The sequence below is a fragment of the Miscanthus floridulus genome, chromosome 1 (assembly GCF_019320115.1).
Source record: "Miscanthus floridulus cultivar M001 chromosome 1, ASM1932011v1, whole genome shotgun sequence".
NCBI lineage: Eukaryota > Viridiplantae > Streptophyta > Magnoliopsida > Poales > Poaceae > Miscanthus > Miscanthus floridulus.
This window is the reverse complement of record NC_089580.1, coordinates 200,046,497-200,115,391: the sequence shown is the minus strand read 5'-3', so window position 1 is coordinate 200,115,391 and position 68,895 is coordinate 200,046,497. Positions and strand designations below refer to the sequence as shown.

General features: G+C 48.0%; 2 protein-coding genes and 1 long non-coding RNA gene across 5 annotated transcripts in view; all 3 read left to right on the top strand.

Annotated features, from left to right (window-relative positions):
• The first annotated feature begins 10,512 nt into the window (after positions 1–10,512).
• On the top strand, positions 10,513–13,821 carry LOC136509074 (uncharacterized). 2 transcript variants are annotated; one of them, XR_010772210.1, is made up of 4 exons: positions 10,522–10,653; positions 11,897–12,207; positions 12,653–13,278; positions 13,553–13,821. It is a non-coding gene; the product is annotated as an uncharacterized lncRNA (long non-coding RNA). The 2 variants fall into 2 exon arrangements; XR_010772209.1 differs by having other exon boundaries at positions 10,513–12,207.
• A 10,185-nt stretch (positions 13,822–24,006) lies between these two features.
• On the top strand, positions 24,007–24,375 carry LOC136469988 (uncharacterized). The gene has a single exon (XM_066467981.1). The coding sequence runs from the start codon at positions 24,007–24,009 to the stop codon at positions 24,373–24,375; it is 369 nt and encodes a 122-aa protein (XP_066324078.1).
• Positions 24,376–65,542: 41,167 nt separating this feature from the next.
• LOC136450173 (homeobox protein BEL1 homolog) overlaps positions 65,543–68,895 on the top strand; it is a 5,760-nt gene continuing 2,407 nt past the window's right edge. The window contains exons 1-4 of one of the 2 annotated variants that reach the window (XM_066450520.1): positions 65,543–65,760; positions 66,315–66,412; positions 66,515–67,302; positions 68,267–68,649. In XM_066450520.1, the coding sequence (XP_066306617.1) occupies positions 66,547–67,302; positions 68,267–68,649 (1,139 nt within the window). In that variant the 5' untranslated portion in view covers positions 65,543–65,760; positions 66,315–66,412; positions 66,515–66,546. Of the gene's footprint in view, positions 65,761–65,788; positions 66,413–66,514; positions 67,303–68,266; positions 68,650–68,895 lie in introns of those variants that run through there. The other variant, XM_066450528.1, reaches the window with a different exon arrangement.

Below are 68,895 nucleotides of genomic sequence, written 5' to 3'. Positions count from 1 at the left end.
TTGGAGAAGAACTGACAACCCTCACAGCGGCGGACTAGCTTCTCTGCGTCGGCCACTGCTGACGGCCAATAGAACCCTGCTCGGAAAGCCTTACCGACCAGTGTTCTTGAGGCCGCGTGGTTGCCGCAGGAGCCAGAGTGGATTTGGTCTAGGAGATGCTCGCCTTCCTCCTGGGTTATACACTTCATCAAGATTTCCTCCTTAGCGTTTTTGCGCCATAACTTGCCATCGGCGAGCAGATACTGCTTACTACGACGCATCAGTCGCTCATTTTCTGTTCGATCGATATAACCGCTACCATCTGTCAAGTACTTGATGAAAGGTGTTCTCCAGTCCGGCTCATGAGTGGTCGGAAGCGGCTCGGCTGTGCTCGGCGCCGGAACCGTAGCCACTAATTACTGGTCTGAAATTTTGTTGGTCGTTGAATCTTCGTCTTCAATGGAAGGCGTGAGCAGGTCCTGGACGAATACGCCATGTGGGATTTTGGCTCGGGATGATCCTAACTTTGACAACGCATCCGCTGCTTGGTTCTTGTCCCGGACCACGTGTATGTACTCGATGCCATAGAACCTGCCTTCCAGCTTTCTTATTGATTTGCAATATGCGTCCATCTTTTCACTGGTCGTGTCCCAGTCCTTGTTGAGCTGGTTGATGACCAGAGCCGAATCTCCGTAGACATAGAGACGTTTAACCCCAAGCTCAATCGCAATGCGTAGACCATGCAGGCATGCTTCATACTCGGCGGCATTATTAGATGCTGGGAAATAAATCCTGAGGACGTACCGGAGCTGCTCCTTGGATGGTGACACGAAAAGAACTCCTGCTCCCGCACCGTCAATGTTGAGAGAACCATCGAAGTACATCGTCCAATATTCGTCGGATCCCGGAGAGGCAGGCGTGCTTAAGTCTGTCCACTCGACGATGAAATCGACGAGTGCCTGAGACTTGATTGTAGTACGGCTTGCAAATTCCAAGGAAAGGGGGCATAGCTCCATTGCCCATTTGACGATGCGCCCGTTCGCATCCTTATTGCGAATGATGTCCCCCAAAGGATACTCGGTCATGACTACCACACGATATCCGTCGAAGTAATGTCTCAACTTTCGGGATGTTATCAGTATGGCGTAGAGCAGTTTCTGAATCTGTGGGTACCTGGTTTTGGATTCGTTGAGTACCTCACTAATGAAATAAATTGGCCGCTGTACCTTGTAGGCGTGGCCCGGCTCGTCGCGCTCGACCACCAGTGTAGTGGAAACCACCCGATCGGTTGCCGCAATGTAAAGTAGGAGAGTTTCGTCTTCTCTGGGAGCAGTAAGTACCGGAGGTGACGTGAGGTATTGCTTCAGCTGCGTGAAGGCAGCGTCTGCTTCCTCCGACCACTCAAACTTCTCGGACGCTTTGAGCAGTTTGAAGAACGGTAGTCCTTTTTCTCCTAACCTTGATATGAAACGACTTAGAGCAGCCATGCAGCCGGTAAGCTTCTGGACATCCTTCACCTTTCTCGGGGGCTTCATGTCTAAGACAGCTTTGACTTTCTCCGGGTTAGGGCGTATGCCGTCGTAACTGACGACGTTGCCAAGCAATATGCCAGAAGGGACACCAAAGATGCACTTCTTTGGGTTTAATTTCCATTGGAACATATTAAGGGCTGCGAAGGTGCGTTCTAGATTGTCAACAAGGGTATGAGCTTCCTTGGTTTTGACAACTACGTCGTCGACATAAGCCTCGACGAGGCCGTCTTTTATCTCGTCGTTGAGGCAGGCCTGTACAGCGCGTTGGTAGGTAGCACCGGCGTTTTTGAGCCCGAACGACATAGTCGTGTAGCAGTAGGCGCCGAAAGGCGTGATGAAAGATGTCTTGATCTGGTCGTCTTTTTTGAGAGCGATCTGGTGATAACCAGAGTAGCAATCGAGAAAGGAAAGCAGCTCGCAACCGGCGGTTGAATCTACGACCTCGTCTATGCGAGGTAAACCAAAGGGGTCCTTAGGGCAGTGTTTGTTGAGATCAGTGTAATCAACGCACATTCTCCATTCATTATTCTTTTTGCGTACAAGAACCGGGTTGGCTAACCATTCCGGATGATACACTTCTTTGATAAATCCGGCTGCCAAAACCCGCGTAACTTCTACCCTAATCGCCTCCTTTTTGTCGCGAGCGAACCGTCGTAGCTTCTGCTTGATTGGTTTGGCCTTGCTGTTGACATTTAAGGAGTGCTCGATCAAGTCCCGAGGTACACCGGGCATGTCGGAAGGTTTCCATGCAAACACATCCACGTTGCCCCTCAAGAACCTGACGAGCGCGTCTTCCTATTTGGGATCCAGGTCGGCCCCGATAAGGGCCGTTTTGCTGGGATCGCCTTCGACCAGCTGGATCGTCTTGTGCTCCTTGGATCTGATGTTCTTGCGCGGAGCCTCGAGCTCTGGGATCTCCAGGTGGTCGGCCGGGGTCTTCTTAGCGTCGAGCATGGTCTCGGCCATGCGAATAGAGAGGTCGTGGGCCTCTGCGATTTTGAAGCTGTCGTCCTCGCAGGTATAAGCTGCGTATACGTTGCCCCTGAGGGTTAAAACTCCTTTCTCAGTAGGCATCTTGAGCACCAGATACCTGTAATGAGGTATGGCCATGAACTTGGTGAGCGACGGTCGACCAAGAATAGCATGGTAGGTGCCGTCGAAGTCAGCGACCACGAAGTTGACGTAGTCGGTGCGGAAGTGGTCCGGAGTCCCAAACTGCACAGGTAGCGTGATCTGCCCGAGAGGTGTGGAGCTCTGTCCGGGGAGAACGCCCCAGAACTGTGCCTCGTACAGCTTCAGGTCTGCCTGGGCTATTTTCAGAGCGGGCAGGCTGTTCTTGAACAGTATATCAATGGAGCTGCCGCCGTCGATCAGTACCCTGTCGAATTGAACCTTGTTGATACAAGGATCGAGGACCAGGGGAAAATGCCCTGGCTCGGGTATGGCGGCCCATTGGTCCTTCCTGCTGAAGTAGATTTCACGGTGAGACCACGGAGGAAGCCGTGGATCGGTGAGAAGGTTGTCGGTGTTTGCCACGTTCATGCAAGCGCGGGCGAGCAGCTTGCGTTCTCGTTTGGTTTCGATGGACACCTTGCCGCCGATGATGGTGTGTACGCGATCAGTCGGCTTGACGTATTTGTGACGAGGGTCTGCATCGTCGTCGTCGTTGTCCTCGTTGCGCTGTTCCCCCGCGTCGTTAGGCTTGTCGGACGTATCCGGAGCCTGTTGACGCGTGTAGATAGTCTTGAGGACGCGGCAATTCTCCATGGTGTGGTTCAACTTAGGATGGAGCTGGCAGGGCCCCTTCAATGCTTTGGCGTAGTCGTCCTCGTAGTTACGACGTCCGCCGCCCTTTTTCACGGTATTGACCTCGCCGTCGTCTTCCCGAGCGCGCTTGTTTCTGTAATCGCCACGGCGGTTGCGCCGCTGATTACGTTGATCACGGTGGTCGCGGGAGTCGTTGCGCTGGTTGCGGCGGTCAAAATTGTCGTTCCGACCACGATTACTGCGGTAATCGTCGCGGTGTGGAGGGTGGTCGGAGCGTGGAACCCTTGCTGCTTCTTCAACGATTATCTTTTTAGCGTCGTCAGCGTCCGCATATTTCTTAGCGGTGGCCAAAAGCGCTGTGACCGATTCGGGTCTCTTCCGGAGGAGCTTGTCTCTTAGGGCGTCGTGGAAACGGAGGCCGGTGACGAAAGCCTCGATTGCTTCGTTGTCGGATATTGATGGGACCTTGATGCGCATCTCCGAGAAACGCCGAACGTACTCGCGCAGTGGTTCATCCTTTCGATCTCGGATCCGCTGCAGATCGTACTTGTTGCCGGGTTGTTCACAAGTAGCGATGAAGTTGTCGATGAAGGCCTGCCTGAGCTCCTGCCAAGAGTCAAAATAGTTCGCTGGCAAGCTAACCAGCCATTGGTGACCTGCATGACCAACAGCGACTGGGAAGTAGTTAGACATGACGTGCTCGTCGGCCATGGCTGAGCGGCACGCAGTTTCGTAGAGCATGACCCATAATTCGGGGTTTTCCTTGCCGTCGTACTTCTGAAGCTTCTCGAGCTTGAAATTCTTGGGCCATATGACTTGGCGCAGGTGTGGAGTGAACTGCTTCAGGCCCGGCGGACCGTGGGCGGTGTCATACTCCATACGGCGATAGCTTTCATGGGATGCACGATCGTCGGCTCTCTGGTTGATGCGAGCACGTAGATCACGTCCACCGAGGTGATGGCGGAGATCGTTATTGCCATCGCGGCGATCTCGATTGCCATCTGGGTTGGCCCTGCGACCGTGGTTATCACGGCGATTGTCGCGGTTATCTCGGCGGTTGTCGCCTCGAACGTCGTGGCGGTTATCCTCCCGGCGGCGGTTGTCGTCCCGACCACCATCACGACCACTGTTTCCGCCTTGACGGTTGTCTGATGGGTCGTTATTGCGCGAGCCACGTTGGTTGAGTGGCTGTGAGCGACTTGAGTATTGGCGGCTGTGGCTTGATTCGACAGAAACGGATGGAGCCCGGGCTTGGTTCATCTCTGCGGTCTGAGCCATAGCAGCCGTCAGATAAGCTTGTATGTCATCGCGGATTACTTGAGTCTCGGGAGTGTTGGGCAGCCGCTGCATTGTCGCCATGGCGACGGCTACGTTGGCGCTTGGGGTCTTGAAGACTTGTTTGTCCCCCACCCTGTCGAAAGCATTGTTGAGGTCACGTGGCTGGACCCTTATGCGTCGTGCCTCCTGGTCTGCTCCAGCTTCGGTTTGCCGGCGATTAAACCGGTCAATATTGCGTGCTTCGCGTGCAGTCTTTTCTTGTTCTGTTTCGCCAACCGCTGGCGGCTCGTCGTTGCTGACAACATGGATTAAATCCCCTCGTCTTGGCGGGAAAGACGGAAATTGGGGGAAACCCGGGGCGTGGTCTGGTAGATCCAGATCGTATTTGACGCCTTCATCTTCGTGACGCTGAAGCTCGGTGTGGACCGATGCGTTGGAAGCAATGCCGGATGAGGAGCTGGAATCACCCTCTCGGACTGTGTGGACGGATCCTTCTTGATAATCTTCGATCCGGACCATGTTGACGATGTTGCATGGCTTCGGCCGAGATCGATGTATAGGACACAGATCCGAGCGGCGTCGTAGGTTGTACGCGTAGCTGGAGGCAGCGTTTCGCAGGCCGTAGGGCTGGACCTGGTGGTTCTCCTTCGGGACCTCGTACTCGCAGAGTCGGAGACCCGTCGCGAAGGCTGGCTGGCGACGAGCGGAGCGCCCCTCAGGGGTAGATACGACCACAAGATCTGTTCCAAGTCGTGCAGGACGACTGGTCCGAGCTGGTCGGATAGATCTGTTGCGGGGAGATGTTACCTGCTCATTAGGTTGACTTTGAATCGTACTTACCAGAGCTAGGGTTTCAGCGAGTTTGATGCCGACCCGATCGATGGAGTCGAGCAAGTCGGTGTCGTCGATCTGCTTTCCTTTGCAGCGGGGAAGCGGACGACGGGTTGTCGGCGTGGCTGTAATCGTGGTCGGAGCCAGATGTATCGTGGTCGGAGCCAGATCCATCGTGGTCGGAGCCACGTTCGTCGTGGTCGGAGCCGTGTCCACCGTGGTCGGAGCCAGATCCATCGTGGTCGGAGCCACGTTCGTCGTGGTCGGAGCCGTGTCCACCGTGGTCGGAGCCGTAGCCGATGCAGGTGAAGTAGTCGTCGGCGCGGGTTGAATCCACGCCTCCTCCGCGGTCATGGCGATGGAAACGTCGGGGCCGGTGGTCCAGGTGATCTGGCCGACGGTGAACGTGAGGCCGTTGGGCGTAGCCATGGAGCCGGAGATGATGACCATCTTGTTTGCTTGGAGAGCAGTACGCACACCCCCTACCTGGCGCGCCACTGTCGACGAAATATGGTCGGCAGTCTACCTAGGGGTATGCCCAAGGTAGTAGATTATCGGCAGACAGATGCGCAAGTCCCAAACAAGACGGTGACGCAAGACAGACACGAGGTTTTATCCAGGTTCGGCCGCCAAGAAGGCGTAATACCTACGTCCTGCGTCTGATTTGTATTGTTGTATGTCAATGAGAGATGTTTTTTAGAGGGGTCCCCTGCCCGCCTTATATAGTCCGGGGGGCAGGGTTACAGATCTGGAAACTAATCCTAGTCAGTTACAATTGCCATATGTGGCCGGACAAGGATTCCTATTCTAATCGACCAGGATCCTGCTTGGTCGCCAAATCCGTCTTGATTCCTTGTGCGGGACTCCGATCAGGTGGACCGAGCCGCACGTCGTTTTTCGGGTGGACTGAACCCATCGATCCGGGCCAGCCCAAGCTTAGCCGTAAGGGTATAGGGGTTAATACCCCCACACGGTGCGACCGTGCGAGGCGCAAGGGCGCACAGTGCAAGGCGCAGGGTCGCGTGGTGCGATACGGGCCCATCCTGTCCGGACAGACGTCCTGACAGGCCGATTTTTATATGGAATTAATCGCCAACGGCATTGCCTTGTGAAAGCAAAACATGGAACTTCAAAATTGTGCTGCTGTCTAAGATTATTGCTGAAAACTTGTTCCATGTTTTACACTTTGTTTAAAGGGGTTTCGTGGTTTTACCTAACAGCTGTACTACTTTTTGCCGCCTTGGAAATTTCAGTTCATCAGTGGGTCAATGACGCACCTGATGATTAAAAGGGAAAACAAAGCAAGTCTTTGATGGGTCAACACTCAACAGGAGGGAGCAGGTTTTCCGGACGCCTAGTAATCTTGATGATCCAGCGTACTATTGACCAAAGAGAAAAGATGACTTTGACTTGTTCTTTCTAGAAAACTGGAATTTATGGCCTTCTGCACATAGTCGAAGTCAGAGCCTGTTAGAGGCGCATGCTAGTGAGTAGTGACACCGTGTTTCGTCAGCAATTCAGAAAGACCGTCCTCCCGGTCCGGCCCAAGCACTTCAAAATCAGAAGCCTACATTTCAGGGCCAGTTCTTGTTGGGCCTAATTGGCCCAACAAGATTAGTGCGGTACTTGTCTATTTTTCGTTTTCTTGTTTTGATTGACACTAAGTATATGAGATGTGACTTCGGCACTACTACTCGGGGGAGAAAGATATTAGTTTGAAAGGTCAAGTAGTGTCTAGAAAAGATATATTTCGATATTTAGGATCAATGCTACAGAAAGACGGGGATATTGATGAAGATGTTAGCCATAGAATCAAAGCATAGTGGATGAAGTGGCGCCAAGCATCTGATATCCTATGTGGCAAAAGGGTACCACAGAAGTTAAAAGACAAGTTTTATAGGACGGCGATTAGACCTGCTATGTTGTATGGTGCAGAATGTTGGCCTACGAAAAGACGACATGTTCAACAGATAAGTGTCGCGGAAATGCATATGTTGCGTTGGATTTGCGGTCATACAAGAAGGAATCGAGTTGGGAACGATGATATACGTGATAGATTAGGGGTAGCACCAATTGAAGAAAAGCTTGTGCAACACCGGTTAAGATGGCTTTGACATATCTAACGGAGACCTCTAGAGGCACCAGTACGTAGTGGAATCCTAAGCCCGGATAGTAACGTGAAGAGAGACAGAGAAAGACCGAAATTGACTTGGGTAGAGGCAATAAAAGGAGACTCGAAAGAATGGAATATACCTAAAGACTTAGCCTTAGATAGGAGTGCTTGAAAAATAACTATTCACGTGCTTGAACCTTGATTGATTCTGCTGGGTTTTAACTCTAGCCTACCTCAATTTGTTTAGGATTTAAATGCTTTGTTGTTGTTGTTGTTGTTCGTTTGATTGACAAAGTTAATCATCAGAGTAGGTCGTCCTCTTATATATAAGGAAAAAATTAGAGTAGCTGCCAAGGGAGTCAGGAGTAGAATAGAACTGCATATATTATACAGAAAAAGGTACAATTTGATTGGTACAGAAAACTTGACAGGGGACATGCTGGACGACTGAAATACTGAAAGCAGCAGCGACTCAACATCAATATGCGCATGGATGTTTTCAATTCCATCTTGAAAGATACTGTACATCGGTTACATTGGCCGTCCAAAATCCTATCGTCTATTTCGTCCAATCGTCCCTTTTTTTTTCCGATCCCTACCCTACGAGCCGTCGTCGATCAGTCATCTCACACAGACGCTCCGTACGTCGTCGTCGTTATGCTGTCTTATGCAGGCTAGGACATGCATCGATCAGAATTCACAATCTGACCGATGTGAAACCGGTGAAAGCAACGCAAATAAAACAGGGCAACGATCTTTAGGTGTTGTCAAACTAGTGGTTGACTTGCATGCGCTTAATCCGTTCATCGATCAAGTCGCATATGCATGTGTCAATCCGTCAAAAAGCAGCGGCACCAATCGATCGCAATCATATGGTTTGGATGAATTGACGGTACGTGTGATGATGAGCTAGCTAGGCTACCTTCGAATAATGTCCGTGTCTGATTAGCAGTAGCTTGGACAATGCAAAGAGATGCTGGACAGCTAGCTGGAGCATCCGTCGGCATGCAGGCCTATAGCACGCAGCCATGCTTGCCGAACGAGCGGCGCGCGGCAAATTAGAGGCGTCGCGCGCACGTCGTAGTAACCGAATGGCATGCACACGGCCGGCGAAAAACCAATCCCACAACTATGTGGGGGCAACTCGTTATCTACAGCCGCACATCACCCACCCACACTGCTTCATGCCTTGACACGTGCCTTCCACTAGTTTGATCGACCCCTGTTTTGTTTCTCGTCGTCTCGCCGCTGGTATCGTCGTATCGCCGAATACAAATTCTTCTCCGCGCTCCCCTCCGGCTGTCGGCGTTTCTTTTGTGCTCGCTTCCAACAATGGAGCCCTGTCTTCCACATCTCTCCCATCTGCTCACCGTCGCCTAGGGTGCGGCCGCCCTACATTTGAGCACTCTCGGGGTCTGAGCTTGAGTAGTTGAGCACTCTTGTTGCCCGAGATTTAGGGTTTAGGGTTCCGCCTCACTGCCCCCTTTGCCGTCTCCAGATGCCCTCGTCGTCGGCCCCAAGCCTCCAGGCTCCCTACCGCGGCAGCACGACGAGCTGATTTGCAACATACTCGGCCACCGTATCCAAATTGTATCACCGCCGTCTCCATACTCGGTCACGAAGGTGCTACATTTGTTGGATCTGGATGCTACTTTTGGTGCATAGGTCTGCTGCTTTTAGTTGTATTGAGTTTAGTTCTTCTACTTTTAGATGTGCTGCATTTTTAATTTTTATTCATATTTATCTTTATTCATAACTTTAGTTCGATCCATCCAAGTGTCAGCTACATGTGTTTTAGCAGTTTTTGAGGCACCTTGGAATGCCTTCTTTTCTGTGGGTTTTTTATTGTTCTTGCCAAAAAAAATTCAGTTCTCTGCAGACGTAGGAAGGAAGTAGTCCGTGCATTTTTTGGTCCTTGTCCTTTGTTTCTGGGAGCAACCGAAGCCTGGCTGGTGTGATCTGAGTTGCTTGTCGTACTGTATCTTGTATTTAATTACCTATTTTTTATTGGTTCTGGAAGCTGTTATTTTGATTACATTTTAGATCTGTTCTATCCTCGTTTACTTCATTGTGATTGATGGAGGCACTGCCCTGCTATTAGTTCATACATCTTATTCTTTATAGATAAGAACTGACGGCTCTTATGTGTCCTGTGCATATTTTTGGTTTCATTGATAATTAGATTCTTAAGATATGCTTTTAAGGTACTCACAACACTGCCTTCCTGCAGATTCATATACTAGCATGCTGTTCGTATTATCTTTCTAAATGTAGTCTTTATCCTCTGAGCTATAAAAATCTAGACAACCAGATACAAATTGTGTGCTTTAGTTCTCAAATTGAACGGAAACTGAACTGGAACTTAGCTAGGTACAATCTGCTTTGTTATATTCAATCTTCACTCCATTTTTAAAATTCAAAAAATTTGCTAATGCAAATGGTTAGGTCTAATTTTCCCCTAAAATATTCATCCAGCTTTCAGTTATTGTGGCTGGATCTTTTAATTAGTTTTAGATATGGATCCTGCCTTTTCTGTTCTTATGGTTGGTTCTTTAATTAGTTTTTATAGATATGTATATAGTTCATGTTGTTTAATGTGATTTATTGATGTACAAGATATGATTTTGGTTTATACGAATGATTCTTTTTAGATCTGCACATATGGCTCTTAGATGTACTCTCTCCGTCCAAAATAGCTGTCATTCTAGCTTCCCGACAAATTACCTTGACTAATTTATGTAAAAATATTTTAATATTTATGATACACAATTAATATCATTAGATAGATTGTTGAATCTATTTCTAGAATAATTTTATTTGGAGATACAAATATTGTATGTATTTTCTATAAATCTAGTCAAACTTATGACACGGAAACCCAAAATTACAGTTAATTTGAGACAGAGGGAGTACCATGGCCACCTTTCCTGCACACAGACAACCTCTCTTCCTCTCTCTTTCTTTTTCTCTCGCACGCTCTCTCTCTCCACACTTGCTGCTACCTTTTTTTACGGTACTTTCTTCTTCCTTTGGTCTCTCCTCTCTCCCTTCTCCTCGAACCCACTCAAGAAGTTCGATGTCTCCTCCGCGTCGGTCGTGTGATGCCAGCCACAGCAACAACCACTGTCCTATCTGTGTTCTGGATCTATACTGGTATTCTACCCTTGATTTCCCCATGTGTCTAGCTTATTCCTCTCTTTTTCCATCGATTCAATCTTTTCACCTTGTTCTAGGTTTTAGATCTTCTGCATTTATTCGATCTAGATGCTGCTTTTATTTCATAGGTCTATTGATTTGGATTAGTTTTTAGATCTTGTCTATTGTTTTATTTCAATGTCCACGTTGGAAACAATGGAAAGCTGTTAGTTTTGCTTCGTTTTATATTAGTACCGAATGGTCTTATGTGTGCCATGTCTATTTTGGTTTATCGTTAGATAGTTCTTGAATGTCATCTTGATGTATTATTTTTTTTTTCCTGAGATGGCCTCTGTGATGCTACTAAGTTAAGTTCTATTGCGTGACCTTTTCTTTATTATTTATAACTTTAGTCTAGTAGTAGTAGTTAGATTTCATTATCCTGTTGTGCTTACAGTTCATTTTATAATTTAGTTCACACAGATGATGTGAATAAAAAGTTCTTTGAATACTCAACAGCTCAAGCCACTGCTTTTCCTGGGAACAATACAGATAAATTCAGTTTTATAGTTCTAGTCATGTGCATTACGGCTAGTGCTTTCCAATAGTTGTAGTTCTCAGTTTTATAGTTTCAAGTACTAAATATGGTACAATATATCTTGGAAATCCTTTTTAAATGAACGTGATGGAAGTTCTCAGTTCCCATTAAAGGCAATGCTCTAGGGAACATTGATCCACCTTATTTTTTTGTCCCTTTTGATCTGTTAACTGGTAACGATATGTGATCTGCACAATTGGTGTGACCTTTTGCTTAAAGCATTTTTACTGGTGTTGAGGTAAAATTCCTTCACACAATTTTGATGCTTTGTCCACAAAGTAATTGTGCTTGTCAGCACAGTTACTTTGTTTTTGCACTTACTAGTAAAGTAGGCATAACATTAGGGATGTTATATTTGGAATACTAGCTTCAGGATGTCCACAGGCAGCACAGTGAAACTGCATCTCAGTAGATTTCGACATTTCAAGTAGAGAAAAATGTCGATCAAATTTTCTGTATCGACTATGGTTTCAGAAATGGCCTCCCTCAAATTGTTATAGAACTTGCTGTCAGATGCAAAGGTTCTGAAACAACCTTGAATGCTTGGTGTTAATCCAGTACTTTAGTCCTAGTTTAGTTTATCTTTCACAGATTAAACGTACGATTTTCATAATATTCTTTACTAGAGAAAAGTACTAATAGAATAAGTTTTCTTTTTTTCAGCATCAAGGATCTCGAAGCTGTTTTTTCATTAATTCCAAACTGAATTACTCAATTTAGCTTATATTCATTCTTATGTCAACATTTTCTACACCGGTGGCTTTATAAAATTGCTTATTTTTCACTGCTGTTGAAACTCAATATCTCGAGTTCAGTGCTATTAACCTTCGTCTTTATGGAAAGAGAAAGGTCTCAGTCGTATCCAGACGTCCAGACTCAACCACTTATTGAGACATCGTCTTCATTAGAATTCTGCACTGTTCTCCCTACAACTCTATTTCCTTCAACAAATCTACCCTTTATTCCTCAGCCAGGTTTGTTTTTTGGCCATCACAAATGTGCTCACCAAGAATTTCTTTTAGTTTTCTATACTGTACTCATTAGTTTTTGGGTCAATCATCTTTATTCCATAATTTTTTTCTTCTGGTAATAGCTATATTTTAGGTGTCACCACTACTATACATTAGTCATTATCTGATTAGTGTACTTTATGTTAAACTTCACACCTTAGTTTACATGTACCTCTCAACCTTATATTATCTTATATAACTTTTTAAGCCCGAACCTTTGCTTTTGGTCATATTTCAATGTTGCTAATATTTTTGAAAGACACTCTAAAATATTTTTACTTTATCTGTTGCTGACCAAAGACATAGTAAAAGCATTTTATTTTTTCGTCAAATTTTCCACTTGTTAGTAATTTCTGTTGCTTGAATTTTATTTTTTGAGCTCAAAGTGATTTTTTTAACACATTCACAGATGGTGGTATCTTTGGTCCTTTTCAACAACTATTGAGGGCTGCAAATTCTGGTGTTCTTTCTGCTAGCAATTATGGTGTAGTTACACTTGGAGCAAATCCAAACCTGCCAACTGGAGGCTATAGTCACTTGCGTGTTGATACTGTCAAAGAGACTGCACCAGAAGTTGTATGTGACGATGATTCATTCTGCAGGCACCGAATCTGAAAATGATACACCCAGACATGTTGTTTCACCAGATTTGTTTGTCGAAGACAACAACAATCCACCTGCAAATGATGAGTATGTCGCTAGTTTCAGTGACCCTATTGGCACAGAAGAGTTCATGCGTGGTCGTGATTTCGATTACGGTGATTTTGCTACTGGGATTGATGACACAGATCTAAATGATCTGGATTCTGAAAACCACATTGATTCCGGTAGCGAAGAAATCGATAACGGTTTCAACGGAAAAGATCTGGATCAATCTTTGGTAGATGGTCACGATCCCAGTGATGAGTTCAACACGATAAATGAGCCATACATTTCAGCATGTGTTCTCGGTGAGTGTGGATGTTCAAACCTAGTCTCTGGCCAGAAAATTTCTGCACGATATTAGGAGGGTGTTCGAATGGGCTTCAATAAACGGTAATGTTAATTATCAAATCCTTGGTCATTAGATTACATTAGATATCATCCATATTTAATGAATTCTTTAATATTCTTGTAATCTCTATCCACATAATGTTCACTTACAAAATTTAATTGTCTTCTTCAGCATAAATGTTAGAGTAAAAACATAGACTTATTTGTTAGCATAGTGAAAATTTTCATTCCTGGATATATGTTTTTTTTGCAGCCTTTCTTAAATTTCTGCTGCCATTTGTTATTTATCTGTTGTTAAACATCTGATTCACTACAGGCAACGATTTGGTACGGTTGGTGAACCTTCAGATTGTCGTAAACCAAGAAACATGGGAGCGGTAGAGATTGCGATGCGCACAGCAGAACAGAGAGCATCAAAAGAAGTATTTGAACCTAAATTAGGCATGGTATTTGATTCATATGAGGAGGGTTATGAATTCTACAACTTGTATTCATGGGAATATGGTTTCGGGATAATCTACAATCGTAATTCTTCAAGGACTAATGACAGGAGCTATAGAACCATGCAGGAATTTACGTGTCAAAAAGGGGTAAGTTGCAATTGAAATTATTAATTTCAATGTTTCAGAAAATCATCCACAGCCTTGTAATTTGGTAGTTTACACTATAACGTAGGGTTCGGACAGTACATAAATACAAGTAATAGGCCATTAGTTGAGAAGAGGTATATTACTAAAACATGATAAGAATGTACCAAATTTGCTAGTTGATGTTCATGGTGTAGTCAAAAAATTGTCAGGGAGAGGTACATCCATTGAACAAGTACATAAATACAAGTAATAGGCCAATAGTGTAGAAGAAGTATATCACTAAAACATGATAACAATTGTACCACCACCTGAATCTGTTCTTATTTGGTACAAAAGATTTTTTTATTGAAAGTAAATAAATACTCAGCAACACAGTGCTAGGCATTTATTAAAATAACAAAATCAAATAAATTAAGGTAAACATATACGAGCATAGAGAATACATGAGCTTTAGGGCCTGTTCGCTTGTCTGAATTCTGGAGGAATCTGGATGGTTTGGAGGAATGCTAGAGGAATTTGTGAGAAAAAAACACTGTTCCGGATGAAAAAAATAAGCGAATCAAGCCGGGTTTAAGGGCACGCGAACGGGGCCTTATTAGTAACTTGAGAAATTAAATTAATATAACCAGGAAAAACAAGGCGGGTAAGGGTAATATAATAAACATAATTATAATTGATAACAATATGCAGAATTAGATAAAATTGTCCAAAAGGATTGATTCAAAGTAGTGGTGCGTAAAAGTGTTTGGCCGGTACTCAAGTGTTCTTAAATACAATATCAACTACCTTTTGGAATGAAAAACGGATTTATTTGATTAAAGAATACATCATACTTTCAAATGTTATATGAGTACATATGAAGAGTTTTAAAAAATGCCGAGAATTGATAGCATGAAAGTTGAGCAAGAGGAAAATATTGTGTAAAAGAGAAATTAACATAGCACTCTTAAATACTGAACGCACTTAGCCCAGCTCCTAATACACACAAAGCACTCATTAATCTGTGGTCTTTCCACATGCTTTCCACATTTTTTTATACTCTTAACCAACACTAATGAAAATTTCACTAGTAGAATACACTTAAGTTTATTGCTTATAAATTTTTGCAGTAAATATGTGATAAGCTGACCTCAACAAATGAGGCTACATGCTCAGTGCTAAATTTGCAGATGCCATGCTCTTGTCCAATACAGTCAGAATCTCATGGGTCTCACATAATATAAGATCCAAAATGTAATGCCTACACGATAGGGGAAAATCCAAACTGAGCTAAATATAATGTCATCTACAAAACCTCTTGTCATTGCTGTAAAAGGAAAAGGATAGCTCAGGCGGAAAACAAAGGCACATACCAAAAGCGTGAAAATCAAAAGGGACAAACAGTAGTTGATAAATTTAGGACTGAAATTCAAAACAAAGGTGAGGAATCTAGTGGTTTCACCCTTGTTGAAGAAACAGCTTACAGATCTATGGACGAGCATATCGAACAGATTACAGGTCTATTTTAAGTATTTCACAATGTGTACATAAATGGGAGCAAATTGAAGTGGTTAGACATCTCACGGTAAAAAAAAAGTAAAGTATAATACTGCCAGATTTTCTTTAGGCCGGAAAAAGTGAAAATTACAAGAACTATTATAGATCAATATACTTCTTGAAAAAAATTGTATCTCAGACCTTGCCTCCCCTCAACCATACTAAAATGTTGTTTGCAAAAAAGGAGAAATTCCTGAGTGCACTTTAACAAATAAAATGTTGTGTGATAAATTCTTTTACCACTATAAATATAAATTCTTCTATGTTTCAAATCTTTGTTATGTGTACAACAGCAGTGGCGGATCCAAAGGGGGGGCTGGGGGGGCTCCAGCCCCCCCTAATTTCTTGATTTCAATGCTAATTACTGTAGTAAAAACTTGATTTCACCGTTAAATCTTCGTGCAAATCAACATCTCTGTTGTTTTAGCCCCCCCTTATCCCACATCCCACATCCGCCACTGTACAACAGTACATGTATGTTTAACCTATGTACTCATGTGCCACAGATGCAAGAATCAAAATAAACAAGCAATCCACAATGAGGTGCAAACTACCAGCTACTCTTCATAAGAATGACTACAAGTACAAGGTCACAAACTATGTTGTAGGTAAAATCTAAAATTAAAATATAGATATATGAGCACACCAGAAATAACTATGCTGTAGGTAAAATTTAAAATTACGAAGCACCGAAGAAATTAATAGGAATGAATAATTAGAAGTGTAGTTGCTAACCGCTAGTTAAATATGGAAACCAAAGTTGAGTACTCCTAGACGACAAACTAAAAATCAAACTAGTCGAATTGAAAAGAGGAGAGAACTGATCTAATCTTGTGTAGTGCTAGAAATCAAACTGGTCGAATTGAGCAATTGGATAAAAGCAGGGATCTGTCACCCTAAAAGAAAGAAACGGTTAAAATATGAGGGAGCAAAATTAAACGCAGTGAAGAACAACGATATAGTACAGAGTGAATCTGAAATTTTTTACAAGTAAAAGCTAAAATATCAACAAATATATATTTAAAGACACCCAAAAAATACTAGGTGAACAAAATGAGCAATTGGATGAAAGCACGGGTCTGTCGCCTTAAAAGAAAGAAACCGTTTAATCTGATGGACCAAACAAAAACGCAATGAGGAACAACCATATAGTACAGAACGGATCTGGAATTTTTGGCAAATAAAAGCCAAAAATGCAAGGATCTGTCACTGTAAAAGAAAGAAATAGGTAAGATCCGAGAGAGCAAAATATATTGCAGTGAAGAATAGCGATAGAGTACAGAACAAATATGAAATCTTTGACAAATAAAAGCTAAAATCATCTGGAGATGAGGATCGAGAGGATCAAATCAAGGGGAGACAAGGAAACGACAACAATGTGTACTAGACGTAATCTTTCAGAGCTCGTGGATGGAGAAAGAGAGAGAATAGAGAGAGAAAGAATGGAGCAAAAAATCAGAGAACCATCGAGTTTGCATATCTGTCGGATTCAAGAAGAACAACCAAAAACATAGGGAGCAGAGCAGTGTTAGCTCGTGGATGTATAGAGAGAGAGAGAGAGAATCATGGAGACTAGGGGAAGTGGCAGCAGGGGATCGAATCTTTAGAGGTCGTGAATGGAGAAAGAGAAATTAAATCATGGTGAGAAGAGAAGCTGAGAGGGTGGAATCGGAGAGAGGAAAAGTGGAATAGGAGAGAGGAAAAGATGCAAGTTGCAAAGATTGAGCGGCACAATCATGTTGCCGGCGTCGTAGGTGCTGAGCGCGGCAAATGGGCGGAGAAGTGGGCGGCGGAAGAGGGAGTGGAGGTCGAGCGGATCTGAAATTTAGACAAAAAAAGTTTTGGTCAACAAAATCAGGAACTCGACAAATACAAGGACCTGTCCTGGTAAAAAAAGTAAAAGGCAACACCCGAGAGAGCAAAATATACTTCATTGAAGAACAGTGACAGAGTACAAAACGAATCTGAAATCTTTGACAAAAAAGCTAAAATTATGTCTAGTAGACCTACAGATAGATCCTCTCAACCTGTTAAACACTGAAGAAAGAGGATCTGGCGTCGATGAGAGATGTGGAAAATAAAGCGCATTATCGACTGGAGATTTGCGGTGGTTTGGATGAACAAGCTAATGGTGGGTTGGATGAACAAGTGGACTGACAAGGGGCTAGAAAAAGAAAGAGATAGAGAAAGAAACGGAGAGCGAGAGAGAGCATGAGAGAGAGCTACGGGAGAGAGAGGAGAGAGAGCAGAGGAAGAAGAATGGGAGACAGATAAAGCAGAACGGGAGAGACACATATAGTGATGAGAGAGAGAATTGGAGAGAGAGAGAGAGAGAGAGAGCAGAAGGCAGAAGGTAGGGAGATGGACGAGATGCGAAAAATATGGTCTCGCGAGTTGAAGTTATAGCATATCACGAGATAAAGAAGTTTAATCTGCACAGATCTTGAAGCAGACGAAGGGGTAAGATAGTCACATAGCTGTGACAAATACCACTCGCACGGTCGGTCGCGGCACACCAACAGCCGCTAGCTAGCTAGCTAGTACTGGATGGATAGTGGCTATGCATGCGCATGAGGCGTCGTCGTCGTCTCGTCGATCAATGATTGTTGGAGCTATAGCTGAGGAGGATTTATCGGCAAATGTATGCAGCCATGTGCCCATGTCGTCGCGTCGGCGTCGCCCCGCGCCCAGCTAGCGGGTAGTGAGCGAGCGGGCGAGCGAGGTGGTGTAGCGCGAAAGGCGCGGTGCCGGCGAGTGTCCCCCGGGGATCGCACATACATGATGGCCGCGTGAACCGGGGCATGTGAGGCCGCTGTCTGTCGAGCTGGGTGTCGCTGCCGCACTGTGCGTGCGTCGTCTCCGTGCCCCGCCGATGGCGACACCGCCCGCGCCCGGCCTCTCTCAGCTTGCATTGCTTGCAGGTTACAACTCACACGCATATTATTCATTCGCATACGCTCCATCTGGTGGTGCCACCAATGCCGGCCTCCTGGTTCCTTTGTTTCGCAGTACTCCTCTAGCTAGCTTTTGCATGCATGAACAGTTCGTCTCATCGTAGCGGACTGTATACGTACCTGTGCTGTAAAGCACCGGCACGATGAGACAGCAGCTGCCCAGAGCGGCAGAGCGGTGTGCACGGCTGGTAGGGTAGCATTATTTGCATGCAGTGCAACACGCGTAGTCACGTACTCGCATACACGCATATTCTTCAGCAGTGTTTGTTCCCCAAAAAAGCTACCTGTGTCTCGTCTAGAAGTGTGACTTTTTTTTTTTGCATTAGAGGTGTGACTTAGCCCGTGCCGTGCTAGTACCACCCATCTAAAATCTTATTTGGATACAGTTGAATTCGTATCAATTCATATGTATTGGGTGGATTGGAGTGATACATGAACTTATTTTAGGTGAATCCAACAACATTAAACAAGATCTAAAAGCGGAACTTAGGTTATGCTATGTTAACATAATCTAGTGCTCTCGTGCGTCGAGCCACCCTAGATCATGATATTGCCTCTACGGCTCAACAAGTTTTTACTTTTTCATAAGCACGGATCTTACGTTTTATTTTTGTATCGTACCACCTAAAATATTGAGATCCTAGGGATGGCACGAACAATCATAAACACCCTCATGTTCGTGTCATGCCAGCATGACCTAAAATTCTCTAGGTTGTGCCGTGCTTTGGGCCTTGCCAAAAGGTCGTACCACAATCCACGCTCAAATGACACAACCTAAGTCCCAACACCCTGAGAAATTAGTTCAACTCAACCCAACCCCCTTCACCCATCAAACCAAACACGCACATTAGTAAACTAGTAAAGACCTGGGGCCGGATGGGATATCGACCTTGGCGTGTTCCGTGCTCCATCCGGTGCCGTCGTCGGTGGCCGTGGATATAGAGTCAAGTGACCTACATGTTGGCTTGAGCTTTACAAAAGGAGATGGATGTATATTTGTGGTGCTCCTGCCTCCCGGCGGGGCCGACCAGCCGCTGCATGCTGGGGGTGATCATGATCCCGAGACGACGACAGAGAAGAGAAGAAACACTCGATCCGAAGGACAAGGATCTCTCTGCTGCATGCTACCCCTGCATATCCGTCCCGTACGTACATACCACTGTGGCTCACCGCTGGCGTCGTAACAAGACATCACGCACGTGCAAACGATCGGGCCATACCCATACTACATGCCTGTCGGTGGGGCTGGACGACGGATCTCGTTTCACGTCAGGGCCGTACGTGCACATGTACAGCTGACTGATCGGTCGTTTTGCTTGGATCGATGCTAGCACAACTGCACAAGATGGAGGTACGGGGTAGCTAGCAGTGCGCGCGATTATTGACAGTGTGGTCACCGAATGAAGCTGGGCCAGGCCAGCTAACTTTTTATGTCCTAGGATGTTTTATTCCGCCACGCGGCCCACGGGCGTACTACTAGTAGATACTAGATGCAGGCACGGTGACGACTCGCGCGGCCGGGCGCCGCTACTGACTTTTTACTGAGCTGACGACGATTCAGGACCAGCAGCCTGCAGGTCGCGGCTAGCGGTCCGCGCACTCCGGCGACGCGCGCGCGCGCGCGCGAGTCGCGATGGAAGATTCGTGCATACGTTTCCGCCGAGACTGCCGGGGGCTTCCGCTCCGGGCGTCCATTCGAACCAAGGAAATAACCGGATCGCCCGGGCCGGTGGGAATGGCCCGCCCGACGATCGGCTCGATCCGAGAGGATCCTGCCGGGCTGGGGAGTCAACAGGCCCGTGCTTACGCGCGCGGCCACGGACGCCACACCAGCAGGCAAGTTGGCGCGCTCCGGCGGTCGCCGTCGCGCGCGGGCCCTGCTGCATCGGCCACGCCTTGATCCAGCGAGCGTCGTCAAGCCGATCGGGCCGGCTGCTGTCGCTCGCTCGCTCGCTCGTCGCTCCCATCTTGTTGGGGACGGGGACGGTCGTCGCGCGGAAAAAATCTGCGGCGCGGCGGGCGCGACGTACGAGTCCGTCAGCGATATAATTCTGGGAGGAGAGAAAGAAAAAACGAGCAATGATTAAAGGGCATGCTAAACAAGCTTTCGTGATTATTTGTGGAAGCAGCTGTGTACGTAGAGCGACCTGTTCTACGCTCGGTTTCCCCCTTCATCTCTCTCTCTCTCTAACAGTGACGACATTACGAGGTTATTGGTACTGTCGGATATTTCCACCTCACCCGTTTCCTGGGGGTCGGATTTGCTATCGGACAAAAACAGTGGCCCCAGGGTGGGATCCGAACTGCTTCAACCACTACGGCGTGGAGGTGCACGCCCGGGAGCACGTCTCGGGCGCATCCTGATGCGACTGGCAGTCGCATCAGGCCATGCTGGGAGACTCACATCGCCCACCTCGTCAACAGGGCAGCACTGTGCTACCAACTCCTTGCCTGACCACCGTCCAACGTCAGTCAACTGACGTCAGTTGACTGGCACTGTACCGCCAGCCCCCCAGATGGCCTCTGTCAGGGGACCCTTTGATCATTCCGTCCGCTCGGATGGGATGGAAGACAAGAACGACGCACGACACCTGCACGTATGATGCAGCGGCCAACAGAACCCTGGTGCGACGCCACTGCCACCACGATCTACAGGGTCAGTGGGACCCACGCGAAGAGGAGGACGGCACACCTCCGGAAGCCTTATTTCTCTTTCTTTTTCTCTCTTCCCTTCCGTCGTAATCCCTGCTTTCTCTTGGCCTATAAAAGGGAAAGCAGGGCATGCCACTAGGGGCATCGCACATCGCACCACAAGAGATCAATCGACCGATAGATTGAGCAGTAGAAGCATCAAGCAATCGAACCACAAAGACTTGGGAGCTCCTCCCTCTCTCGCCAGTTTATAACCCCCTACTACAAACTCAGTGCTAGTAACACGAGCAGCCAAAAACTGGACGTAGGGACATTTGGCCCGAGCCAGTATAATCCTTGTGTTCTCTTAGCACACCATCTGGGCCAGACGCGCAACATACAAATTTACTCGTTGGTGTTTGTTCGAAACACCGATAGTTGGTGCGTCAGGTAGGGGCTCTTTGCGCGTCACGTCGACAACACCAGGCTTCGGATGGCCAATCACGACATCAGCTGGGTTTCAGGCGCACACGTGCTCTTTGGGGACCTGGACTTCATCGTCACGGCGGAGGGAGAGCTGGCGCGAGCGCCCGTCGTCGTTCATTCCCTCCATTCCACCAGCCTCAACGTGATCACCGAGGTGCTCGAGGAGCTACGATTGCATGCGTCGGAGGCCCGCACCTCCGAGAGCGGTCAACTCCTCGACTTCGACTACGGGAGGTTGGAGCTTCAAGTCGGCATCTTTCTAGGACCCCAGCCATCCCGGGAGGGCCTGTGCCACCTCACCTTCTCGTTCGCTAATGTCATGGCACAGCTTATCGGGGGAGAGCCGCTCTCCCTGGAATACCTCATCCGGAGCGCCCCGACGGTGCTCCCGTTCGGTCTCCGCAACGCCGCAGAGACCATTGGCCACCTTGAGGTGCAACGAATGACTCCATCCCCTGCGAACGACAAGTTCATGGGGGTGATTGAACACGTCGCGGAGTCTTTCCATGACCTCCTTGTAGAGGAGCCGGAGTCGACCTCTAGCTCTGACTCCAGCAGGGGGAGCCATCACCCCTCTCATGAATGCTTCATGTCAGGTACCCCCGAGGGACACGTTGAAAGCATGCACAAGGAGGAGGCTACCTCGATGAACGACCTCGATGATGAGATCGAGGGAGATACAGGAGCCCCACCCCGTCTGCAGGTGGAGCAGCTGAAGGCCTGACACCTAGAGCTTGAGGAAGCGCGACTCCAGCTCGAGCAGGAACACACGGAGCTCGATTGCGAGATCGAGCGCCACGAAGACAGGGGGCGCACACACGCCGTGGCCTGTGACGTGAACCGGAGGATTGTTGAGGACGATTAAGCGCTCCTGCACTTCGCCTGGGCATGCCAGAACATCGCTGCGCAGCAGGACGAGAGCTCGCTGTCTCGGCGATGGGAGCCCGACGCTAGCCAGCACACACCCTTAGTGCGACCCAACAAGGATGCATCGGTCCACCAGGCACCGCACGACGACAGGCCACACATCATGGTTCCAGTGCAGGAGCGTCTCGGCCGCAACCGTGACTCGCGCAACACCCTCGACGCCCACCGGCGTGTCCGCAGTGATGCGGGGGAGGGGGCTAGCCGCGGTTACCACCCTCGACGAGGCAGACCCTACGACTGCAAGGAGGACCAGAGTCATAGCCCCGAACCAATGGGGCCCCCGGCCTTCGGTAGGCATATCCTCAAGGCAGCGTTCCCGCCTTGATACTACCCGCCGACTAACGTCCCGAAATACTCTAGGGAAACAAACCCCCAGTTTGTGGCTCGAGGACTACTAACTCTCCTGTTGGGCCGGCAGTGCGGTCAGTGATGACTTCATCATCCGTAATCTCCCCATGTTCCTGGCCGACTCGGCGCGAACATGGCTAGAGCATCTTCCGCCCAACTACGTTCAGAGTTGGGTAGACCTAAAACAAATCTTCGTGGAGAACTTCTAGGGCACTTACGCGTGCCCTGGGAACCCCTGGGACTTGAAGAACTGCCGATAGAAGTCGGGAGAGACTCTCCGCGAGTACATCCGACGCTTCTCCCGATAGTGCAACGAGCTTCCCAATGTCACCGATGCCGACGTCATCGGAGCCTTCCTATCAGGGACCACCTACTTGTCCCTGGTCCATAAGTTGGGACGTAAGGGCCCACAGACTACCAAGGAACTCCTCGACATCATGACCGGCCATGCTTCCGGTGAGGAGGCGGTTAAAGCAATTTTTGATCGCTCTAGAGGCAAGGCGAAGTGGGACAAGGACGCCGACGAAGGCCCCTCCAACCATTCGAATAAGAAGAAGAACCAGAAAGGGCATGGGTGCTCGCTCGTGGCCGCCGCCGAGCGAAAAGCTGGTCGAGCGCTGACTGAGGGCACCCTCGATCACTTCAACAAGCTGCTCGAGGGGCCATGCCCAAACCACGCCTTCCCCATCAAGCACATGTACAAGGACTGCTCCCTCATGAAGCATTTCTTCACTGGTGGCTCCAAGAAATGGGAGCAGAAGAAGAAGCCCGTGGCAGAACCGATGACGTCAGAGAGAAGGACGGCGGCTTTCCATCGCCGGATGGCTGCCTCATGATCTTTGGTGGACCATAGGCATATGGCTCCAAGCGCTGACAGAAGCTCGCACGCCAAGAGGTCTATGAAGCTACGCCCACCGCGCCCGCTTTCCTCAAGTGGTCAGGGTCTCCCATAACCTTTGATCGATCCAACCACCCGGATAGCATCACACGCCTAGGCAGGTACCCACTCATGGTCGACCCTATCGTCAGCACGAAGTGGCTCACCAAGGTACTGATGGATGGAGGTAGCGGCCTCAACATCATGTACACTGAGACGCTCGACGCTATGGGCATCGACCGAGCGCACATCCGACTGACCGTAGTGCCTTTCCACGACATCGTGCCTAGAAAGTAGGCTATGCCACTTGGGCAGATCGATCTGCCATCACCTTCGGGTCTTCGTCCAACTATAGGATGGAGACCCTCACCTTCAAAGTGGTAGGGTTCTACGGAACCTACCACGGCATCCTAGGACGACCATGCTACGCAAAGTTCATGGCTGTCCTCAACTACACCTACTTCAAGCTCAAGATGCCGGACCTAAGCGGGGTCATCACCTTCAGCACTTCTTTCTAGAGGGCCTCGAGTGCGAGGTCGAGAGCTATGAGCTCGCTTCAGCAACCCTCGCTTCCGAGGAGCTCGCAGCCATCGGGAAGGACATCGCTGAAGGAGCGCCCGACGCAAAGCGGGTGACCAGATCCTTTGGGCCTTCAGAGAATGTCAAGGAGGTCCTCGTCGACCCCGACAACTCCGCCAACAAGACGGTGCGCATTGGCACCGCCCTCTTCCCCAAGTTGGAAGGCGTGCTCATCGACTTCCTCCACGCAAATCAAGACATCTTTGCGTAGAAACTTTTGGATATGCCGAGAATTCCGAGGGAAGTCACCGAGCATGCCTTGAAGATCAGGTCGGGTTCTAGGCCAGTCAAACAATGCATGTGCCGCTTCAATGAGGAAAAGCGGAGGCTCATCGGTGAGGAAATCGCTAAGCTCTTGGGGCTGGTTTCATCAAAGAAGTATACCAACAAGAGTGGTTGTCCAATCCCGTTCTGGTAGAAAATTTAAAGTGGGAAATGGGAATGTGTGTTGACTACACGAGCCTCAATAAGGCATGCCCGAATGATTCATTTCCTTTGCCACACATAGATCAGGTAGTTGACTCGACCTCGGGGTGTGAAACCCTATGCTTCCTTGATGCATACCTAGGTACCATCAGATCATGATGAAAGAGTCCGACCAGCTCATGACCTCTTTCATCACCCCGTTCAGATCGTTCTGCTATGTTATGATGCTGTTCGGACTCAAGAACGCCAGAGCTACGTACCAACGTTGCATGACCAAATGCTTTGGAGACATTATTGGGTAGACCGTTGAGGCTTATGTGGACGACAACGTAGTCAACTCTAAGCAAACTGACTAGCTCATGGCCGACCTAGAGCAGACCTCTAGGAAGCTCCAAGAGAATGGCATCAAGCTCAACCCCGAGAAATGCGTCTTTGGGGTCCCAAGGGGTATGCTACTCGAATTCATCATCTCTGAGCGTGGCATCAAAGCCAACCCATTAAAAATCTCAGCCATCACGAAGATGGGCCTGATTCTGAACCTGCAAGGAGATCAGAAGGTTACCGGGTGCCTCATAGCGCTTAGTCGCTTCATTTTGTGCCTCGGTGAATGGGGGCTCCCCCTTTACCGGCTCCTAAAGAAAACCGACCAATTCGTGTGGATGCCTGAGGCTCAGGAGGCGCTTGACAAGCTCAAAGTGCTCCTAACGAAGGCCTCGATTCTAGTCCCACCGTTGAGGGAGAGCCGCTCCTACTCTACATCATAACTATGACTCAGGTGGTCAGCGCCGCCTTGGTTGTTGAGAGGGGAGAAGAGGGACACGCCCTCAAAGTATAGCACCCCATGTACTTCATTAGCAAAGTGTTGTTCGACTCCAGGACACGTTACCCCTAGATCCAGAAGCTCCTATACACCATCCTGATCACCAAGAGGAAGCTGCGTCACTACTTCAACTCACACTAGGTGACCATTGTGTCATCTTTCCACCTCGGTGAGGTTATCTAGAACTAGGAGGCCACGGGGAGAATCGCGAAATGGGTACTCAAGCTGATGGATTAGGGCATCACGTATGCCCCACGAATGGCCATCAAGTCTCAGGTACCGGCTGACTCTGTAGCCGAATGGACTGAGATCTAGATGCCACCAGCGGCCGTCGATCAGGAGTACTAGACGATGTACTTCTACAGATCACTGATGAAGAAGGGTGCCGGGGTTGGGCTAGTTTTTGTTTCCCCCTCGAGGTGCGCATGAGGTACGCAATTCGCGTCCACTTCCTGATTTCAAATAATGTGGCTGAGTATGAGGCACTCATTAATGGCTTGCGCATCGCCATTGAGTTGGACATCCGATGCCTTGACGTCTGAGGTGACTCGCAACTGGTCATCGACCAGGTCATGAAGGAGTCAAGCTGCCACAATGCCAAGATGGCTACGTATTGTTGTGAGGTCTGATAGTTAGAGGACAAGTTCGACGGCCTTGAGCTCAACCATATCCTGAGGTGGTCCAACAAAGCAGCCGACATGTTAGTAAAGATGGCATCAAGCCAAGAGCTGGTACCCACTGTCATCTTCACTAGTGACCTGCTCAAGCCCCCGGTACGATATGAAGAACCAGAACAAACCAGCAATGAGCCGTTAGTTCTAGGCTCAGGGGCTGACCGACCCTCAGTTCCATCTGACCCTAAGGTCATGGAACTTGTCAAAGACCCAGTGGCGGAGCCCAACCCTCCGACCGATTGGAGAACACCTTATCTAGATTGCCTCCTCCATGAGGTGCTCCCTGCCGACAAGACAGAGGCCCGATGGCTCGCGCGTCATGCCAAGTCCTTTGTTGTCATCAAAGGGGAGCTCTACAAGCATAGCCACACCGAAATCCTATAGTGTTGCATCCCCACTGAGCAAGGGAAGGACCTATTGGAAGACATCCATGGAGGGGTCTGTGGACATCACGCCACACCTAGAACCTTGGTTAGAAATGCATTCCAGCAAGGTTTCTACTGACCAACCATGGTGGCCGACGTCGAGCAGGTCATACGCACCTGCAAAGGATGCCAGTACTATGCTCAACAAACTCACATGTTAGCCCAAGTGCTCCAGATGATCCCCATCACATGGCTGTTCGTGGTCTAGGGGCTCAACCCAGTAGTGCCCCTCAAGAGGGCACCCGGGGGCTTTACGCACTTACTTGTCGCCATGGACAAGTTCAGGAAATGGATAGAGGCTTGACCGATCACCGTGATCAAATCCGAGCAGGCCGTGTTGTTCTTCACGAACATCGTCCACCGATTCAGGGTCCCAAACTCTATCATAACCGATAATGGCACACAGTTCATGGGGAAGAAATTCCACCCATTCTATGACGATCACCACATCCGCATGGATTGGGTTGCCATAGTGCACCCCGCATGAATGGGTAGGTCGAGCACGCAAACAGCATGGTGCTCTAAGGCCTCAAGCCTAGGATCTTCAACCGGCTCAACAATGCCGGTGGATGGTGGGTCGCAGAGCTCCCCTCGGCACTCTGGAGCCTAAGGACATCTAGCAGTGGAGCAACCAGTTACATGCCATTTTTCATGGTCTATGGCCCCAAAGCCATCCTCTAGACCAACCTCGACTATGGAGCACCAAGGGTCAAGGCCTACAACGAGCAGGGAAATGAAGCATCTTTAGAAGACGCCATGGACCTGCTTGATGAAGCATGCGACATTGCCCTGCTCCGTTCGGCCAAATACCAGCAGGCGCTACGATGGTACCATCACCGATGCATGCAGGGTCGTGCCTTCGGTGTAGGCAATTTAGTCCTTTGCCACATCTAGAGCAACAAAAGTCGCCACAAGCTTTTGGCGTCATGGGAAGGACCATACATCATCGTAGAAGTACTATGACCCAGCAACTACAAGCTCAAGACTAATGACGGCAAAGCCATCACCAACGCCTAGAACATCGAGCAGCTACATCGCTTTTACCCTTAGTCTTCCTGATCCAAAGCTTCTAATATGCTTATCAAGCTAAGTAATGTTTCTGCAAAAACCGAAAAATGTTACCTCCTATCGGATTCACTTCTGATCTGATCGGTCTTCAGTAACACCCGACCCTGGCAACTACCTAGGGTCAGGTTTTACTCAGGGGCTGATAGGAGTACATTTACATAGGAACATTTCCCCATCCAACCCTTTCTTTTTATGACAAGACCTAGAAATAAGAGTTGCCAAAAACTAACGATGAGTAAAACTGGTTGGAATGCAAAAAGCCTACGCCCCGACGGCTATGGCATCGCTTGCTCACCAGCGTGATCATTACTTAGTCGCTCGCATCTTAGGTTTCTAATGCCTTAACATAAAACAAGGGTCAGATCGTAATGAACTTTATAGAGTACATATACTCAGAATCATTTTCCCATCCGACCCTTCCTTTTTATGAAAAGACCTAGAAATAAGAGTTATCGAAAACTAACAATGAGTAAAACTAGTTGGAATGCAAAAAGCCTATGCCCCGACGGCTATAGCATCACTTGCTCACCAGCGTGATCATTACTTAGTCGCTCACAACTTACGTTTCTAATGCCTTAACATAAAACAAGGGTCAGATCACAACAAGCTTGATATATATATATATATATATATATATATATATATATATATATATATATATATATATATATATATATATATAGAAAGGCCAAACAATGTTTCCGGTCATAATAAAAGTCTTTACAAAAAGACCGATGCCGGACTCAGCTATCTAACTAAACACCCTTGGGCATGATTTCTTCTCTGACCTTCTCTGCCAGGTCCTGTGCCGAGGGAGCCGCTTCCTTCTTAATTTCGTCCAGCTTGACGTAAGTGTAGCTAGGCGTGAAGCCCTCACTGATCACCGGTAGGTCGATGTTAATGTAGTGGAAGCGGGCCATGGTGAACGCGCGATGAACACCGATGTATAGGGCTTCCCTTGTGAGTGCGTGTGCCCAATCCGGGATCTCAGTTACCTGGGCTGCGAGCGAGCTCATCTCCATGGCCGAGGTGACCCCAAGGTCATCGAAGACCAACTCGACAGCAGCACGCAAGGCGTCGTGGTCATCGCGCTCCAACTAGAGTTGACTCTGTAGAACTATCCAAGCCAAACATCAAAGAGCGTTAGAAAACTGACTGCAAACGTCAAGCAAAAAGGTAACTAGAGCCTCACCTTTTACTTGCTCCTGAAGGACCGTCTTCTCCCTCTAGAGCATGCCAACATTTCTGGCCAAGGCGGCGGCCAGGCCCTCAGCTAACTCCTTCAACTTCTGCATGTTTTCGAGCACACGCCGAGCGTCAGCGCTCTCTTGATGGGCAAGGTTGAGTGCCAGGCAGAGTCATCCAAGCTTCGCGTCATCTTCCTCGGCCTCAATGACCATAGCCTTGAGCTTGTCCGTGGCCTTATCGGTGTGTTGACGGGCTTCCCGTTCCTTGGTCTGGAGGCTCACCACCTCCTCCTACAGCTATGGCACTTTAGTAGCAAGCCCCCAGACCTCCCTCTCATGAAGGAGGAATAGGGACTTCTCCTAGCTGCGCATCACAAGGGACTACGGAAAAATTAGGTTAGAATTATATAAACAGGGCTCAAAAGTAGGAAACATGAAGACACGACAAACCTAGCCGGTCAGGGTGACATCATCATTCAACATCCCCAACACATCGGCTAGAGAGTGGACTGTGGCCTCAAGTCCCAAGCGCACGCTCGTCTAGTCCTTTAGCTCCACCGGGTCATCGAGGGTGAACACCGAGTCGCTTGGGTCCAACCGCCTAGCCTAGTGGATCCGGTTGCTTCCCCACATGAGTGGATCACCGCCCGGCCGAACAAGGGACCAGGAGGGCCTAGCCCCAACCATGGGGTCGGCCATCGCAACCATTAGTGTAGACCCGACGGGAGCCGACGGTACCTCCTCCATCATCGGTGCTCCCTCAGGAGCAGACCCTCTGATGGTAGAGGAGGCTAGTAGCTTAGGCTCCAAAGTTCAAGCCATCGCCGCATCTATAGGGGCACCTCTATCATGCCTCCACCCATCTACCCCACCTTGGGTGCGTTGACCGGCATAGGCGTCGATTCCACGAGCGCCTCCTCCACCACAATCAACGCCTTCGCCTCCCCCGCTTCCTTAGGCGACGCCGTGTCTGCCTCGGCGCCATCACAACGCGCCCCTGACACCATGCCAGTCAACTCCTAGGGGATTGGCTGATGCACCAGGATCTTCTACGGCATCAACGCCAAAAATTTGCTGGGGCCGATCCTGCGGAAAGCACCAATGTCACACGACGAAATCAAAGAACGCAATGAAAGAGCGAAGAAGTCGTTAACTCACCTTGACTCCATTATCCAAGAATGTTTTGGGGGCTGGTCGCTTGACTCCGACTCTGCCACATCACCAATTGGCTGCTTTGATCCCCTAGTGGGGTCGGTCAGAGTAGGGCGGACTTGCTCCTCTGACCTCAGGGGGCGCATCCTCCCCTGCCGATCTTGGAGGCACATCCTCTTCGGTTTGCACCAAGGCGTGCTGTGGAATCGAGGTCAGGTTGGCCTGCCCTGCATCGGCCTGCTCATCCTCGCGCACAAGCGTGCCCTATGGGATGTCGAGGTTGGACTCATCCTCCTCCTCTTCCTCCTCATCGCCATCGCTCTCCTCTGAGCCTTGCCGACGCTTTCCACACTGTAGCATTGCTCACTCCTTCTTCGCCTTCTTTTGCTCCTTCTCCTTTGTCGCCTTAGCCACGACGTGGTTTGCCGCCCTCCTGGCCGTGTCCTTTGTTAGTGGCGGGTCAGACTCATGGCCGAAGAGGCTGGGCTGGAAATCCTGGCGCTTAGAATATGAGAATAGAGAAGGGTCGACCAAGGAAAGAAACTTGAAGAAGGCTTACCAGTTCAATGAAACCTGCGTCCAACCGCATCGCGGGATGCCCCAGGACCGGGTACACTGGGGCGAGATCCACCAATAGTTCTGCCAGGAGCTCCATCGCCTCCTTGATGCGTTGTGCCATTTTGTCAACATTGTGGGCCTCACTAACGACCATCACCGTCCCTTTGGGCGCAGAATTTGGCATCATCTTATACATCAGAAGAGCGCACGCCATAAACGGCGCTAGCCAACTAACGTGGTATGCTCCAACGACACTGGTCCCATGGAGACCACGACCCTTTAGAGTCATGATGGCTTTGAGAAGGTCACTGAGCCTCTTCTGCCCCTTTGAGATGGGCTCATACCTCAACTCATCCGGTGCCTCCTCGATCAGGCTGTCGGTGAAGATCGGTAGGGGGCGGCGGCATTGTTCCCCAGGTAGAACTAGAGCTTATGCCACCCCTTGTTAGACTTCAACAATGGGATGGGCATGTACTCTGACGACCGGTTGCCTTGAAGATGGATGCTCGCACATCCCATCGGCGTCGCTAGGTCCAGCTTCTTCCTCTCCTTCTTTTGCAGCTCGACAGTGAAGAAATACTTCCACAGCTCAAAGTGGGGCTCGATCCCCAGATTCCCCTCGCATAGCGCAACAAAGGCCAAGATGTGCTAAATGCTGTAGCACAATCCTGTAGTAGTGCAGTAGCCCTCAGAGGAATCGGTGGGGAGGAGTCGTGAACCCACGCTCATGGAAGGTGACAAAGGAGACAACATAGCTATTGGGTGGCGACGGCTCATCCTCGCCACCAGGTATGATCCACTCCATCGCCATGGTCCTTGCACGAAGAAGGCCCTTCTTAACGAGACCCTCCATATGAGTGTGGGGAACATCAGAACGAGGCCACGGCTCCATCAAGGAACAGGGGATGGCGATGCAGAACATCCGGCGGTGGCATAGGGCTAGAGAGCGAGAACTTCGTCAGCAGTGGAGCGAAAATAGGGGAATGAAGGCCATAACTCAAGAGCAAAAGGCAGAAATACTGGAGGGGCAAGGATGTGGCTACGCGTACGGAGGCTAGAGAGAAATGGCTCTGTTTATAAGGTAAGGGCAGAACAAGCGAGGGGCAAACCATCCGCCTAAATTAACATGCCCACGCCTTGCCAGATTTGCTTCCTTTAGGGGTCGTGCCCTCATTGTTCCACGCTGCATCAGTCGCATCGCTACCTTGAGAGACGAGCGCATGCCTATCCAAATATTCCCTGTGAAGGATCCGCCGGGCTACTATTCACCTTCAAAGGCTATGGGCCACCGCAGTTAAGTGGGATATGGAGCTAAAAATGCTCCCACAGCCCATTAACACCCAGGAGTTCGAAGGCTGGATCACCAGTGGGTTCATGGCCGCTCTAGGACACCCTAGAGTGAGGGAAGGTTAAGGATGGGCCTGCTAGCGGCCAATACCCAAGGCGCGTGAAGCGCCATGGGTGTCTCAACCCTCATTTTGAGTCTTGGATGATGCAAGGTCCATGGTGTTTCCCTGAAGAAAGGCATCGAACCCTCGGACCGGTCGAACGGATCCGAGAACTATATGGACCGGTCACAAAAAATCTAGAGTCAGTCACCAACTAATCTTGATCGAACTAGGCCCCTGCGAAGGGGATGCTGGGGCTCCACTCGAACAAGCCCATTAACAACTCACCAAGCATCGTGCTTTGTCCAGCGAGGAAAGCACGGCACAGCTCAGCTTCTCCGTTCTAGCGAATGGATGCGTGAGGGACGATGATCATAAGACAAACTGGCCCCCCAACCGGACCCCTATTGTGTGCGGGGGCTCAGGGGCTCGGCATCGCAAAGAGATCAAACACACGGTCGTAGACAAACGATGAGTCAATTCCAGTTCTGGAAACCCTCAAGCAACAACAATGAACAGTACTTCCATGCGCCCTCAAGCGATGGATCACAAAAAGCCTTTGTAGGAGTGTCTCACTCCTCCAAAGGCTCAGGGGCTACTCTTGGATATCTATACCTGGGTATCCAAGCCAAAGGATTGATGAGTGTCATGTTGTCTCATTCGATGGTTAAGGACGCAACTGTAGCCTCATCCGACTCCTAGGGGCTAGGCCATGCCTCATCTGACTCTGCGGACAAGGTTTTCGCCTCGTCCGACCCTAAGGAAGGTTTCCGCCTCGTTCACCCCCAAGGAAGGTTTCCACCTCTAAGGACAAGGTCTTTGCCTCAGCTAACCTCAAGGCGTGGGCTCTGACTCCAAGGATGAGGTCTCTACCTTGTCTGACACCAAGGTGTGGGCTATGACTCCTCTGACCCTAGAGCCTAGGCTCTAACTCATCTGGTCCCATAGGGAGGGCTCCACCTCATCTAACCCGTAAGGGTCGGATTTTATCTCACCTGGCCCCTAGGGTGAGATTTCTACCTCGCCCATTCCCTAGGGGTCGAATTTGCTACCAGACAAAAGCAGTGGCCCTAGGATGGGACCCAAACCGCTTCAACCACTGCGATGTGGAGGCGCATGCCTGGGAGCACGTCTCGGGTGCGTCCTGATGTGATTAGCGATCGCATTAGGCCATGTAGGGAGACTAACATCGCCCACCTCGTCAATAGGCTAGCACTATGCTGCCAATTCCCTACCTGTCCACCATCCAACATCAATCGATCGGCGTTTATTGACTAGCACTGTACCGCCAGCCCCACAAATGGCCTCTGTTAGGGGACCCTTTGACCATTCTGTCTGGTCAGATGGGATGGAAGACGAGAATGATGCACGACGCCCACACATATGTTGCAGTGGCCAATAGGACCCCAGTGCGACGCTGCTGCCACCATGATCTACAGGGTCAGCAGGACCCACGCGAAGAGGAGGATGGCACACCTCCAGGAGCCTTATTTCTCTTTCTTTTTTCCCTCTTCCCTTCTGTTGTAACCTCTGCTTTCCCTTAGCCTATAAAAGAGAAAGCAGGGGTCCCACTAGGGGGCATCACACATTGCACCATAAGAGATCAATTGATCGATAGATCAAGCAGTAGAAGCATCGAGCAATCGAACCACAGAGACTTGGGAGCTCCTCCCTCTCTCGCCAGTTTGTAACCCCCTACTACAAACTCAGTGCTGGTAACACGAGCGACCCAAAACTGGACGTAGGGACATTCGGGCCGAACTAGTATAATCCTTGTGTTCTCTTAGCACACCATCCAAGCCAGACGCGCAATATATAAATTTACTCGTTGGTGTTTGTTCGAAACACCGACAGGTAGACTCCCATATATATATCCTCCGAGCAGCCAGCCATTGATCTATCATTAGGACTTGCTACACACATCCTTGGTGTGGAGACACATATACCTTGCGAGTAATACTGTTCCATCATCGAGTCACCATACATAAAAAATTTTAATGCTGAGATGAGATGGTTACGCGAGCGACGCCTTCTTTCTACTTGCATAATCGTCGTACGTACATACGGTTGGTTTGCGAGAGAGGACCCACAAGGGTAGAGGGATGATAGTACATACATATAGGACCTATATATATATATGAGGTTCTCTCCTCTCCATGTGTATATATGTGGGAAGTATGTGGCACGTGATGCAAATACTACATGCTACTGTATGGCTAAGTCCTTGTTTAGTTTGTCCCCCCCTAAAGTTTACTTCCTATCACATCGGATGTTTAGATACATGCATAGAGTATTAAATATAGACTAAAAATAACTTATTGCATAGATTACGACTAATTTGTTAGATGAATTTTTTAAGCCTATTAGGCCATGATTTGACAATGTGGTGCTACAGTAAACATGTGCTAATCACGGATTAATTAGGCTTAATAAATTCATCTCATGGATTACTAAGGACTTCTGTAATTTGTTTTATTATTACTATCTGAACACTCCCATGTGATACCCCAATGTGACACCCGATATAACATCCCTAAACTTTACTCCCTGGATTTATACACCACTTAAGAATGCGACTGTCGGGTATCGATATCAGGGATACCCAAAGCAAAGAAGTTAGCGCTCATGCTGACTTCCCCGGATGGCTTAAGACATTTTAAAAGGTCTCGACTGACCCCAAGGCTATGGGCTTTGTCTCGCCCGACCTCAAGGCTGTGGGCTCTGTCTCACCCGACCCCTTGGGTGTGGGCTCTGTCTCGCTCGACCCCTTGGACGTGGTTTCTGTCTCGTCCGATGGGGACCCAAACCCCCGCCAACCACTCTAGGTCTAAGCGTACGGGCCTAGGTTAAAACTCTGACCCCAGGGAAGAGGCTGGCATGCCTTGATGTAACTCGTAGCCATGATGGACCATACCTGGGGATTCACATCAAGAACAGTATCGGACGTGCTGGTGTTCTTTTGTCTAACCCTTGTACGAACGCTGACAGGCGTATTAGTTCACCACGACATTCGTTGGGATAGACTAGAACGCCATGACCGGCAAATGACGCGTGCGTATGGCACCAGAGACGAATATGGCCACGACATGGAGCCGTCCCTGTTGACATCTATAGGATCAACGAGACCCGCGTGAAGGAGAAGAAGGACTTGGCAACCTTGGAAGCCTTCTTCTCTCTCTTATTCTTCTACTTTTCCTCCTCTATAACCTACGCTTTCCCTTCGCCTATAAAATGGGAAGTAGAGTGGCTCATGGTCGGGGTAGAAAAACATGAGATCTGAACACAAGAGCACATCACGAGCACATGGCTGAGAGGCAATCGGGCTCTCAGCACCCGTTCACTGCTTCCACCAGAGACTTGGGATCCTTTCCCTCTCTCACCTGTTTATAACCCCTACTGCAAACCAAATGCTGGTAACATGAGCAATAGTGAACTAGACGTAGGGACGTTTTGCCCGAACCAGTATAAACCCTTGTGTCCTCCAAGCACACCATCCAAGCCAGACGTGCAAATACAAATTTACTCATCGATGGTCCAAAAACACTGATAGTTGGTGCGCCAGGTTTGGGGTTTTTGTGCATCTCGATGTCCACATTAGGCCTCAGATGGCTAGTCATGGCATCAACTAGGTCCCGGGTTTGCACATGCGCTTCTAGAGCCTAGACTTTGTCGTTACAATTGAGAAAGAGTTGGCGTAGGTTCCCACCGCCGTCTAGCCTCTCCACTCCACCGGCCTCAATGTGATCGTCGAGGCTCTTAAGGAGCTATAGCTGCATGCACCGGAGGCCCATGCCCCTAGGAGCGACTAGCTCCTCGACTTTGATTATGGGAGGCTAGAGGGCTAGCTCGGCACCTTCCTAAGACCTCTATTGTCCCTGGAGGACCTACGCTGCCTCACCTTCTCATTCACCAATGTCATAACATAGCTTGCTGGATGAGAGCCGCTCTCCCCGGAACACCTCATTCGGAATGCCTCGACAGCGCTACCGTTCAGTCTTTGCAACACTGAGATCGTTGGCCACCTTGTGGCACAGCGCACGCCCTCATCCCCTATGAACGACGAGTTCATGGGGATGACTGAATACATCATGGAATCTTTACATGACCTTCTCATCGAAGAATCGGAGTCACCCTCTAACTCTGACTCTAGTAGGGGGAGTCATCACCCCTCGTGAGAATGTTTCTAGGCTGATACCCCTGATGGATACATCAAAAGCATCCACGTGGAAGGGGCTACCCCAATAGATGACCTCGACAATGAGGTCAAGGGGGGGGGGGGTACCAGGGCCCCACCTTGCCTACGGGTAGAGTAGCTATGGGCATAGCACCAAGAGCTCGAAGAATCACGACTCCAACTCGAGTAGGAACATGTAGAGCTCGAGCGAGAGATCAAGTGCCACAAAGATGGTGGCATGCACACATCGTGGCCCATGACGTGAACTGAAGGATCATCGAGGATGATGAAGCCCTCCCACACTTCACCCGAGCAAGCTAGAATATCGCTACCGTGGTGGCCTTGCTTCGGTGGCTTTCGAGGCCCGCGATACCAGAGGAACATCGGGCCCATCATGAGATTCACAAGCTACTCGAGCGTGCTGCGGTGCAGCAGCCAAGAGCTCATTGTCTCGACAATGTGAGCTCAGCGCCAGCTAGCGCGCGCCCTCAAAGCGACCTAACAGGGACATGTCAGTCCACTAGACGTAGCAAGGCGGTAGGCCACATGCCGCGGCCCTAGTGCATGAGTGTCTTGGCCTCCACCGTGACATGCGCGACACCCTGGATGCCCACAGGCATCTCCACGACAATCAGAGGGAGGAGGCTAGCCATGGCTACCACCCTCATCATGGCAGACGCTATGACAACAACAAAGACTGAAGCCCGAGCCCTGACCTGCCGGGATCTCAGGCCTTTTGCCGACACATCCTCAATGTTGTCTTTCTAGTGTGGTACCGACCGTCAGCCAATGTCCCAAAATACTTTAGGGAAACAACCCCAGACTGTGGCTTGAGGATTACCAGCTTGCTTGCTAAGTCGGTGGAGCAAATAGTGACAATTTTATTATCTACAACCTTCCATCGTTCCTGGCTGATTCGACACGAACGAGGTTGGAACACCTTCCACCCAACTGAATCCAAAGTTGGGCGGACCTAAAAGAGATCTTCGTGGGAAACTTCTAGGGCACATACGCGCATCATGGGAACCAATGGGATCTCAAAAACTACCGATAGAAGTTCAAGGAAACATGTTGATGCAAAAGTGGATCTGCAAACACAAAGGGCTAATACCCGAATCAATATCCAAAGCGTGCCAGTCGATTTGACCAGTTAATCGACAAGGATGAAGATACGAGCACTTTGGTCCTGACAACAGCGATACGCCCGGAAGTCACGGCCAAGAGGTACTCACGTGGAACTCAAGAATCATCGAAGGTCGCACTGAAGCTATGCAACTCGCCGAATCAATGAGAACTCGTAAAAAGGAAAAATATGCAAATTGACGAAGTCGCCGAAAAGTAAGTAGATGCAAATAGGAGTAAAAATTGGTCTTGATATTGATTGCTTTTTTTTTATTACATTGCCCCTCACTCTATATTTATACCCTGATCCAAAGAGACATAACCAAACACAACTAGGACACCAAGTCCAAATCTAAGGAAACATGTGACTCTTACATGAATCATACTCTAACAAATATAGAAAAGGAAATCAACCCCTATCTATTTCCCTATCTGCCTCAATTACGATGGAAATCTCACCGACCTCCTTTCCATCGGCATACTTCCTGTTTCATCGGCAGTAGTCTTCAAGCCTTCCTTCATCGGCATCGACAATAACACCTCCAACCTTATCGGCAACGCCCGAGTCTAAATCAACCTTTCCATCGATCACCACCATTCATCGGCAACCATCTTTACAAGCTGATTTTCATCGGCTGTCAGCGTATACAGTAACTTTCCTCCTGCCGATTAGCCCACTCTGATCATTTTGACACGTGCAAAAAAATGGTGTCAACACATGCCCCCCAATTTCAGAGTATAAAACCATTAATGCTCCGAAATTTACTCCAGATAATGTTTGCCTTCGCCCAATTACCGTAACTCATCCTTCAAGCCAAAACTTGATCTGTTATCAAATCTAATCAAATCTAATCCTGATTCACGCACCTCAGTAAATATCGCACAATTGCCAACCACTCTTGCCTTGATTATGGTTAAGATACCGAAACAATAATCTATCAGCAAGATCCTAACATAATAATGCCACCACTTTCAGAATTAAAATATCCTGTACCGATATCTCTTCCAAGTCATGATTACTTGCCATCAAATCATCTGTACAATCCCTTGATTATCATGCAAACAGTTACCATATCCATCTGAACCACCTCGACCTACATGCGCGCGGTATAGAGATAAGTCCAAAATACCCCTACTCCAAGCGGCTTATAAATAGATTTCTCCAGAACACTCGTCTTCTACCCTCAGACTCCAATCTTTGACATTCTCTCTTTCCGACGATGACTCCGACGAACAACTGCGCGACCTCAACCAACAAGAACTTTTCTCCAGCGTCAACCTCGAGTCTCCGGCTCGTGCCCCCATCTACCTCAAGATAATGGCAATCAACTTCGATGTCCCTGCGGTTCGTTCCACTTCCATTACCTTTTACCTCGATTCCTCTGGTCTTTGCGAGTTCATACAGTTGGTAATTTTTTTCTTTTCTTTTGTTCTTCAGATCCTCTAAACTTAGGAACTGCGCAACAAATTAGTTATTCCAACCGATCAGCCACATGTCCAATGCCTAGGACCAATGGGCAACCCAGATCCAACTGATCTGATTAATGCAGAGGTTAATAGAATCCCCTTTAGAGCCCAAAATTTCTCTCTGAATTTATGGAAAGATACATTCCGATCCTGGCCCAAAACCACCAAAGGGTGGAAAGATTGGTACTTGAGGGTCAATAGGTCGATGCAAGTACACTAGGCAGAACGGAAGCTAGACCAATGCATTAGGCTATCTATTGCCGATATGCAAAAGAACGAGTCAATGATGATTGCAGCTGCTTACTTCTGGTCAGACACAACAAACACTTTTATGTTTGGACATGGCCCAGCTACTCCCACACTTGCCGATGTCTACATGCTCACTGGCTTGGATATTTCAACTGCTGATGAAGGCTCCATCTATGGTAGAAAATCTGAATATAGGGTGAATACCCGCAACATCGGCGGTTGGACGGGATACATTCAAGAATGCCAGAAGACCGGGACAGTTAACTAGAGGGAACATGCCACATTCTTGAATATGTGGTTAGAAAAATTTATCTTCTGTGGTCGATCAGTAGGACCAACCAACGCCTTCCTCCCCGTAGCTGAACTCTTGGCCAATGGTGTAAGGTTCCCTCTTGGTTGATACCTTCTGAGCTCCACTTATCATCTTCTTCATCAAGTGTCTCAGAAACTTTTGCTTGGCGAACCCATCGGCAACTTAGGAGGCCCGTGGTGGTTTATCAATATGTGGCTGAATGCCCATATGCACAAACGTTTGCAATGGAACTTCTTTGCCCAACAATTCCCATGAGAAATTGCTGAAGACCACGTGCTTGGGGACGATGAATCGGCAACACGCTCACCCCTCAATTTTGGCGAAGCCATAATTGTCCTTCCTGGAACAGAGGCCAATGAAGACCAGATCGGTAGATTCTTCCAAAGCTTCTACAATGGTCTTTCTCGTGATCATAGGGCCTGGGTACCTTATATTGACGAAGAAAACAGATTCCCCCTTCTTTTCAACTTTGCCGATGACACTCTGAATCAGGATAATGAACTCATGATGGCCATCATTACTCCCAGGGCAATTCCAGTAAACACATTCGGTACTAGGAAAAACACCAACATCACGCATGAATTTTACAACCCATCAGCAGTATCCCGTCAATTGGCTTTTGGGCAACTGCCAATCAAACTTTGTTTTGCCGATGTGATCAAACCCAGAGAAACAATCACCTGTGGAACAGATTGGAGTAGGGTAGTGCAACTCTCCCCTGATGCCGATACTACAGATGTCGATATATCTGTCTAGACGCCAGTATCTTTCATCACCGAATCATATAAGCAATGGTGGTGAGAGTGGAGGGAACAACTATTTGCAACATCTGCTCACACATATCGGCACATGATCGACCCTGAATATGCCATTCCCGATGACGCAGTAAGTTTCTTTTAACTCCCTTCTGCTTTTTCCTTTCATATATCGGTAACTAACTTTCTCATGATAGGTTAACAACCCAGCACCATCTATGAGCAAAAGTGGAAAACCCTTCGATCTTCAGCCTGTTTCCCCGATATCACTGATCGGCTACAACGCCCCCACCTTAGCTGCTTTGACTCACCAGAAGACCCGTGCCAAGACCATCACCTCCAAGTCCAAATTGGCTACAGCTAGGGCCACTCCATTGGCTGCTGCTACAACCCTGATCAAGGCATTCAAGGTAACAACCCTGTTTATTTCTACTCATGCCGATCACAAACTGTATTAACATTAATCATCAGGGTGTAAGAGCCACTGCTGGATCGTCATCGGTAATTCCTCTGATATCAAGCACCACTACTTCTGACAAACCTTCAGAGGTATTCCTTTGATTTTACATTTTATCTGTTAAATATCATACCTTACACTTGTTTTGCAGCAACAAATAGGTACATCGGCAAGCATACCAGATGTCCAAGCTCCACAACCAACAAGTGCCGATGCCCCCTAGCCAACCATTGCTGAGGCTCAAGCAAAGCGCAAAGCCTTAACAGACGCCGAGGCACAGCCAAAACGACAGAAGTCCATGCCGATCCCCACATCTGCCCCAATGTCTGCAATTCGGCCAGAATCAGTCGATGCAACTGAGCAAGCAGTTAATCCTCCTGTACAGGACATACCATCGGTCATCATACCCCAAGAGCCAACCACCGATGAGGCCATAGAGGATATCCCATCGGCAAGCTCAGCTGATCCTCCACACGGCATACTCTAGGCTGCTTCCTCCAGCCAAGTATAAGAAATTGCCTTGAAATAGGTAAGCCGATTGACCTAGTCGATTTATAATATTCATACTTATCCTTAACTGACCTTATTTTCTTTTCCTCAGGAACAAGACTCCCCAAACAGGCTATTTTCCTTTGCCATTGACGTTTCTGACGATGATGGAGAGGAAACAAGTTCTTCCCTTGCACTGGGAACAATATCGGTAGAAATTAAGTCCAAGTTGGAAGCTCTCCTGAACTTGTTACAGCAGGATACCGCCCAACTGGTAGATGATTCGGGCCCCGCAAAGGCAATTTTCAAAACAATCCGTGGCTAGGTCCCTGCCGATGTCGAAGAAGTACTTTTCCCAGCAGCCCATTTAGAAAGCCGCCAACTGCAATATCAACGGGCTGCTCAACGCATTGCCGATAGAGCAGCTCAGGCTCAACTCAAAGAAGAGATGCTACAACTGAAACAAATTGCCGATGAGAAGCACAAGGGCATCGGCAACTTGCAGACTTTGGGCGCTGAACTTAAGCAGAAAATCTTAGATTTATCGGCAAAGAAGATGGCTCTATTTGCTGAATTAAAAGAAGTCAAGGCAGCCTTAACTCATGCTCAACAAGAAGAAAGCCAACTACCCAATGCCATCAAGGCCCTTCAGCAAGAAAGAGACATCTAGGCTCGCAAAGCCTTGGCCATGAAGAAAAAACTCAAGCCTGTGGAGGGTGCTGTCGATGAAGACATCAAAGAAATGAAGGAAGCCGACCAGATTCACCTGCGTGCGATATTGGCTATCCAATCCCTGTTAAACTTGTAAATCTTGTCTATTGCATCGGCACTTTATGAGACATTGACATCCTTGTATAATTCTAGCCGATAGGACTGTTATCGGCACTTATACTTTTATGCATCCATCCAGATACTAGGGTAATATTTCTTTAAATATTTTCCATTTAATGCTCTGGGAAACACGACCCCTTCGAGGGTTTCTAGAATATATGCGTTACCAGGAATAGACTGATTTATCCGATATGGACCTTCCCAATTAGGAGACCACTTTCCAAACTTTGAACTTTTAGTCCCAATCGGTAAAATCAATTTCCAGACCAGATCTCCATCGGTAAACTCCTTTACCTTCACCTTCTTGTCATACCATCTGGCTACTCTTTTCTTATTTTCTTCGATGCTAACTAAAGCCCTTAACCGATGACCCGCCACATCTTCCAACTCACCCTTCATAAGAGTATCATAATCATCGGCTGTCAACTGATTTTGAGAACGTATTCGCCTAGAGCCAATTTTAATTTCCCAAGGTAATACTGCGTCGTGTCCATATACTAACTGATAAGGCGTCACTTTGGTTGCACCATGACATGACATCCGATATGACCACAAGGCTTCATTTAATACTGTATGCCACCTCTTAGGATTTTCTTTAATTTTGCGCTTAATGAGTTTGATGATCCCTTTGTTAGAAGCCTTAGCCTGACCATTAGCTTGAGCATAATATGGAGAAGAATTTAAAACTTTAATTCCCATATCTACAGCAAACTCATCAAATTCTTTTGATGTAAACATAGTACCCTGATCGGTAGTGATAGTTTGAGGAATACCAAATTGGTAAATAATATGCTCTTTCACAAAATCGATCATATTAGCCGATGTCACCTTTTTTTAAAGGAATTGCCTCAACCCATTTTGTGAAATAATCGGTAGCAACCAGAATAAATTTATGTCCTTTGCTCGATGGCGGATAAATCTGACCGATGAGATCGATAGCCCATCCCCTGAACGGCCAAGGTTTAATTATAGGGTTCATAGCCGATGCAGGCGCTTTTTGAACATTACCAAACTTTTGACACCCCTGACATCCTTTAAAATACTTAAAACAATCTTCAAGAATAGTCGGCCAATAGTATCCATTCCTTCTGATCATCCACTTCATCTTGAAAGCCGATTGATGCGCTCCACACACTCCTTCATGAATTTCACCCATCAAGTTTTTTGATTCATCACTGCTAACACATCTGAGTAAAACTCCATCTATAGTTCGATAATATAATTCATCATCGAGGAGCACATACTTGGTAGCTTGGAACCTTATATGTCTTTCAACCTTTTTATATGGATCCTTTAAATAATCGACAATCTTCTTTCTCTAGTCATCGGTATCGACCACCGATGTTAGCACTTCCTGAATAGGCTGATACCCTGAAGCGTGCTGAGCTAGTCGATTAGCCTCTTCATTATTCAGTCGAGAAATATGTTCAAGACGAAAATCTCTAAACCCTTTCAACAATTGCAAACATCTTTCATAATACGAAATTAAAACTTCACTTCGGCATTCATAAATCCCAGCCAATTGATTTATAACTAGCATAGAATCACCAAAGATTTCAACAGCATCGGCACGTATCTCCTTCAGCAATTCTAACCCTTTCATCAAGGCTTGGTATTCAGCCTGATTGTTTGTCGACGTAGCAACAATCGGCAATGAAAACTCATACTTCCTTCCTTGAGGTGAAATCAACATAATGTCGATACCTGCTCCTTCACCACATGTGGACCCATCGAAGAAAAGTGTCCAAGGAGCAACCTCCAGAGAGTCCACTGTATTACAATGCTGAGTGACAAAATCAGCCATAACCTGCCCCTTAACTGCCTTAATCGATTCGTAACGTAGTTCAAATTCTGATAATGCTAAAATCCACTTGCCGATTCTACCACTTAATATCGGCATCGACAGCATATACTTGACTACGTCATCTTTGCATATGACCGTACATTCGGCAGATAACAAATAATGTCTTAATTTGATACAAGAAAAGTATAAACACAGACATAATTTTTCGATGGCCAAATACCTTGTCTCAGCATCCACTAATCTTCTGCTCAAATAATAAATAACACGGTTTTCTCTTCAAATTCTTGAATAAGAGCTGAACCGATAACGGTATCATCAGTTGACAAATACAACCTGAAAGGTTTCCCGTGTTGAGGTGGAACTAGCACTGGAGGATTTGTTAAATATTTCTTAATTTCATCTAGGGCTAACTATTGCTCAGTTCCCCATACAAATTCCTGATCGGCCTTCAATTTAAGTAATGGACTGAAAGCCTTGATCCTTCCCGACAGATTAGATATGAATCTTCTAATAAAATTAATCTTACCGATCAAAGATTGCAATTCAGTTTTATTGGCAGGAGCAACCACCTTGTTAATTGCATCAATAGACTTCCTACTGATTTCGATGCCCCGTTGATGCACCATAAAACCCAAAAATTGACCTGCCGATACACCAAATGCACATTTATTAGGATTCATCTTCAATCCATGCTTCCTTGTGCACTCCAGTATCTTTTGTAAATCGGCTAGATGTTTTGTGATATCTCCAGACTTAATCACTACATCATCAATGTAGATCTCCACTAATGTGCCCATGTATTCATGAAAAATAAAGTTCATAGCTCTTTGATAAGTAGCGCCGGCATTTTTCAAACCAAACATCATGACTACCCACTCAAACAACCCTACATGACCTGGACATCTGAAAGCAGGCTTGGGAATATCTTCTTCAGCCATGAATATTGATTGTAACCTACATTACCACCCATGAAGCTGATAATTTGATGTTCGGCTGCAGCATCAATCAACAAATCAGCAATCGGCATTGGATAGCCATCCATCGGTGTGGCTTTGTTAAGATTCCTGAAATCAATACAAATATGAAGTTTTCCATTTTTCTTATAAACAGGAACCACATTAGAGATCCATTCTGCATATCGACACTGCCGAATAAACTTTGCCTCAATTAATTTAGTTATTTTGGCTTTAATGTCAGGAAGTATATTAGGGTTGCATCGGCGCGCTGGCTGCTGATGTGGCTGAAATCCAGATTTGATAGGTAACCGATGTTCAACTATCGATCGGTCTAATCTAGGCATCTCAGTATAATCCCAAGCAAAACAATCTTTATACTCTTTTAACAAATCAGTTATTTGCTGCTCACACTTGGAATCTAACTTAGCACTAATAAAAGTAGATCTTGGCCTATCGCCATCACCAATATCTACTTCTACTAAATCATCTGTCGATGTGAACCCTTGACCTAATTTTCCATCATCGGCAAACCTATCCATTAAAACTCTTCTTCAGAACCGACTGCTTGGATCGGTGGAATTTCATAATCAGCCACTCTAAGGAATTCTTTTTCCCAAACTTCTCCTGATATGCATTTAGTTTGCTCATAAGTATCTGATTCTGCCGATGCGATGATATAAGAAGAATCACCAGGAACAACCTCAATCTTATCCCCAATCCACTGTACAAGGCATTGATGCATTGTAGAGGGAACACAACAATTAGCATGAATCCAATCCCTCCCTAGAAGCAGATTATATGCACCCTTACCATTAATAACAAAGAACGTCGTCGGCAAGGTTTTGCTGTCGATGGTCAATTCAACGCATACTGTCCCTTTAGCCGGTGACACATTGCCTTCAAAATCCTTCAGCATCATATCGGTTTTGGTCAAGTCTTGATCTCCCTTACCAAGTTTCCGATACATCACATAAGGCATAATATTAATCGCAGCCCCTCCGTCGATAAGTATCTTAGATACAGGCTGCCCATCAACTCTGCCTTTCACAAACAAAGCCTTAAGATGCTGTCTCTCGTCATCAGCAGGTTTCTCAAAAACAGCCATCATTGGATCTAGTGTCAACTGAGCTACTTGATCAGAGAGAACAACTTCTTCCTCATTATCAGATAGTGCCAAAAACTCCATCGGCAACATGAATACCATATTAACATCCGCCGATGGACCCTTATTTTTGTGTTTTACTTGCCACTGCTGATGACCGGACCTCTCATTGGAGGAATTTTCCTCTCGGTATAAATCCTCCTGATGCTCACGTTGCATCCTTCTTTTCTGTGTCTTTGTCAGACCCTCCGGGCACCATCGAGGAAACTTGGTCTTCCAAACCGACTGATAACAGGTCCCAGTTAATTCTACATGGCGTATATTAGGGTCCCTGTAGAATATTTCTTCATCGGGAACTCTTGCGTTTGCCATCTCCTCAAGCTCCTCTTGATTCATTGGAAAATATCCAGCGCGTTTACCAAGCCTTTCATGTACACTAAGTCTGCCCCCCAGCTGATCATGCACTGATGCTCTACCTCTGATCGGCTCATTGATAAATAAACCCTGATTGCCAGGTTGCAACCTCCTTTCTGACCAATTGACCCCATAATAACCATTGCACTCAGGGCAATTTTCAACAGTTGGCAATTTAATACCTTCTTCCCAGCAATGGATGAAAAATGGGCACCTCCAATGATTTTTATGCCGATACCATTCTTCCCGACGTCTCTCTTCTTGCTGTTGTTGATATCGGTCCTCACGCTGACGCCAACTCTCCTGCTGCCTTCGATGGGTAATCACAATGTCAGGTCGAGGAGGATTTTTGGAACTACTGCTTTCTCCCAGCAAACCCTTACTTTTTGCATCATCAGTAGTTATCCGATGTTGGGGATCCACTGATGCGTTTTTCTCAGCAGCCACTGACGTCAATACCTTGGTCTTCCCTTTGGCCTCCAACATATTTGCTGGAAAAGGGTGTTGATCAATTTTCATCGGCTTCTGGGCCTTTGAAGTACCAAACTTAATTCTCCCAGATTCAATAGCCAATTGTAACTATTGCCTGAACACCTTGCACTCATTTGTACCGTGTGAAGTTGCATTGTGCCATTTGCAGTACAAGATCTTCTTCAATTCTTCTGCCGATGGGATCATATGATTAGGTGACAGCTTAATTTGGCCCTCTTGAAGCAGAAGATCGAATATCTTGTCGGCCTTGGTGATATCAAAGGTAAACTTTTCTGGTTCTTTCTGACCAAAGGGACAAGATATCAGCTTTTTATTCTTAACCCACTCAGCTAAACCGATAACTGGCTCTTCATCAGAATCAGAATCTCCTACTTCTTCAACAAATGATACTTTTTTACTCCAATTCTTTTTAGGTTCAAAAACCCTAGTATCTTGATCAGAGATCCTTTGCACAAGATGATTGAGGCTTTAAAACTCCTGAGAAGTATATTTGTCTTTAAGATATGGCAATAACCCTTGGAAAGCCAAATCGGCAAGCTACCGATCATCCAGCACCAGACTGTAGCACTTATTTTTTATATCTTGTAGCCTTTGCACAAAGCTTTCTACTGATTCATCATTATGCTGTCTCAATTTTACTAAATCGATAAGCTTCTTTTCATGGATTCCAGCAAAGAAATACTTATGAAATTGTTTTTCTAGGTCAACCCAAGTAATAATAGAATTTGGTGGTAATGAAATGAACTATGTAAATGCCGATCTAGACAAAGATGATGAAAATAATCAAACTCTTAATTCATCTCTGCTAGCTGCCTCTCCACATTGAATAATGAAGCGATTGACGTGTTCCATTGTTGATGTACCATCTTGCCCAGAGAATTTAGTGAAATCTGGTACCTTGTACCGATTTGGGAGAGGAATTAAATCATATGCAGGAGGGTATGGAGTCCGATAAGAATAAGTATTGACCTTGGGCTTTATCCCAAACTGATCCTTCATAATTTCTGCTATCTTATCGGCCCAAAAAGCATCAGCCTTCTGCCGATGAACTGGCTGAATTTCTATGGGAGGTGCCTGCTGATATCCCTCTACATATCTTTGTGGCCCACGATCTCCAGCAATCGGCATATTTACCGTTACTTGTGGTCCATTAACCTGTTGGAAAGGATTCATCGGCTGAGCTGCCGATGCTTGATTCTGGAAACCAGCTTGCATATGACCTTGTTGAATCCCTGTAACCTGCTGATTTTGCTGAACTGTATGTTGAACAGGTAACTGTCCTGACCAACCATTATTAGAACTCATCGGTACAAAACTTACCGATGGCTGGTAATTTGCTGACATTGTTGGATAATTATAGCCAGCTTGAGGCATGAACTGAACCCCAGTTTGACTCATAGCAGGGGCTTTCTACTGCATTGGTAGTAAGCTTGCCGATGGACTTGAATTGGGTGTTTGAACCAAAGGCATCTGGAAACCTCCTGGAGTTGGTTGCACAGTAGTTGCTGTGGCATATTGAGGCACTTGAGCCATCGGCAAAACAGCCGATGGTATAGGAGCTTTTCCTACTGCATCAAACACTTGAGGTAACCTAGGATTGAAAGCAGATGACTCCGGAGGCATACCATATCCCCACCAATTAGCAGGAATCTGGCTATTCTGAAACACAGGGCCTGACATAGCTGATGCCGATAGATCTGTATTAAACTGAACTCGTCCTCCTGGTAGTACCGGATCTGATTGTATTAGTGTAGATTGAATATTAGGTAAGCCTACCGATACTGGAGGAGAAGTAACTTGTGTACCCACAATGGCCGAGGGAGCCGATGGAGTTTTGACAGATGTCGGCTCTGGTTGGTGATAGGCAGGCCCAACGTAATGCGGTGACACTTGTCCTTCTTTGAGAGTTTGAACCATGGCATTATGAACAGTATTAGATAGCACATTGGAATGATTAATCAAAGCATGATTTACTACAGAATTAACCATCTCTTGAAGTTTACCAGGATTGGAGTCAAAGGTAACCTGCCGAGGCAACGGCAAATCTTGCTTCTGGATGACTTGTCCACTCTTGTTCAGGCTAAACAATTTCAGACAAAGCTGCCTATATTCTTCTACAGCCTTTTCCATAGCCTGCCTCTGCTCTTCCTTAAGATCTTCTTCTAATACCGTGATAATGTTCCCTGAATCGATCTCGGAATTGAACATATTGATCAGATTGATTTGTCCCACCGGGCATGCCAAAAGATGTGTTGATGCAAAAGTGGATCTGCAAACACAAAGGGCTAATACCCGAATCGATATCCAAAGCGTGCCAGTCGATTTGACCTATTAATCGACAAGGATGAAGATACGAGCATTTTGGTCCTGACAACAGCGATACGCCCGGAAGTCACGGCCAAGAGGTACTCACGCGGAACTCGAGAATCACCGAAGGTCGCACTGAAGCTATGCAACTCGCTGAATCAATGAGAACTCATAAAAAGGAAAAATATGCAAATTGACGAAGTCGCCAAAAAGTAAGTAGATGCAAATAGGAGTAAAAATTGGTCTTGATATTGATTGCTTTTTTTATTACATTGCCCCTCACTCTATATTTATCCCCTGATCCAAAGAGACATAACCAAACACAACTAGGACACCAAGTCCATATCTAAGGAAACACGTGACTCTTACATGAATCATACTCTAACAAATATAGAAAAGGAAATTAACCCCTATCTATTTCCCTATCCGCCTCAATTACGATGGAAATCTCACCGACCTCCTTTCCATCAGCATACTTCCTATTTCATCGGCAGTAGTCTTCAAGCCTTCCTTCATCGGCATCGATAATAACACCTTCAACCTTATTGGCAACGCCCGAGTCTAAATCAACCTTTCCATCGATCACCACCATTCATCGGCAACCATCTTTACAAGCTGATTTTCATCGGCTATCAGTGTATACAGTAACTTTCCTCCTACCGATTAGCCCACTCTGATCATTTTGACACGTGCAAAAAAATGGTGTCAACAAAACTCTTCGTGGGTACATCCGACGCTTCTCTCGGCACTGCAATGAACTGCCTGACGTCACCGATGCCGATGTCATAGAAGCTTTCCTATCCAGAACACATGTGAGTTCCTGGTTCACAAGCGGGGATGTAAGGGCCCGCAAACCACCAAGGAGCTCCTTCACATTGCCACCGGCCATGCCTCGGGCGAGGAGGCGGTCGGAGCAATTTTTGTCCGCCCTAAGGGCAAGCAGGACGAGGACAGTGGCGAAGGCACCTCCAACCTCCCCAATAAGAAGAACAAGCAGCGGTGTGAGGGCTCTCTCGTGGCCATTATCGACCGCAAGGGGGGTCAGAAGCCCACCAATGGTACCCTAGACCACTTTGAGAAGCTGCTCGAAGGACCATGCCTAAACCATGCTTTTCCCATCAAGCACCTATACAAGGATTGCATCCTCATGAAGCGGTTCTTATCCAGAGGCTCCAACAAGGGGGGACATAGGAAGGAGCCCAAGCTAGCTGTAGACAACGCCAAGATGAAGGACAGTGGATTTCCAAAACAAGATGGTTGTCTCATGATCTTCGAAGGGTCAGTGGCCTACGACTCCAAGTGCTGCCAGAAGCTTGCGCGCAGTGAGGTCTATATGGCCGAGCTGGCCATGCCTTCCTTCCTTCGATGGTCAGAGTTCACCATAACCTTTGATTAGGCCAACCACCCAGAAAGCATCCCACAGCTAGGAAGATACCTGCTCGTCGTTGATCCTATCATCGACATGAACTGGCTCACCAAGGTGATGATGGATGGAGGCAGCGGCCTCAACATTATATCTGGAAAGCAGGCATGCCACTTGGGCAGATCGATCTACCCATCACCTTTAGGAATCCAACCAATTATAGGATGGAGACGCTAACCTTTGAGGTGTTCAGCTTCCATGGGACCTACCACACCATCCTAGGACGTCTATGCCACATGAAGTTCATGGCTGTCCCGAACTACACCTATCTGAAGTTGAAGATGCTAGGTCCATGCGTGGTCATCACCATCGGCGCCTCCTTCTAGCGTGCCTACGAGTGCGAGATCGAGTACCACAAACACGCCGTGGCAATTGTCGCCTCCAAAGAGCTTGCGGCCATCGGAGAGGAGGTCATCGAAGAAGCGTCTGACCCCAAGTGGCCATCTAGGCCTTTTGAGCCTGTAGAGGGTGCTAAGAAGGTCCTCATAGACCCTAGTGGCTCCGAGGGAAAAGTGGTACGCATCGACACCACGCTTTCCACCAAATAGGAAAACACGCTCGCTGACTTCCTCCACGCCAACAGAGACATCTTTGCATGGAGACCCTCAAACATGCCAGGCATTCTAAGAGAAGTCATTGAGCATGCCTTCAAGATTAGGCTAGGCTCTAAGCTGGTTAAGCAGCGCCTGTGTTGCTTCGACGAGGAGAAAGGCATGGCCATCAGCGAGGAAATTGCGAAGCTTTTGGCGACCGGGTTCATCAAGGAAGTATACCACCCCGAGTGGTCAGCCAATCCCGTTCTTATACGAAAAAAGAGTGGGAAATAAAGAATGTGTGTTGACTACACAGGTCTCAACAAAGCATGTTCAAAGGATCCATTTCCTTTGCCATGCATAGACCAAGTAGTCAACTCGACCTCGGGGTGTGAAACCCATTGCTTCCTTGATGTGTACTCCGAGTACCATCAAATCACAATGAAAGAGTTCGACCAGCTCGCAATATCTTTCATCACCCCATTTGGATTGTTCTGTTACATCACAATACCATTTGGCCTGAAGAACATGGGGGCTACATACCAATGTTGCATGCTCAAGTGTTTCAGTGACCTCATCGGGCAAACCATTGAGGCCTATGTAGATGACATCATGGTCAAGTCTAAATAGGCTGACTAGCTCATAGCCAACCTAGAGCAGACCTTCACGAAACTCTGAGCAAACGGTATCAAACTCAACCCCGAGAAAATGTGCTTTCGATGTCCCAAGGGCTATGCTGCTGGGTTTTATCGTCTCCGAGCGTGACATCGAAGCCAACCCAGAGAAGATCTCAGCCATCACAAGGATGGGCCTGATTCATAATATAAAGGGGGTACAATGAGTTATAGGGTGCCTCGCCACGCTCAGCCGCTTTATCTTATGCCTCAGTGAATAAGGTCTCCCCCTCTATCGACTTTTGAAGAAGGCCAACCATTTCAAATGGATGCTCGAGACCCAGGAGGCACTTGATAAGGTCAAGCAGCTCCTAACGAGGGCCTCGATCCTAGTCCCCCTGACCAATGAGGAACTACTTCTGCTCTATATTGCGGCCACCATGCAAGTGGCCAACGCTGCCCTAGTGGTAGAGCGAGAAGAAGAGGGACACACCCTCAAAGTGCAGGATCCCATGTACTTCATTAGCAAGGTCTTGTCTAATTCCAAGACTCACTACCCCTAGATCTAGAAATTCCTATACGCCATTTGTATCGCCAAGAGGAAGTTATGCCACTACTTCGAGTCACATCCGATGACGGTTGTGACGTCCCTCCCTCTCGGCAAGGTCATCCAAAACTGGGATGCCATAGGAAGAATCATGAAATGGGCACTCGAGATGATGGGTCAAGGCATTTCATATGCCCCTTGAATGGCCATCAAGTCCCAAGTGTTGGCTGATTTCGTTGTAGAGTGGACCAAGATCCAAATGCCGCCAACGGTCGTCGACCAAGACTACTAGATGATGTACTTCGATGGATCGCTGATGAAGAAGGGCATCGGTGTGGGGCTGGTCTTCATTTCACCCCTCAGGGTATGCATAAGGTACATGGTTCGCATCCATTTCCCCTCCTCCCACAATGTGGTTGAGTATGAGGCACTCATCAATGGCCAACGCATCGCCATCGAGTTGGGTATCCGATGACTTGACGTCTAAGGTGACTCCTAGCTGATCATCGACCAAGTCATAAAGGAATCAAGCTACCACAGTGCTAAGATGGTTGCATATTGCCAAGAAGTTCACTAGTTGGAGGACAAGTTCAATAGCTCAATCATGTCCTAAGGTGTTTCAATGATGCGGCCGATGCGCTGGTGAGAACAGCGTCCGGTCGAGAGCCAGTGCCAATGGGCGTCTTCACCAACGATCAGTATAAGCCCTTGGTCCGCTATGAGGAGTTGAAATAGACCGATGATAGGTCATCTGCCCTAGGCTCAGGGGCTAACCAGCTGGTGGCTCCATCTGACCCTAAAGTCATGGAGCTTAACGAGGATCTAGCGATAGAGCCAGACCCTCTGGCCGACTAGAGGATGCCTTACCTTGACTACCTCCTCCATGAGGCGCTACCGATGGACAAAACGGAGGCTAGGCGGCTCACGTATTGTGCCAAGTCCTTTGTCGTCATTAAGGGTGAGCTCTATAGGTGAAGCCACACCAAGATCCTACAGCGCTGCATCCCCATCAAATAAGGGAAGCAGTTGCTGAGTGATATCCACGGTGGGATCTATGGGCACCATGCCATACCTAGGACCTTAGGTAGATATGCATTCTCACAAGGCTTCTACTGGCCGACCATAGTAGCCGACGCTAAATAGATTGTGCGCACCTATGAAGGGTGTCAATACTACGCTCGGCAGACGCACCTACTAGCCCAAGCACAACAAATGATCCCCATCACGTGGCCATTCATGGTCTGGGGGCTCGATCTGGTTGGACCTCTCAAGAGGGCGCTCGGGGGCTATACGCACTTGCTTGTCGCCGTAGACAAGTTTTCAAAGTAGATAGAGGCTCGACCGATCTCCGTGATCAAGGCCAAGCAAGCTATGTTGTTTTTCCTTGACATTGTCCATCGCTTTGGAGTCCTAAACTCCATTATCATGGATAATGACACACGGTTCACTGGGACAAAGTTCCTCCAATTCTACAATGAATACCACATCCACATCGATTGGGCCACCGTGGCGCACCCCCGCACGAACGGGCAGGTCGAGCATGCGAATGACATGGTCATACAAGGCCTCAAGCCTAGGATCTACAACCGGTTGAATAAGTTTGGCAGATGATGGGTCGCAGAGCTTCCCGCGGTGCTCTGGAGCATGAGGATGACCCCTAGCTGGGCCACTAGCTACACGCTATTCTTCATGGTCTATGGTTCCGAGGCTATCCTCCTAATCGATCTCAATTATGGAGCACTGAAGGTCAGGGCGTACGACAAACAGGGAGCCAAGGCATCCCTTGAGGATGACGTGGACTAGCTAGATGAAGCATGTGATGTTGCCCTCCTTAACTTAGCTAAGTACCAGCAAGCGCTGCTCTGGTACCACAGCTGTCGAGTGTGTGGTCGGGCCTTCAACGTCGGGGATCTAGTGCTCTGCCTCATCTAGAGCAATAAGAATGGCCACAAGCTCTCTCCACTATGGGAGGGACCATATGTCATCACAGAGGTGCTCTGACTAGGCACCTATAGGATCTAGACCATCGACGACGAAGTCTTCATCAACGCCTGGAACATCGAACAACTACATCGCTTTTATCCTTAATTTACGCACGCTTTCTCTTATTGATTTTGCTATCGATACCTTGATCTTTAGTGACATCCGACCCCAAGAATGGTAAGGGGCCTAGGACCATCGATGGTGGAGTCTTCATCAATGCCTGAAAGATCGAACAAGCTATGTCGCTTTTACCCTTAATTTATGCACACTTTCTCTTATCGGTTTCGTTGTCGACTCCTCGATCTCTAGTGACACCCGACCCTAGCAACAGCAAGGGGTCGGGCCTCACTTGGGGGCTGATAAGAGCATATCTATCCAGTAGACATTCTCTATGCCTAACCCTTTCTCATGTTAAGATCTAGAAGCAAGGGTTGCAGAAATGAACACTAAGTAAAACTGGTCAGACCACAAGAAACCTATGCCCCAGCGGCTATGATGTTTTTGCTCACCAGCGTGATCAGAGTTTTTTTGCTCGCACCCTGAGCTTTTTAGCCTTAACTACAAAAAGAGTTGGAATGCATTAAAGAGTATATCTACCTAGCAAACATTCTCTATGCCTGACCCTTTCTCATGTTAAGATCTAGAAGCAAGGGTTGCGGAAACGAACGCTGAGTAAAACTGGTCAGACCGCAAGAAACCTATGCCCCAGCGGCTATGATATTTTTGCTCACCAGCATGATTAGAGTTTTTTCACCCACACCGCAAGCTTTATAGCTTTAATGATGGAAAGGGTCGGAACGCATTAACCTTTTTATACAAAAAGGGGAGAAGAGCTAAAAATCTGTTTGGCCATAACGAAATTTAAGAGTTTGTCCACTTATTTCAAGCTCATCGCCTAGCTTATCTACCTAACTAATATCTTGAGGGGATGATCTCATCCTTTATCTCCACAGGTAAGTCCTGTGCCAGAGGGGTCACCTCCTTCTTGATGTCGTTTAGCTCGGCATCGATATAGACGGGTGTGAGAACCATCATAGGTAAGGTGGGATATGGAGCTAAAAATGCTCCTATGGCCCAGTCAGGCCTAGGAGTTCGAAGGCTGGCCCTCCAACGGGTTCACAACCGCTCCAGGTTGCCCTTAGAGTGAGGGGTGGAAAGGAAGGGGCCCACTAGCGGCCAGTACTTGGGTGCACGAGTGTCACGGGCATCCCAGCCCATGTTCGAGTCTTGGTTGGTTCCCAGTCTATGGTTTTTCCTCGAAGAAAGGCAACGAGCCCTTGGGACCAGTCGAACGGGCTAAAGAACTATATGGATTGGCCACTAAAAATTTAGAGTCGGTCACCAACTGACCCATGTTGGACCCCCATGAATGGGAAGCCAGGGCCCCACTCGGACTGGCTTATTAATAGCTCACCGAGCACCATGTTTCTTCCATCGAGGAAAAACATGGCATGGCTCAACCCCTCCATTTTATCAAAAAAATGCTTGAGGGATGACGATCACAAAGACGAGCTGACCCATCGACCGGACCCCTACAATGTGTGAGGGCTCGAGGGAAGTTGGACTCACAAGGAGACTGAATGCATGGTGGTAGGACGATGGCTCGGATCCTAAGGAGGGGTACGCAAAAAAACAAAGAATAACATTTCTAAAACAAAAAAACGCTTCCTCTTACCAATTTTGCTATCGTCTCCTCGATCTTTAGTGAAACCTGACCCTGGCAATAGCAAGGGTTTGGGCCTCACTCGGGGGCTAATAAGGGTATATATATCCTTTCTGAAATAGTTGCCATGCCCGACCCTTTCTCACCTTAAAAACATAGAGGCAAGGTTTGCGGAAATGAACACTGAGTAAAACTGGTCGGACTGCAAAAAACCTACGCCTCAGCGGCTATGACACTCTTGCTTACTAGCGTGATCAGAGTTTCTCACCCACACCTCAAGCTCTACGATCTTAACAATAGGATGGGTCAGAATGCATTAACCCTTTTTACACATAAAAGGGTGAAAGAACAAATTTGTTCAAGCGAAACAAAAGAACAAGCGTGTTTAAACAAAACGGGAGGGTTGTAACTTGTTCGCTTACTACAAATGCGTCGCCTAACCTATCTGACTAAACTAACCCCTTGGAGAGATGATTTCATCTTCTATCTTGGCAGAAAGGTCATGCGCCAGGGGGGCCACCTCCTTCTCGATGCTATCCAGCTTGGCGTTAGTATAGACGGGAATGAAGCCTTGGCTCATCATTGCTAGATCAATGTTCTCGTAATGAGAATGGGCGATTGCGAACGATTAGTGAACGCCATAGTGAAGCATGTAGCTTGCAATATCACATGCCCGGTCCATGATCCAGGTGGCGCAAACCGCGAGTGAGCTTGTCTCCTACTCTGGGGTAGGCTCGAGCTCGTTGCAGACTAGCTAGATGGCGACACATAGGTTGTCATGTTCGTCACTCTCCTTCTAGAGGGTGTCCTTCACCTCGCTGAGCTCCATCTCTAGGCCACGGCTCTTCACTACCTTTGCCCCGAGCTTATCGTCAAGACCTACCCAAGTCACATACCGACCATGTCAAAAGGCTTACCATGGATTCCAAGGAGAAAGACAACAAAGGAAACCAAAGACTTACCATCCATGTCTGCCCGAAGCTTGCGCACCTCATCGCGCTACCGAGTCACCTCGACCTCTAGGTGTCGGACCTCTTCTTGGTGCGGACCAACCTCCACAGTGAGCCCAGTGGACATGCCCTCGGCTGCAACCTTTAGGTCCCTCTCCCTTTGAAGCTCATCCTCAATGTAGTCAATCCGCTGCTGAACGTCGGTGTGCTCCTGGCGAGCTAGGTCAATCCCTGTGCGGAGCTCCTCGATAGCCCAAAGCAAATCATCCTGCTCCTTCCATAGCCGCTCAGCCTCCACGACGTCCGTGTGCGCCCTCTCAATCAAGGCCGCAAGCTTTTCCTCAGCCTCATGGGCGTCATCACGAGCATCCTTCTCCCTGACTCAGAGGTTGGCCACTTCTCAGGTGGCAGGGGCAAGCTCAGCTACCTCCTAATGGGCAGCAGCGAGCTATGCGGCCAGCCCCTCACTCCGTCGCTTCTCCTCAGCAAGGAACTAGGACTTCTCCTGGCTGTGGGCCATAAGGATCTGTGAAGAAGACAAGACTTAGAGGTGCCGAAGGAGAACATGAGGGTCAGAAGCACTGTCATATCATACTTGGCCAACTGGAGCGACAATGTCACGCATCGAGCTCAGCATGGTGGTTAGGGCATGAGTCGTCTCCCCAACCTCTATGTGGATGTTCCCCCATTCCCTCTCCTCTACTGCTTCATCGAGGGCAGCCACCCAGACTAGAGACTGGGATGTCCCAGCACCGACCTCAAGTGGCGCCGACCTCTCTTGCGGTGGTAGCTCCTCTAGAGCGGCTCCTCTAGCGATAGAGGGGGCGACTAACGTGGACACAGAGGCCTGCCTAGTTGCCACATCCGTGAAGGATGCCTCGGGTGTGCCCCCTTCTGTCCGCCCCACCACAAACACGGCCACCTACATGGATGATGGCTCCAATCATGCTGCCTCTGCCCACGACGTCGAGGACATGACCGGTCACGCCACGCCCACCATAGGCGCCCCAGACGCGCCCTCCTCGGCCTACTCTCCCATGGACACAGCCATCGGCTACGCCTCCTCAATCAACGTTGTTTGCCCCAACGCCGCTCACGCTCACCACCGGTGTGGCGCCAGCCGGCTTCTGGCGTGTTTGCCAGAGGAGGATCTTTTTTGGAGCGAGCCATAGGAGAGTCCCACGTCCTCCGACGCTGCAAGGGACATGGCGGTTAGTCCACGACAAAAATTTGTTAAGACAAAAGGACAAAAAAACTCTTGACTCACCCTAACGCCATCATATGAGGATGTTTTGGGCCGGCTTGCTCTACCCCAGCTGCTCCTCGTTGGCATATTGCCGCTTTGAGCTCTCCCTCGGCTCGGAGGGCTCGGACGAATCAGAATGGCTACCTTCTGCTAACTCCGAAGGCACCGTTGAGGGCTCAGATGGAGTGGGGCGACCTATTTCTATCGGCTCTAGGGCCACCATCGAAGGCCCAGATGAGACGAGGTGGCCTGATTCTGTCGGTTCCGAGGCAGCCGTCGAAGGTCCGGACGGGGCAGGGTGTTTTGATCCCACCAGCTCCGGGGATGCATCCTCTCTCTCCTGCCCTGTGGCATGCCGTAGGAAGGGCCCCGTCTTTGGCAAAGGCGGGTGCTCATCCCTGGCGGCCAAATTTTCCCTCAGGATGGGCGACATGGAGCTGTCATCCTCCTCTTCCTCCTCCTCTTCTTCTTCCTCCTCTACTTTCAACGAACCTTGACACCACTTTCCTCGCTGTAGCTTCGCTCACTGCTTCGACCGTCGTTTCCTCTCCTCGTCCTTCTTCTTCTTCCTTTGTTCATTCGCTGCATGGTTCACTGCCCTCACAGTCACGTGCTCTGGCAGCGGCACGATAGAGTCCCAGAAGACTAACCCCATCGGTAGCTCAATAAAGCCCATGTCTGGCCACATCACGAGATGCCCCATGATCAGGAACATGGCGTTGGCCTCCCCCATGGCCTCTTTGATGCGCTGCGCGACCTTGCTATCGTGGAGCAGCCCCTGGGTGAGCATGATCCCGATGAGCTACACGCTAGGCGTCATCCCGTGCAGTGGGAGGACACGCGACATCAGCGGCGCCACCCTCCTCATGTGATACCCCCGATGACGCTAGCCCCATGGAGGCCATGGGTCTTTAGGAACACGATGGCCTTAAGGAGGTCGTGCATTCTTTTCTTCTCCTTGATGGGTGGCCCCCATGGCCATGACAGTGGTACCTATTCGACTAGGTGCCCAAAGAAGATCGATAAGGGAGTGGCAGGGTCATTCTTCAGGTAGAACCAATACGAGTGCCACCCCTTATTGGATCTAGAGAGCTGGCAGGGCATCTACTCGGCTGCTCGCTACCCCTAGAGGTGGATGCCTGCACATCCCATCAGCATCGGGGTCTCCCGGTCACTTTCCTTCTTCTTGATCAAGGAGATAGAGAAGAAATATCTCCACGGCTCAAAGTGGGGCTCGATCCCTAGGTACCCCTTACACATCGCGATGAAGGCCATGATGTGCTAGATCTCATTAGGGTTCAAGTGCTGCAACTCAATCTGATAGTGGTGCAGCAGACCTCAGAAGAACGGGTGGGGAGGAGCCATGAGTCCACACTCATGGAAGAGCGTGAAGGAGATGACGTAGCCATCAAGTAGCGCTGGCGCATCCTCACGGTTGGGCACAAGCTACTCCACCGCATTGGTCCTCCTTCAGAGAAGACCACACTTGACGAGGCCCTCCATCCACGCATGGGTAACATTGGAGTGGTACCACGAGTCCATGGAGGATGGAGGCGGTTACGGAGAAGCAAAGGTGGCGGTGGAGAAGTGGAAGCTATAGATCTAGGGCTTCGGTGGTGGATTAGCAAGCACGGTAGATCCGAACGGTGGCAGCGGAGAAACGGAGAAGGTAAGGTTGTGGTTTTGGTTTTGGTGTGCAGAAACGTGAAGGGAGAGGCTGCTATTTATAGGACAGAGCGAGGCAATAAGGTGAATCGTCCGCTGAGGTTCACGTGCCCACTACACCGTGTCACGTCACCTCCCTCCGAAGATCGCGCCCACGCTATCTCTGGCTACGCCCTTGAAGAACACACCGGATGACGGTTCACTCGGTTGATGGGCCAAGAACCATCACAGGTAAGGAGGGATATAGAGCTAAAAATGTTCCTATGGCCCATTCAGGCCTAGGAGTTTGAAGGCTGGCCCACTAACAGGTTCACAGCCGCTCTGGGGCACCCTTAGGACCGACCGAACGGATCTAAGAACTATATGGATTGGGCACCAAGAGTCTGGAGTCGGTCACCAACTAACCCATGTCGGACCCCCGCCAACAGGAAGCCAGGGACCCACTCAGACTAGCCCGTTAACAGCTCATCGTGCACCATGTTTCATCCATCGAGGGAAACGTGGCACGTCTCAGCCCCTCCATTTTATCGAAAAAACACTCAAGGGATGACAATCATAAAGACGAATCAACCCTTGACCGAACCCCTGCTACGCGTGGGGGCTCGAGGGAAGTTAGACTTGCAAGGAGACCAAATGCGCTGTCGTAGTACGACGGCGGACCGATTGGATCCTAGGGGACCAAAATCAAGGAAAAACTTTTCGAGCTCCGAAATCCTACAGTTACATGTCCCCAAGAAGATCGATCGCGACAAAAGGGAATCGTCGTCCCACCAGGACACACCGCGGGCTACACAAAGAAGGCCAAGGCCCTCAAAGTCCTTCCTTCCGAAAAGCCTTCAGAGGAGTATCCTACTCCTCTGCAGGCTCAGGGGCTATTATCGGGTATCGATATCAGGGATACCCAAATCAAGGAAGTTAGCGCTCACGCTGACTTCCTCGGATGGCTCAAGACGTATTAAAAGGTCTCGCCCGACCCTAAGGCCGCGGGCTCCGTCTCGCCCGACCTCAAGGCCGCGGGCTCCGTCTTGCCCGACCTCAAAGCCGCGGGCTTTGTCTCGCCCGACCTCAAGGCCGCGGGCTCCGTCTCGTCTGACTCCAAGGCTGCGGGCTCTGCCTCACCTGACCTCAAGGCCGTGGGCTCCGTCTCGTCCGACCCCTTAGACGCGGTTTCCGTCTCGTCCGACGAGGACCCATACCGCCGTCAACCACTCTAGGTCCAAACGTATGGGCCTGGGTCAAAACTCTGATGCCAGGAAAAAAGCTGGCACGCCTCGATGTAACCCGTGGTCATGACGGACCAGACCTGGGGATTCACATCAAGAATAGTGTCGGATGTGCCGGTGCTATTCTGCCTAACACTCATACGGACGCTGACAGGCGTGTTAGTTCACCACGACGTCCGCCGGGATAAAGTGGAACGCCATGACCGGTAGATGACGCCTGCGCATGGCGCCAGTGACGAACAGGGCCATGACATGGAGCCGTTCCTGTTGACATCTACAGGATCAGCGAGACCCACGTGAAGGAGAAGAAGGAACTGGCAACCCTGAAAGCCTTCTTCTCTCTCGTTCTTCTACTTTTCCTCATCTGTAACCCGCGCTTTTCCTTCGTCTATAAAATGGGAAGCAGGGAGCCTTATGGAGGGGGCCGAAAAACACGAGATCTGAACATAAGAGCACGATACGAACACATGGCTAAGCGGCAATCGAGCTCTCAGCACCCGTTCACTCATTCCACTAGAGACTTGGGATCCTTTCCCTCTCTCGCCTGTTTATAACCCCTACTGCAAACTAAGTGTTGGTAACACGAGCAGTAGCGAATTAGACGTAGGGACGTTCCATCCGAACCAGTATAAACCCTTGTGTCCTCCAAACACGTCATCCGAACCAGACGAGCAAATATAAATTTATTCGTCGATGGTCAAAAACACCGACAACGACTGCGAAGCGCGCGTTTGCGTCAGCGGCGCATACGAGCAAAACAGTGAGTACACATTCGATTCCTCTAGAGTCGTCGGTCTAATAAGCATGCACACAAACCGCGGCAGTTCAAAGCAAACAAGATTCCACAACGGTATGCTAGCTGCCAGCTATCTTTTTTTTATTAAGAAAGCATTTTGTTAAACTCAACATAATTACACCAGGTCAATACAGCCCATCTTAAAACCATTTTCAACATCTGTATAAAGGTGTACATAGTACAAATGTCCCTTTTCCAAACGGTACAGACACACATTAGTGATCTTCAATCCAAAAACTAGTAGACATATATGTATGTACGTATGTACATGTGTTTGACCTATGTATATTTGGCTCACGAATCTCCGTCATCGTAAACTAAGAAGTCGTCGATCGGTGCGTGACTGTTGTTTCTCCTGGATGACTTTGTTGCATGTTTGGTCCCGTTCGGCTGGCAGAATTTTGGTTGAAACTGGCTGAAAAACACTGTTTTTGCTGAATTGTCATGAGAGAAAAACACTGTTCCAGCTAAAAAAAACCCGAATAAATTAAATATGGGTAAGCCGAACGGGACCATTTGTGTCATGAGCGACGCAACCATGACGACGCTCATTAATTTGATACTCCCTCCGGGTCTAAATGTTTATTATTTTCACTTTTCGAAAAGTAATTCTGACTAAATATATATTAAAAAATATTAATATTTATGATACATAATTAGTATGATTAGATAGATATTTGAATCTAGTTTTTGAATAAATTTATTTGGATATAGAAATGTTACACGTATTTTCTATAAATTAAGTTAAAGTTATCCGTACATAAATTATGACGATAAACATTTAGGGACACGAAGAACTAGGTAGCGCCTTTTGTTTAATCTTCTCCGATCGGGACAAACTGCGCTGAGTCGTTTGGATTATTATGCGGTCACTGATTAGCATTTGATGACACGAAAGGGGCGAAAAGTTTCCGAGAGAGTGACGGGGGAACGGGAGCAGCGGTGGAGATTAAGCCGGACGTACTCATCCACGAACTATGCTCATAAACTTTATCATAGAGTAGTTATAAAAAAAAAACTAAAATCTATCGAGCATCTCTGAGGTGCGCGCTCTCATAACTCTACTATTTTTTTTCTTAAACTAAGTGCATAGAGCTAAACTTATCTGCTTAAAAAACGTGAAGTGGAGCAGTCCAAACACCCCATAAACTGGAGATTGAAGCTTATTAGCAAGATAGTACAGGGCACCCACAATGGGTGACTCATAAGCTAGCTCTATTTTTTTTTATTTTAATAGAAAAAAGAGAAAAGTTAGCTTTTGATTATGAGCTAGGTTCATCCACACATTTCAAGATCATGTGAGAGTGTCATGTGAGGCTATGTATGTCATGAGATATATGCTAAAAATTAGCACTATTAAGAAAATTGTCTTAGAGTTAATAACTAGCTTATATACCATTGCGTGTGCCCTAATAAGCTAGTAATTAATAAGCACATTTGTCATTCCTCACCGATAAGTTCGACGGTCCATACTACTACTGACCAACATGTATTATCTCACCCATGATGAGTTGCATGCGCCGAGAGATGTGGTATGATATTTGATTGATTCTGAGAAGAGTCATGCTGTTTTATATAGTGTTATCATCGTCAGATCAGATGAATTCAAGTGTACTTCATCGCCATCTTAGCCTTTTGGACGAACTCATCGTTGCCTGCAAGGTAACAACTCGTAGCTTTCATTGGCATATACCCTAAGTTAGTTCAAGTCCTGATTGATGTGCATTCTAAAATATAAAATACAGAATCAAGCTTATGTTTCCAAATTCTAACTGAACTTACCCATCAGTTCGCATGCATCTTGTTAATTGCCTTGCAACGTAAAAGGTGACTTCATCCAAACAATTTCAACCTAGTACCTACTGGTAATAATTAAGCTGCATGTAAATGTTTGATTTATATAGTGATAGGTTAATGTTGGACACCCGAGGAAATAATTCAGCACAAACGTAGCAGAGGAAGAGTGAAAAAAAGAAGAAAAAGCAAGAAAAAAAAATAAAAGGAGATGTTGATGGCCCCCACAAATAGGCGTGGTCCCACCGGTCTTTTTCATATGCTGTTTTAATTGCAATTAGTTGGAAACGGTGGACCACTCTTGCCCCAGTTGGTGCCAGGCCCTACTTCCGGAATATTTTGTGGGGAGAGCAAGCAAACTATTGGTGCACACATATATGCCTTTTAAAGTTTGTTTTCTTTCTGTACCAAATTCTTTCGTTCCGTTTTTTTATAGAACAAAAAGATTCCCTAATTATATTTATATTATGGAAATAGTTATGCATGTCTTCTGACTTTGCCTTTTTTTTATCAGTTGTTCGGCTAAAAATTACTCCGTCTATCCTAAAATATAAGTATGTATACATTTAAAATTTATTCTAAATTAAAGATATTCTAGATGAATTAACCTCCCCATCGCGTGTGTACCAGCCATTAGTGCTTAAGAGAGAGTTACTTGCATCATTCATATATAGTGTAACACTAAATGATTCATATTTTTAAAAAATTTAAATTAGATGAAAACGGACTTTATATCAAAGTTGTAGAGCTCGAAGAGATTTACAGTTTTTAGTTGGTAACTTCTTTACTTGAAATCATTAAGGGTTTCAAATATAAATTTTAAGTTTCTACATTTTGACATTCAAATTTTTGATTTTTTTCAAACAACCATGGATGAAGATACCAAAGTTGTATCTGCAATGAGATCCAAGATTTTAGAATTTTTTTTGTTTGAGATTGTTTAGATCACAAATGTTGAATATAAGATTTCTAGAAGTTAATACAAATGAATAGCATTCTATATATGGTTACAATTGTGTGTTTGGTGTGGTCATAAGGAGGGATCACCTTGAGTAGGGGTGGTTGCTTCAAATCAAATATGTAGTACGTGGTGTTGGTTTCTTGTTTGATCCAAGCTCAATCTTAAACATATATAACAATCATTTATCATCCTCATCACCAAGTCAATTTCAAAATCCCAAGCATGGATATTGATCAATATATCAACAAATATACCACGTAAATGGACCATACATACACCTAGGTAATTAAGGTAAGAACAGAGATAGAAATTGTCCAACTGAATACACGTAAATGGACCATATATACCATATATTACATAGAATTGAGTCATGTTTGTACTCAAATTTCTCATATTGTGTAGCATTTCATTCTATTGAAAGGTCAATGTACATCTTTTATGTGTCCATGTACTACCTCCAAAAGGATGAAATTCTAGGTCTTTTCTTAGTAAAACTATCCAAAGTTTGACAAAATTTGTAAAAATGAGTATTAATATTTATGACACTAAATAGGTATATTATGAAAATACATTCTATAACAAATCCAACAACAGTTTTTGGGTATCATAAAATTTTCATTATGGAGGAAGTATACGCTAAGTACTAAGTTTGTGCCTTCAATGGCAACGATAGTCTAACCGAGAAGTGAGATTTAAATGTTAGTGATTGATTTGATTTTCTCTCTTGTTGTTGTCAGTATGGACTTTGAATTCAATAGATCCAAAATGTAACTTATGCTTCACAAGAAACAAGTCAACTCTTTACAAGTTAGAACGTCTCCAAACAATTTAGTTATTCGAATGAATGTAGCCATTAAGTTGGATCATGCACCCTCCCTTTCTAGGCTCTACGCCAAGAAGGTACACATAGCAAACTAAGTAGTTTCCCCTGTAGTAGTGGATACTCCAGCAGCTTCAAAATACAAGTCATTTCCATTTTTCTCTAGCTTTGACTCAGTTTATTTAACTTTGACTAAGCTTATAGAGAAAAATACAAACATTTAAGTTACAAAACAAATGCACCTTATTTCGCAGTAGATTTGACAGACTAATTTATGTCCAGGATGTGTGTGCACTTTCTATAAGAAAAAAATAGTTAAATTAGTCAGGGAAATTTGACTTAGGATAACGACTTACATTTTGGAACCAAGGAAGTATACGTGTATATATATTTAGCGAAAATGAAAAGGATACTAATAGTAACCATCAGTTTAATTAATACATTAAATATCCGGCCGGGCCGAGGTGACGCAATTACCCCCGGCCCTCCAGATACATACAAATACTGGTGCTAGCGCACCACTCGCGAGTCCAGCTCCAGCACGCAGATATTTGCAGACTGGACTGGTAGCATAGCAGCTGCATCGCGGCGAAGTAGAAGTAGCCAAGTAGGAGAAGGAGTAGGAGTAGGAGCGGCACAGGCCAGGTGCGGGGCGAGAGCTTGACGCGGCAACCACCCTCCCCCTCCTCCGAGGTCCAGAGTCGGGAGAGCCCAGCAGCAGCTCATCAGCTCGCTCGCCAATCGCCATGTATGCTAGCTTTTGCTGCCATCCGTTCCGTCGCCCCCACCCTTTTCCCGTTTTCTACTCTCCCCTCCCCGCCTGCTTGCTTTTTTTTTGCGATGAGATCTTTGGTTTGGTTGGTTTCTTTAAGACCTGAGCGTCCAAATCACCCTGCCTTTTGATCCCAATTTCCTCCTTTTCCCTTGCCCTCCCAACACAAAGCAAGATTCTTGCTTGCCCGAGGTAAAGGGGGCCTAGCTATCTGCTAGCTGCTAGTGCTGCTATTCTTGCCCGCCCGATTGCTACTTGCAGCTCATCTTATTTGACTTAATTAGCTTGCTTCTGTTTTCTTTCTTTCTTTCTTTCTTTCTCATTATACGATATATATTTTCTCTGGTATATCAGTGTCTTTGTGTATGTGTATGTGTATGTGTATGTGTTCCTCTCGATGATCATGCATGCCGTCTGGGCTGGTCGATGAGCTAGCTAGTATCAGTAGCTAGCGCCATGGATCAGTGCTGGCCGGCCGCTGGTCTCTGCTGCTGCTGCTGAGCACTAACTACCTCTCCCACTTCTTGTAGCTATGTCAGGAAAGATTTATCTGGTCGGCCGCGCTCTCCTTCTCTGAAACACTGAAGCTCCAGCTGCCTGACAGCCACTTTGCACGACAACACAAAAAGTGAGTTCTCCCTTTCCTTGTGTTCCTATCCCTTTCCCGTGCTTCCCTCCCTCAGCTGCGCTTAATTTGCTGGTTGCTGCGTTGTGTTGTGCGTGCTTTAAGCCAAGAGAACAGCTACCGGCCGATCGACCGAGATGGCGCACGACCCCAGCCTGGGCTTCGCTGACTACTTCTCGGCGGCGGCGGGCGCCACGGCGATGGATGACGACGACGGGGCGCCGGAGCTCTATGGCTTGCACGCCGACATGGAGTACCTCGGCATGCGTGGCCTGGCCACCATGCCCGCTGCGGCACACCACCATCATCATCACGGCCACGGCCACGTCCACAGCAAGGCCGGTGTACTCCTCGACGACGACACGAGGGCGGAGCCAGACGGTAGCGGCTCCACGGACGACGCCACCATGCGCTTCCTGAGCGAGCAGCAGCATCCGAGCCAACAGGCGCCGCTGTCGCTATCGCTGTGCCGGCCGGACGGCGGCGGCGTGGGCGTGACGACGTTGCACGAGCAGCACCTCGGCGGCGGGTCGTCCCGGTACCATCAGCAGCAGCCGACGCCCGCGGTGTGGGTGCAGCAGCACGACTACTCGCCGCAGGGGCCGCAGCCGCAGCACGCGTGGCACCTGCGCGGCTCCAGGTTCCTCGTCCCGGCGCAGCAGGTCCTGCAGGAGTTCTGCAGCCTCCCCGTGGACAGCAGCAGCAGCGCCGCCGCCTCCAGCAAGCGCGCCAAGGCCGACGCAAAGCTGTCCTCGCACCACCACCAGCAGCAAGAAGACGGCGGCGAGGGGTCGTCGTCGTCGGCCTCGTGGGCGCCGTCGCCGCAGATCCAGGCCATGGACGCGTTGGAGCTGCAGCGGCTCAAGGACAAGCTCTACATCATGCTGGAAGAGGTGAGCTCTAGCTCGCAAGCAAGGCAGCTCGGGTCTCGCTCGCTCGCTCGCTAGCTAATCCATGATTAGGCTCTGCTCCAAGACGAATCTGAGGAGGGGGACGGAGAATAAGAAAAAAAGCTAACAGGAAAGAAAGTACTAGGAGTTCAATTATGGTTGCCGGAAGGGTGCACCTGCGACTAGGGCAGGCAAGGGACGCCATTCTGGGGCCTCGCCCTTCGCTTTTGGAAACCTCTATTCTCTCTCGCCCTGTCGCCCACCTTAGGTATCTTGCGTCTATCTACGCTGGGGGCACTGGGGGGGTCCCCTCCCTAGCCGTAGTAGCCGGCCGGTCATACATGCCATGCAGCTGTGCTGTGCAGCCTGCGGCAGACTCGCGCGCACAGTCTCTGCACAGCGCCATGACTCTGGGAGTGCAAGGACCTGCTGCCTTTCGCTTCTGCACGCTGCTACCTACACTGCCTTCTTTGCACGCCCATGCCTCGGCTCCATCGCACAGTAGTCACAGGCAGTTTTTACTGGTACTGTGCTCGATCACCTGTTGCACCAGGCAGCTGCAGCTCGATCGGCTCGGCTAGCTCATGCATGTGAATTGGACCTCGCAGTCGCAGCTGCAGAGTTCTAGTTCTATGGGGGTGGGTGGGTCACCAGAAGGGCGGCAGAGGCAGCAGTGGAAGTGGGCAGTGGCTCTTGTGTGGACGACCTCTGCAAGTTACTGTACCAGCAGTTGTTACATTGGCCGGCCCTCACTTGTTACTGCGCGCCTGTGGTGGTAGTACTTGTTGCGTACTAGTGCTACGAATCTAGCTAGTGGAGCAACCAGTAGGAGTGGAAAAGTATGCACGTACGGAATGCGTCTGTAAAAATTGGTGTATTGTACATATGTAGCCATCGTCATGTACTCGTACATACGGTGCTGACAAGGTTGCATTGCTTGCATGGTTCGCGTGCACAACATATGCAGGTGGACCGGAGATACCGTCGGTACTGCGAGCAGATGCGGGCGCTGGTGGGCGGGTTCGAGGCGGTGGCCGGAGAGCGCGCGGCGGCGGCGTACACGGCGCTGGCGTGGCGCACCATCTCGCGGCACTTCCGGAGCCTCCGGGACGGCGTGGTGGCGCAGCTGCAGGCGGCGCGGAGGGCGCTCGGGGAGAAGGACGTGGCGGTGCCCGGGATGACGCGCGGGGACACTCCGCGGCTGAGGGTGCTGGACCAGTGCATCCGCCAGCAGAAGGCGCTCACCCAGGGCGGCATGATGGAGAGCCACCCATGGCGCCCGCAGCGCGGACTCCCCGAGCGCGCAGTCACCATCCTCCGGGCATGGCTCTTCGAGCACTTCCTGCACCCGTAAGCATGCATGATCGATGCACTTCCCTTCCATGTTTTTTTTTTCTACTCCGGCCTACTATATATTCTGAATTTTAGTTTGATCATGTTACTTTGTTAGGGCTTATTATTACAAGGGTAGGTAAGATTTTCAATCGGTTTTATATATTTTATAAGCTGCTGCTGCTGCTTACTACAGTTTTTTATATATGAACTGAACACAAGTGCAAGGGCTAGTGTTAAGCAGCTAGCAATCGAGCTACCAAG

What these genes read in the sequence shown, in the direction of transcription:
- LOC136469988 (XM_066467981.1), top strand. Translation starts at nt 24,007, where the DNA reads ATGCTACGCAAAGTTCATGGCTGTCCTCAACTACACCTACTTCAAGCT.